Source organism: Anolis carolinensis, chromosome 1, assembly GCF_035594765.1.
Source record: "Anolis carolinensis isolate JA03-04 chromosome 1, rAnoCar3.1.pri, whole genome shotgun sequence".
NCBI classification, from domain to species: Eukaryota; Metazoa; Chordata; class Lepidosauria; order Squamata; family Dactyloidae; genus Anolis; species Anolis carolinensis.
The window spans coordinates 204,427,548-204,499,636 of record NC_085841.1 but is presented as its reverse complement, the minus strand read 5'-3'; the positions used below and the strand labels follow the sequence as shown (position 1 = coordinate 204,499,636).

Genomic DNA, 72,089 nt, shown 5'->3' with positions numbered 1-72,089 from the left:
AGTCCTGTAAAGTCCTCTCCCTCTGTGCTGTTTTTGGGAATTGCGCATGCGCGTCCGCCATTAACGAATTAATTTAGAATATAACGAATTTTCGTTAATTTCGAATTTTTGGGGGGGCCAAATTCGGAAATACCATCAGAAACGAAAAGCTGCCCCCCTCTAGTTTTGAAACGAGTTTAGAATCAAATTTTTCGTGGATCGATCAAGCCTAGTGTCCAGGCTTCAACTAAAGAAACCCCGTTCTTTGCAAACTACGGCTTCCATCCACGTTTCTTTCCTTCTGTCATTGAAACCTCAGAAGTTCCCGCAGCAGAGGACTGGCTGCAAGAACTCACAGCGGTGCAACAACTATTGCACCAGCAACTGGACCAAGCCAAGGAGGACTATAAACGCCACGCTGACAATCATCGCCAGCCGGGCCCCGAAATCAAGGTAGGAGACCGGGTTCTTCTGTCCACTCGCTTTTTGCCCTCCCACCGCCCTTGCCGGAAGCTAGATGCCCGTTTCATTGGTCCCTATCCAGTGGTGGCGCAACTTAACCCCGTGACTTTCAAACTTCAACTTCCACGCTCTATGCGCATTCATCCAGTGTTTCATCGCTCCCTGCTCCTTCCGGCGGATGGTGTGCGCCCTGATGCAGACCGGCCGGCCCCCACTCCTGTTTTGGTGGATGGGGAGGAGGAATTCAAGGTTCAGGACATTTTGGATTCTCGCTTTCATCGCCGCCGCCTTCAGTATCTCATTGACTGGGTAGGTTTTGGCCCCGAAGAACGCTCTTGGGAAGACGCTTCCACAGTCCATGCCCCCGATTTAGCCCGCCGCTTCCATCAGGCCTACCCTGCCAAGCCGCGGCCCCGCACCTCGGGAAGAGAGCCCATTTTTGAGGGGGGCCTTGAGGAGGGGGATAGTGTGATGTCTCATGGGCCATGTAGTCCTGTTCCTAGTACTGTTGTGACAGATGAAGAGGAAAACTTGGGTTTCCCACCGTTTCTGCCAGATTTGGAGCCCTTGCAGCTGCAGGATGTTTGCCCACAAGAAGACAGCCAAACAAGCCTTGAGTCGAAATCTCCCCCATTTTCTCGCCGCCTTTATTATAATCAAGATAGACACGCGCGGGAGGCGACTCGCAGAAGCGCTCGGATAGCTGCCAGACAATTAGATGATTAAGTCTATTTCCCTTGGGAAAGTTTAAGGAGTCTTGCATCTGGACAGTATAGGTTTCGGTTCTTGTTCCCCAGAGAAAGTGTGCTTTGGCGGGAAAACAAGATCCTATATAGATGTTGGCCACAAAGAATTCCTTGCGGAGTCAATTCGTCAGCTCGTGGAGTGAGATCGCGTGTAGACTACGTACTCCAGTTCCCAGCTCCTGAATCAAGTTCCCAGCCCTGCCTTGTTCCACGGATCTCTATGGACTCAGTTCTTGTTCCACGATTGCCTTGTTTCTAGTTGGACCTTGCCAAGCCTCAAGTTTTGTCTTGCCTTGCATTTTAAACCCACGGACCCTGTTTCACGGATTCCAGCCTTGTTTCCTTGATCCGGATTTACCTTAAGCCTCAAAGACTATGGACAGTTCCCCACACTATTGCTTGCAAAATAGTGTGTGTTTCGGTGAAGTGGATTATAACTTTGGACTTTAATATCATATATTGGACATTGTTTTTCTGGACTATATTTGACCTTTCCTGAAAGGTCTACTTCTGAACTATATTCTACACTTATTTTTATTGACTTTATATATTTCTTTAATAAAGATATTAGATAGAATCTGGCCTCTGTGTATGGTTATTGGTGCTCTGCAGCCTGGGTCCTGACAGATACCGTGTTTCCGTGAAAATAAGACACTGTCTTAAATTTATTTTTCCTCAAGAAGACACATTACAGGGGATGTCTTATTTTTATTAAGTACGGTACAACATATTGAGGTTTGTAGAAATAAATAAATAGGTAATTCGAAGCTTTAAGAATCAAGATAAACCCTGCAGTATAATAAAATGTTACTCAGGCTTGTGTAACAAATAAAAGTATATTTACTTCAGTTCAAAAATTCAAACAGGGCAACAATATATACAGGGCCGTAGCCAGAAAAAAATTTTTTTTGGGGGGGGGGCTTTGAAAATTTTGGGAGGTGGGGTTGAACCCCCTCCCCCCCCCCCTCCCGCTACAGGCCTGTCAATATTTGCTTGAGATAGTGCTTGTAGTTCTGGAGGGACTCTTAATTTTTTTGCGTCTCATACACTTAGCATGGGGAGTTGGTTAACCAGTTAAAATTCATGAGTAAACCAGTTTTTTTTTAACCTGAAAAATTTGGGGGGGGGGGGTTGAACCCCTAACACCCCCCCCCCCTCCGGCTACAGCCCTGAATATCTATAACAGTCTTTCTGAATTCACACAGAGAACATAGAGAATAAGGTAAAAGGTAAAGGTTTCCCCTGACGTTAATTCTAGTCATGTCTGACTCTGGGGGTTGGTGCTTATCTCCATTTCTAAGCCGAAGAGCCGGCGTTGTCCATAGACACCTCCAAGGTCATGTGACCGGCATGACTGCATGGAGCGCCCTTACCTTCCCGCCGGAGCGGTACCTACTCACATTGGCATGTTTTCGAACTGCTAGGTTGGCAGGAGCTGGGGCTAACAGCGGGCGCTCATTCCGCTCTCGGGATTTGAACCTGGGACCTTTCGGTCTGCAAGTTCAGCAGCTCAGCACATTAACACACTGCACCACCACCAGGGGCCCCATAGAGAATAAACAGTCCCTTTAAATATGCCTCATTTGCCTTATAAATAATCAGGCTTTGGAGAGTATGGCAGCCATTTCCTCCCTGATCAATTTCCAGTCAGCTGTTCTCCTCACTCACCAAGATGAAAGTGGCAGTAAAAACTGTTTGCCTCAGCACCAAGCTAGAGACAGCAGCCAATCGGAATTCTGGCTCCTGACTGACTCAGCCAATCAGCTATCGCCACATGCCCTTTCCAGTCAACTCACCACATCATGATGTCTCTTTTACAAACACTCACACAACAATCTGCATTTGTGGGACAATCTCTCTGGGCTCAGTAGCTGACCGCTTGCTGAAGCTTTTCCCCTATCCCCTGGTGTCTATGTGGGGTGAGAGAGTCCCACAGACTGTTGCTGGTCAGTGCTGGGGAGCAGCAGCCTTACTGGTGTTTGTGGGGGGTGAGAGAGACTCACAGACTGTTGCTGGTAGGTACTGGGGGAGAGAGACCCACAGTGCTGAGTGAACGGCAGTCACAGCTTTACTTCTTCCCCCTGAGGACATAAAATACCTAAAGGAGAGCGTCCTACTCCTCACTTCACTGAGGAGACTTTTATTTTCACTTTCTATGTCTCCCTGTATGGCTCAGCTTGCAGCACACACAGAATGACCGGGACTTAACAGGGGGAGCCTACCTTGTACGCCTATCACTGTCTTATTTTCAGGGTATGGCTTATATTTCGCAAATACTTAGAAATCCTACTATGGCTTATTTTATGGGTGTGTCTTATTTTCGGGGAAACAGGGTAGAAGAAGAAAAAGAAACCGCAAGAAACATCACTCTTATAGGTTTTACTAATTGACATATTTCTGTATTTTATTAAGTAAAGTATAGCAGACAATATCTAGACCAGCTCTTCCAAACTTGGTTAACCCCCAGTGTCTTGAACTAGAACTTCCAGTATTACGAACTATTAACTGTGTTTGCTGGATTGATACAAGCAGAAGTCCAAGATGTCTGGAAGGTTCCCGCTTCAGGAAAGCTGGTTAAAAAGAAATTATTCCATAACAAATTGACTGGCAACTTGCTGATGGCCTCATGCCTAAACATGTTTGTGTCTGTCTATAAAGACTAGAAACTTGGGATGTAAGATACCCTAAGAATGATGGTTAAAAATTTCCCGGTTTCACAAAATCATGTTGTCTGCTTAGAGCTACCATGACGGCAAAGAACATCAATATTCTAATTTAGCTACCAGTTTCGATTCAGTCTTCCAAGTCATGTGGAAAGTAGGCTAATTGGATTATTTTTTCTTAGAATGAAACACTCTTCTTCTATTGTCCTGCGGCATTTTCTGGTGATTTATTTCTTAAATGATGATTCATTTAAATGGAACACATGCTATTTCCTCATGCTTTATAATGTTATTTGTAACAAAAACTATTTATGTTTATGTATGCCTGAAATTTATTATACTTTCTTCAGTGTGGCTTTCTTGACCCCCTCGATGGATTGTGATCTTGTCGTGTTGAGGGGGCTTGTGTGTTCCTGTGGACTTGTGGGTGAAGCCATTCGAATCATGTGCTCCCAGGAGGAACTCTCAGAGCGGCAAGGTCACAGAGAAGGAACCAGACCAAGCACTATGTGAAGTCCTCAATGATGGAACAAATTGATAGCATGGTACATGTTACAACAGCTTTGAAGGTGGAAGAAGGCTGCAGCAGTTGAGAGGTCATCGGTTATCAGGTTAACCATGCCACTGGATGTGAATCTCATTCTGTGTATGATTTTCACTAAAAAAAAACAGTTCCAAGAAAAATGCAGGGAGCAAAATCAACCTTTTTACATGGCATTCATTGACCTTGCAAAGGCATTTGACAAAGTGAATCGCAATGCTCTCTGGACCACCCTTCTAAAAAGCGGATGCAGAATCATACAAAAAGTTTGGACTTTCATTGAACATTGAGAAAACCAAAGTGCTCTTTCAGCAGGCACCAACCAATCAGTCTGTAATGCCAGAAATTTATTTACAGTATTTATATTCCGCCCTTCTCATTCCGAACGGGACTCAGAGTGGATCACATTATATACATATAGGGCAAACATTCAATGCCCATATACACATAGAACCGAGACAGAGACAGACAGACGCAGAGGCAATTTAACCTTCTCCTGAGGGGATGTTCGATTCTGGCCACAGGGGGGAGCAGCTGCTTCATCATCCACTCTGACGGCACTTCCTCATTCCAACGTCGTAAATTAGTTAAATTTGGCTTCCCCACTTTATAAGTGGTACCTTATTTCCTACTTGCTAGATACAACTATCTTTCGGGTTGCTAGGTCAGCAACGAGCAGGGGTTATTTTTTATTATTTTTTAATTGACGGGTGCTCACCCCACCACGGGCTGGCCTCAAACTCATGACCTCATGGTCAGAGTGATTTATTGCTCACCAGCCTGCACCACAGTCCAGCTTATTGGTGTAACGTTAGAAAACGTTGACCATTTACACTACCTTGGCAGCCACATCTCCACAAGAATCAAGGCAATGCTGATGGATTCGTTCCAGAAGATGAGAGTGATATTTGTAAATGGTCCATGTTTCACAGGCATATAACAGGGTTGGGAGGACAACAGCATTATAAGCAAGCATCTTATAATGGGTTTGCTTGACTTGCCTTCCTCTTGATACATTTCCCCCTTTCACCCTGCATTCCTGCCTCTTTGAATTCCACAGCACTGTTGGTAACGGATTACCTCCGGTTACAATGCTCGAACTTTGTGAATGTAGCATTTTTTCAAATGAAGCAGAAAGTGTTTGGGAATTGGTACATGCATAGGGATACCATGATAGAATAGAATCATAGAATAGTAGAATTGGAAAAGACCTCATGGGCCATCCAGTCCAACCCCCTGCCAAGAAGCAGGAAATCGCATTCAAAGCACCCCCGACAGATGGCCATCCAGCCTCTGCTTAAAAGCCTCCAAAGAAGGGGCCTCCACCACAGCCCGGGGGAGAGTGTTCTACTGCCAAACAGCTTTCACAGTGAAGAACTTCCTCATGTATCAAGAGGAAGGCAAGTCAAGCAAACCCTTGCCAGGATTGCCTTCCATTTGGAAATGATGTCCTCACTGCGAAAGAACATGTGGATCCAGGTCTCTACGGTCACTTATGGAGCCACCACCAAGACTCTACACTTGGAAGGCAATCATACTTGGCCTCGGATGATAGACTATAATGATGATGACCACTCAGAAACTAATCTTCCCTATCTGTCCTTTGCCTTTTCTAGTGCATGCTGTACCATTGAAAGTAGAAGGACTGTACCATTCTGAGATCTGGCTCCTTATTGCAATAATCCGTTATTTTGTGTTTTCATTAGTACATGATTTTGGGGTTGCAGAGTAATGCTTCTTAGGGTTGCTGTCCATGTATTCATATCTCCATACCTCTGCTGCTCAGTCGTTTAGTCATCTCCGACTCTTCATGACCTCATGGACCAGTCCACGCCAGAGCTCCCTGTCAGCCGTCACCGCCCCCAGTTCCTTCAAGGTCAAGCCAGTCACTTCAAGGATACCGTCCATCCATCTTGCCCTTGGTCGGCCTCTCTTCCCTTTTCCTTCCATTTTCCCCAGCATCGTGATCTTTTCCAAGATTTCCTGTCTCCTCATGATGTGGCCAAAATACTTCAGCTTTGCCTCTAATATCCTTCCCTCCAATGAGCAGCCGGGCATTATTTCCTGGAGGATGGACTGGTTGGATCTTCTTGCGGTCCAAGGCACTCTCAGGATTTTCCTCCAGCACCAGAGTTCAAAAGCGTCTATCTTCCTTTGCTCAGCCTTCCTTATGGCCCAGCTCTCGCAGCCATAGGTTACTATGGGGAATACCATTGCTTTGACTATGCAGACCTTCGTTGCCAGTGTGATGTCTCTGCTCTTCACTATTTTGTCAAGGTTGGCCATTGCTCTCCTCCCAAGAAGGAAACGTCTTCTGATATCCTGGCTGCAGTCTGCATCTGCAGGGATCTTCGTGCCTAGAAATATAAAGTCTGTCACTGCCTCCACGTTTTCTCCCTCTATTTGCCAGTTATCAATAGGTGTAGTTGCCACGATCTTGGTTTTCTTAACGTTTAACTGCAACCCAGCTTTTATTTATTTATTTATTTATTTCAATTATTTATACCCCGCCCTTCTCACCCGAGGGGACTCAGGGCGGCTTACAATTGATGCCGTTACACTGATATACAATGAACTAAAACGTTAAAACAGTTAAAACTATCATAAAATACCATATACAAAGTTTAAAACAATGCAACGTGCTTATGCCCTTCATCCAGCAGACCTTATACAAGAGCCGTAATTCAGACCGCATCGAAGCCAACACATGCTTATTCATCAAATGCCTGCGTACATAGCCAGGTCTTCAGTTTTTTTCTGAACCCCAAAAGGGATGGGGCCTGCCGAATGTCACTGGGGAGGGAGTTCCACAGCCGGGGAGCCACCACCGAGAAGGCCCTGTCTCTCGTCCCCACCAGCCGTGCCTGTGAGGCAGGTGGGACCGAGAGCAGGGCCTCTCCAGATGATCTTAAGGTTCTTGTGGACTCATAGGGGAAGATACGTTCGGACAGGTAAATTGAACCAGAACCGTTTAGGGCTTTGTAGGCCAAGACCAGCACTTTGAATTGGGCTCGGTAGCATATCAGCAACCAGTGGAGCTGGCTTAACAAGGGAGTAATACGCTCCCTGTATGCCGCCCCAGTTAACAATCTGGCTGCTGCCCGTTGTAGTTGGAGCTTCCGGGCCGTCTTCAAAGGCAGCCCCACGTAGAGCGCGTTGCAGTAATCTAATCGGGATGTGACCAGAGCGTGGACTTTCTTCTTTCACCTTGGTGATAAGGCTCCTCAGCTCCTCCTCACTTTCAGCCATCAGAGTGGTATCATCTGCATACCTAAGGTTGGGAGGTGGCCGGGAGGGCCTTTGCACAATTAAAACTTGTGCGCCAGCTGCGACCATACCTCGAGAAGTCTGATCTGACCAGGGTGGTCCATGCCTTAGTTACCTCTAGACTGGACTATGCAATGCGCTCTACGTGGGGCTGCCTTTGAAGACGGCCCGGAAATTACAACTAGTACAGCGTTCGGCAGCCAGGCTTCTAACCAGAGCGAATTACAGCACGCATCCAACGCCTCTGTTTAAGGAGCTTCACTGGCTGCCATTTACTTTCCGGGCCCAATTCAAGGTGCAGGTTATCACCTACAAAGCCCTAAACGGTTTGGGACCCACCTACCTTAGAGACCGCATCTCCCCCTACGAACCCGCACGTTCTCTTCGCTCGTCGGGAGAGGCCCTTCTCTCACTCCCACCACCCTCGCAGTCGCGGTTGGTGGGGACGAGAGAGAGGGCCTTCTCTGTCGTGGCCCCCCGGCTTTGGAACTCGCTCCCTAGAGAGATCAGGCAGGCCCCTACCCTCCTCTCCTTTCGTAGGAGCTTAAAAACCTGGCTCTTTCAAAAGGCCTTTGATACTTAATTTGGTGTCGGACTGATCTATCTGCCCATTTTATAATAGCCCCATTCTCGAGGTGTTGCCAATGCTATATTACACTTTGTCCATTTCAACTGTGAAATTACCTTCCCCATTTCGGCCCATTTCGGCACATGTTGCACTTTGCCTGGGTTCTCTGAATTAGTCTCCAGTGTTAATATTGTATGTTTTATGTTGATTTTAACAATTGTTTTTACTGTAATTCATGTTTTTATTGGATAACTGTTTTATTGCTGTGTTTTAATATTTGATTGTTTTATCGGGCAAGGCCCCATGTAAGCCGCCCCGAGTCCCTTCGGGGAGATGGGGCGGGGTATAAAAATAAAGTTATTATTATTATTATTATTATTATTATTATTATTATTATTATTATTATTAAGGTTGTTAATGTTTCTTCCAGCAATTTTAACTCCGGCCTTGGATTCCTCAAGCCCCGCATGTCGCATGATGTGTTCTGCGTACAAGTTTAATAGGGAAGGTGTAAGTATGCAGCCCTGCCGTACTCCTTTCCCAATCTTGAACCAGTCTGTTGTTCCGTGATCTGTTCTTACTGTGGCTACTTGGTCTTTATACAGATTTCTCAGAAGACAGACTAGGTGACTTGGTATCCCCATACCACCAAGAACATGCCACAGTTTATTATGATCCACACAGTCGAAGGCTTTAGAATAGTCAGTAAAGCAGAAGTAGATGTTTTCCTCAGGAGACAGACAAGGTGACTTGGTATCCATACCTCCCATCATAATAAATATGAATGATAATGTGTTGCAAGTCCCAGCCTTATACTACCAGTACACCACAATGTCATGCAATAAGAAATGCAATCACAGCAGTTAAACCGCCATTAATTCCAGCTTTCGTGCAATCATGTCCTCTATTCTTCAAAACTGAACTTAACATTCTCCCTCATTTGGCAACTATCCAGCTAAATCCGTATAACAATTCCTAGCACGGAGACAACTATGTTGTCCTTGTGTACTACATAGGTGTTAAATCTGAGGTGCCTTCCTGAAAACAAAAAGGTGGCAAAGCTAATTCATGTAAGCCTGCCAAGCTCTAGCCTTGGATGGAGAATTCAATTTTGGTTTCTCTTACATTTAAATTATAAAAAAAATAAAACCTCATTCCCCCATCAATATCCTCAATAGAAGTGTAAAAATTCTGGTAAATTCTTCTAAAAATAAACTGAAATAAATTCTCTGCCATCCTTAAGAGTATGCATTGCATAAGGCAATATCTAGCCTAGAATCTTTTATCTTGAGGATCTTTCCTAGGCATTTTCCCACCATCCGTACACCACCCAATTAACAAAGTTATCTGGGTTGTTAACGAATAAATGCTAAAAACCATAAAACCATCAACACATAATAAAACCAAAGCACATGCAAAATACTTTAAAACAAACTGACAATATTTATAGAGCAGAGCAAGGTTAACACAGCAGAATGAAAACCCCTGGAGCTCTTTTAAATTATCTGGCATCTGGAAGAAAATAACTTTTCACCTTGTGCCTGCAATATCAAAAGCTAATTCCTAGTCAGCCAGATTGGAAGGGTTATTTTGTACAAGGTGTCGCTTGCAAAAGGTGTCCTTTTGTGGTAGCCACCCACCAGTTGATTCACTTTGAAAAGAACGTCTCACAAAAAAATTAGGACTGAAATAGTTAGGAAGGAAGAAATGATTCAGATAATATTGACCCAAAGGATTTTGGGCTTGAAAGAATAAAACCAGATCCCTGAATTTGGAAACTGGAATTTAGAAATAATGTGTTGAAAATAGCAACTTTCTCAAGCCCCCTCTATTTAATATTTTGTTTTGTTTTTTTATAATGTGTTGGTTTATTTCCTGAAGTGTATGTCTTCTTTGGTTTGTGGTTTTCTTAGCTCTATGTACTTGAAGCAGTGGGAGGGGCTACAGAATGCAGTTTAAAAGAATGACAGTTGAGGAATGAAAGTTGAGGCTTGAATCTGTTTGAGTACGGAAGCTAGTGTTAGGAGGTAGAAGACAGTTGAGGCTTGAGTCCCTTGAAAGAGGGATATAGTTTTGAAGAGACTGATAAAGATTATAAGTTAAAGGTAAAAACCGAAAGGTTTTAAGTTTAACCTGACAAGAAATGTACCTGTATATTTAAATACTGTACATGAAGTTATGAGCAAACAAACATGCTATTTTGAAAGAAGTCTGTTTGAATCTTTGTCTGCTGAGAGCATCGAATGGAAACAAGATATGTATGTGCCCAGTGATAATCCATTATCCAACAAACAAAAGTAACACTCCTGAAACTCTGCTACCCAATAGGTTATGATCTTAACAGGTCTTGATCACCAGTCATAATCCAATACCTCAATAGATTAAGATCCTAACAGGTCATAATCGCCATTAGGTAGTGATCCTAACAGGTCATAATCCAATCTATATATATAAAAGGGTAATGAAATTTCGGCCTAGGACAAAACAACAAAACTACACATCCCAGAAACACTAAACTTGGCAGCACAACCCCTCATCCATGCCTCTACGTTCATACAACAAAAAGAAAAGAAAAAGAAAGTCCTAATTAGAGGGAGAGGAATAATTGTTTTTATCCAATTGCTGCCAGTTAGAAGGCTAAGCTCTGCCCACTTGGTCTCCTAGCAACCCACTCAGCCCAGGGGACAGGCAGAGTTAGGCCTCACTTAGGCCTCTTCCACACTGCCTATAAAATACAGAATATCTGATTTTAACTGGATTATATGGCAGTGTAGACTCAAGGCCCTTCCACACAGCTATATAACCCATTTATAATGGACATAATGTCAGGGGAAAACCTTTACCCTTTACCTTAACTACCACCAATTCCTCAATACTTTATTTCCCATACCACCATACTACGCCACAGCAATGCGTGGCCGGGCACAGCTAGTACCCCAATATAATGTGTTAGAGGTACCCATATTACTTACATTTTATTGTTGCATAGGGACAATAACACTTACTTGTGACCTGATAATATTCTGCCAAGAAGGAGGTTAATGAGTAAGAGTTACACATTGCTCCCAAAATATTGGTTTTGCAGATTTACTTTCAGATATTTTTTATATACAGCAGACTCTCAACCAGAATGCAAGCAAACAGAACTCTCAAGCAACCAGCAAAGAAAAGATCAAAGAAATAATTTTTAAATAAAAAAGCTGTTTTATAATACAGTAAAACTGTGTTACATAAAGTTAAGTTTGTCTTTATTTGCTTTTAATTACAGCCAATATTAATATCAAGTCAATATAGAATTTATGGTATGGTATAGTATGAAGTATAATAATAGTTAGGCCTATACTTAATAGTAATGCTCAAACAATTACATTTATTCAGCATCTAGCCATCCCATGGGTACTAGTTAACTGAGAGTCTGCCATATAATTCTCCTGGGAAAATTCTACTTTGTTCTGCAGGGTGTATGTTTTTTAAAAAATTAAGAGTTTAATTATATAAAAATCAACAAATTAAAATCACAAGTAAGGATTAATGTGTTCCCTTTTCATCAAGTATTCTGACACACTGGCACTTCTGAATGATGTTTGAAGCGATGCTATAAACATGCTGGCATCTAGGGCAGATTATAATTACTGGTCTAATACCATTGGACAAACAATCCCAATTGGTAGTCTTGGTGCCCTATTTTAAATTAGCTGAACTTTATAGACTTTTCAAAGGCAGTCCTTTCTATAAAAGTGGTGGTAATCCAAATAATCCAGGTGTCACCCAGAGGTTGTATAACTGTAACAACAAGGCTATTGCAGTCCAATTCAGATTGCAAACTTCAACATATAAACCTAGTAGATTAATTGATTTATTTCAGAAGAAAGCCTTCAAATGATTATGATATGTTCCTATTCAGCTGAACTAGATGATTTAATGTGAAAAATTATTTTACTATGTAAGCCCTAAATCCTTAGTCCCAACTAGGATAGACTAACTGCATCAATAGAAATTACACCATTATTCACCCCCAAAATTAATTTAATTAGTGGATTTACCATAGATCAGTGGTTCCCAACCTTTTTTTTTGACCAGGGCTCACTCTCCAACAATAGTACTAAAAGGGTTACGAATCAGTTTTTGGTCAACTTTAGATTTGGTTTGGTTATTTGTGGTGCTGATTCAGAAAATTGCACTGGATGAACCACATCAGCTCTAGTTTCTGATACAGAACATATGCCATCCAGTAATTGCCACCCACACACCCACAGAAAACCATATTTAATCTCATGGTTTATAATCTCATATAAACCATGAGGCAGTCCAATCTCAGCCATAATGTTCCTAGCTTTTCACATATAAACAAAATGGTCCCTGATGCAACACTGTGTACATAGTCAATAGCTAGCTACATTTTAATATTTAAATATATGCGCATTTCATTTTAAAAATCTCATAAGGCTGGATGTATGACTCACTGAACAAGTACTTTTGAACAGCCATGTAGATAATTTATTCATTTTATTTATGGTTTTATTTATCTGGAACCCCGGTGGCGAAGTGAGTTAAAGCACTGAGCTGGAGACCGAAAGGTCCCAGGTTCAAACCCCGAGAGCGGCGTGAGCAGCCGCTGTTGCTCCAGCTCCTGCCAACCTAACAGTTCGAAAACATGCCAATGTGAGTAGATCAATAGGTACCGCTCCGGTGGGAAGGTAACGGCGCTCCATGCAGTCATGCTGGCCACATGACCTTGGAGGTGTCTACGGACAATGTTTTATTAGGGGAGGGTCAACTTTGATGTTTTATGCTGTTTTACTGAGGGCATTGAATTATTGCTAATAATGTGATCCGCCTTGAGTCCCCTTCGGTGTTGAGAAGGGCAGTATAAAAATACAACAAATAATAAAAATAATAACTGTATGTGTGGCTGCCTATCCAAAGTCCCTTTTCCTCTCTGAATGGGCATTGAACTCATGCCTCAGGAAATTTACTCCTCTGCTAAGTTTGGATGCTGAGTAAGTACTTGGGAAGACAAGAGGGAAAATTGGGAGTGGTAGTAGTATGCAGCGTTCCTTGCCTGGGCTTATTCCTTGGATTCTCCTTACATCGCAGGGAGGGAATTGGGACACTGCAGTGACTGGCCTCATAGACTTCCGGTTTCTTCCTTGCAAATTGCAGGGCACCCAGTAGTTTTGAAGGGGTGTGGTTGTGTGCCTGTCATTCATCAGAATGTCTGGCTACACCTCCGGCCTCTGGGTGTGATCTGTAAAGCCACAAAGCAAAAGTGTTCTGGGATGTTTGTTCAGCCATGGGCAAACAGGGAGATAGAGTGCCTTCCTGGAGTGTGGAGAAAACTTCTCTCCACTATTGGGTGATGGGAAAGGGCTGGTAAAAGTCATTGCAGCAACAAGTGAGATATACTTATGTATAAGTTGACCTCATGTATAAGTTGAGAACTGGTTTATAGCAAAATTATGGATTTTTATATGACCCGTGAATAAGTTGAGGGTCCTTCCACAGAGAGGGGAAAGCATCAATGCCATCTTAGGGAGTTAGCAACGTCTATTTTTTCACCCAGGCCAGAAAGGCCAGAAGCTGTTCAATAGTGGTGAGAGTAGTTTATAGTTCTTTTTAGGTTCTCCCGGGATGGACTAAGCTCTTGCCTTTCACTACTACTCAGAGAAGGGGATGGTCCTGTTTTTTATTAGAGGGGCCGGGCTGTGGCGCAGACTGGTTAGCAGCCAGGTGCAATAAATCACTCTGACCAAGAGGTCATGAGTTCGAGGCCAGCCCATGTCGGGGTGAGCATCTGACAATTAAAATAAAAAATAGCCCCTGCTCGTTGTTGACCTAAGCAACTTGAAAGATAGTTGCATCTATCAAGTAGGAAATTTAGGTACCACTTATATGTGGGGAGGCTAATTTATGACACCATAAAAATCACCCAGCCGCTGTTGGAATGAGGAAGTTGCCGTCGCAGTGGATGATGAAGCAGCTGCCTCCCCCTGTGGCTGGAATCAAGCTTACCCTCAGGAAGCTGGAAGCTGAAGAAGGTTTAAATTGCCTCTGCGTCTGTCTCTGTCTCTGTTCTATGTTATATGGCATTGAATGTTTGCCTTATATGTGTACAATGTGATCTGCCCTGAGTCCCCTTCGGGGTGAGAAGGGCGGAATAGAAATACTGTAAATAAATAAATAAATAGAGTTAAGGTACAATGTTCACATTGAATAAGTCAGCCCAGGTTTGGGCTAAAATGTATAGACTTATTATCAGGTGACATCATAATCACACACGGCGATGGTGGTCACTAGCATGGCAGTATCTTTTAAAATGCCACCTGAAGTGAATGGCAGAGAAATTTCTCCTATGAAACCCTCACACAGTCTCTTTGGACATCCCAAACCTGCCCCTGTGGCTGCCTTCAGGATGAAACCAATCCATTCCTGCCCATTGAAATGAAACGGGCAGGCCACCCTCTAGCCCTGTCACCACTGCCACTTAGGGACACCAGCTATGAAAACAAGAAAGGGAGCCAGGAAAGTGACCTGTTGACTGACCAGATTACAACTCAGTGTTGTGGTTCACATAGATCAGTGGTTCTCAACCTGGGGTCCCCAGATGTTTTTGACCTTCAACTCCCAGAAATCCTAATAGTTGGTAAACTGGCTGGGATTTCTGGGAGTTATTGGCCAAAAACATCTGGGGACCCCAGGTTGAGAACCACTGACATAGATGAAGATTAGGGGATTGGGATTCTAGAACTTGGAGGGCTTGGGAGAGCAGTAGATGGTTCTTTCACTGAGGGAAATGTGCAGACAACAGATATACCATCGCTCCCATGGCTTATTTAACAAACCTTGAGGTGCCTAATCATCGTAAAGCCTTCACTCTTGCAAGATGTCACACCCTCCCATCGGCACTACTGGAGGGGAGGTACCGGAAGACCCCTGCTCTGGAGAGACTATGCCCTTGTGAGTCTGGCCATATCGAAACTATCGAGCATGTGCCCCTCCAGTGTATGTTTTATAGAAATATTAGAATCAATTTCATCACTCCTTGGCTTTTAAAACATCCAGGCTGCACTGAAAGATACTACACCTCTCTACTGCTCTGACTCCTGTTCTGCAATAACCTATAGTGTCGCCAGGTTCTGTGCGGCAGCAATTTCCATCAGACGGATGATGACTGACCCCACAGGGCCTGTAGCCAGAGCAATCTGTTATAACTGAAAGACTGCAAATGCTCCCTCTATCCCCCTCCAGAGGATCGATATTTACTATTAGCTGATGCTGCTAATAGTCTGCTTTTAATTTGTTTTTATCATAGCATGTTTTTAACTTGTTCTTTTATCTGACTTTTATGGGAACTGCGATTCCCCTTTTCGGGCACCTGTGCCCATTTCTATATATTCTGGTCATAGACCGTAATAAATTGCTGATCTGATCACTGAGGGAAATGAGAGCATTTAAATCTGTGAGATGGGGCTTGAAAGTGAAACTGTTTCAGAGTTCAGCAGACAGGGAGAGACAATGAATGGTGGAGATGACTTTTCGCCTACAAGTAGTGTAGCAACTCCCGATAAAGGCCTGGAAGGCTGGGATAGCAAACCTGAGAGAGCAGGTGTATTCGACAGGGCTACCAGGCTTGTTTTGAGGGAGGAAAACATTCAGCTCAAGAAATCCAAAAGGTTTTGTGAGAAGGAAGCTTAGAGGAAGTCAGACAAGTCAGAAAGTCAAGGTCAAAGAAATGCATTCATGTTTTGTAGTCCTTCAATGAGAGAGCGTTCCTTTGAGGCACTCATGCTAGGTAGCGAGGAGCTCAAGTCCTGTTTCCAGTTCATGATTTAACCAAGGTTTGTGGGTTTTCTGGATTCATGTTCATGTTTTGATTCCTGTTTCCTTGGATTCATACTCCTGTTATGACTCTTTTTTTCCTGTACCTTTTGGATTATTTGACTTATTGCCTTTGAAATGTTTTAGTCCTCACCAGCTTGACTGGGCTTTTTACTTGTGGGCTACTTTTCTGATTACCTGTTGGATTTTGCTTTTCTTGTCCCTTTTGATGATTTTCCCCTTTTATATGTACGTTCTTCAATAAACTGTTTTATTATTGCTTTGGAGTCCTGGTTGATGCTAAGGGCAAGGTGAACTCTGGCTGAGGTGCAACACTCTGCCTATCCCAAGATGAAATGCGAAGGGATGAACAAGAACCGGATAACACGCTACATCAGCATAACTACCACACCCACAATTTAGCAGGGACAGTCCCGATTAGTCAAATGGCAATTGGGTGCCAAACAACTCATTGAGCAGAGCTTGGAAGTAATGTAACACAGTTAGCAACATTAATTATGGAGAGAACTATGGCATCACATGGGGCGGGGAGTTAAATAGCATAAAGCCCTTTATGTATAACAAATATGTTAATGGTGAGGTCTGTTTTATATTATTTTATTAAAACATAATTAAAAACAAGGACCATTCAGTTACAAAGGAATAACAAATTACTTTTTTAAAAAAGAATTTTATTAAATTTTTTATACTACATCGAAAGAGTGAGAACAACCAAGGTATAGACAAGTAGGGAAAAGAGAGAAAGATAAAAGTCTACAATCTACAAAAATATACCCACCCACAAAAAAACAAAAAGCAAAAAAAAAAAAATGACTTCCATTCCATCTTCTTGGATAATATTTTCTTATTATTTAATGATATTTTTTCTTGCTAAGGAGAAAAAAAATAGCAAAATTGTCTCTCGTAATCTTCATTTTCTCAAATTATCCAGATAGTCCTGAAGATCGTCCCAATTTTTTCTTTTCATTATCTTGCCTGTATTTTTCTCCAACAAAAAAGTCAATTTGTCCATATCCTTTATTTCTCTTATCTTCTCCACCCACTCCTCAATTGGTGGGACTGATTCCTGTTTCCATTTTCTAGCGAAAACAATTCTAGCGGAAGTTGTAATATAGGTAAAAAGTTTATCTTCTTGTTCCGTCAATTGTAAGTCAAAGTCTTTAAATCCTAATAGATAATACTCTGGTTTTCTTATAAATGTTCTTTTTAAAATCTTTTGTGATTCTTCATGAATCTTCATCCAAAACTTTGTTGCTTCTTTACAAGTCCACCACATGTGATAGAAGGAGCCAACTTGTTCTTTACATTTCCAGCACTTATCAGAAACTGTTTTATACATTTTGGCTAATTGTTTCGGTGTAGTATACCATCTGTGGAACATTTTTATCCAATTCTCTTTCAAATCCGAATTACTTTTTGAAATGAGAAGAACTGCAACATTCAAAGCTTTTGCGGGAAGAAGGGGCTAAGGATCGGTCACTGTGTTGCTCGAGCCAAGGGTGTGTCTATACTGTGAAATAAATGCAGTTTGACAACCGAGGCACCAACTCGCATGATTCCACAGCCTTGTGCCATAGCAGGCAAATTGGTGTCAAACTGTATTCTGTAATGTAGATGCACCCCAAATGTTATTGGGGTGAAATTAGATGAAACTGGACTGCCAAATTAGACTGATAAGACTTCCATGTGTTTGGTTTTTCATTGTAAAATACAGAAGCAGCCAAATTACCCAGGATACCTATACATAGACTACTGGTGAACTTTAATATATTAAAATTAATCTAAATGAGGCATTATTATGTTGTCTGTTGGAGAATACAATTTCTATAGTAATAGTAAGTAAAGGTAAAGGTTTTCCCCTGAAATTAAGCCTGGTCGTGTCTGACTCTGGGGGCTGGTGCTCATCATTTCTAAGCCGATGAGGCGGCATTGTCCATAGACGTCTCCAAGGTCATGTGGCCGGCATGACTGCATGAAGCACCATTACCTTTCCACTGAAACAGTACCTATTGATCCACTCATATTTGCATGTTTTTGAACTGCTAGGTTTGCAGAAGCTGGGGCTAACAACAGGAGCTCACCTCACTCCCCAGATTTGAACCACCGACTTTTTGGTCAGCAAGTTCAGCAGTTCAGCGGTTTAACCCACTGTGCCACCGGGGGCTCCATAGTAATAGTAATATAGTAATATAATAATATATTATCTATATATATAAAAGAGTGATGGCATCATGGCGACCAACAAAACAACAAAACTACAGGCCCCCCAACCTCGAAATTTGACAACACAACCCATCATCCACGCCTCAAGGTTGATACAACAAAAAGAAAAGAAAAATAAAGTCCTAATGAGAGGGAAAGGAATAATTGTTTTTATCCAATTGCTGCCAGTTAGAGGACTAATCTCTGCCCACTTGGTCTCCCAGCAACCAACTCAGCCGAGGGAACAGGCAGATTTATGCCTCACTTAGGCTTCTTCCACAGATTATCTAATTTGCACTGGATTATATGGCAGTGTAGACTCAAGGCCCTTCCACACAGCTATATAACCCATTTATAATCTTATATTATCTGCTTTGAACTGGATTATCTTGACTCCACACTGCCATATAATCCACTTCAGTGTGCAGTTGGACACAACTGGACTTAATGTCAGGAGAAAACCTTTACCCTTTACCTTCACTACCACCAATTCCTCAATACTTTATTTCCCATACCACCAGACTTCACCACAGCAACGCGTGGCCGGGCACAGCTAGTATTATATAATAATAAAGTAATACAGTAGAGTCTCACTTATCCACTTAGCTTATCACAGCCTTGGGCGCCACTCTGGAAGAAAGACAGCATACAAATGCAATAGATAAATAAAGGTAAAGGTAAAGGTTTCCCCTGACGTTAAATCCAGTCATGTCTGACTCTGGGGGTTGGTGCTCATCTCCATTTCTAAGCCGAAGAGCCGGCGTTGTCCATGGACATGGGGCCAGCATGACTGCATGGAATGCCGTTACCTTCCTGCCGGAGCGGTATCTATTGATCTGTTCACATTTGCATGTTTTTGAACTGCTAGGTTGGCAGAAGCTGGAGCTAACAGCAGGCGCTCACTCTGCTCCCTGGGTTTGAACCTGGGACCTTTCGGTCTGCAAGTTCAACAGCTCAGCGCTTTAACACACTGAGCACATCACATAAAATAACATCATATATCATACAAAGACATAGCCATTGTCTGTAAACAGTCCTGGGTCATTGCACTTTCACCTTTCACTTTAACTTTAAATATTTCTATGATGGGCCAAATGCCTGGTTCTACAGCCAGGTCTTTAGCTGTTTCCCAAAGGTCAGGAGGGAAAGGGCTGACCTGATCTCACTCGGGAGAGAGTTCCACACGGGGCCACCACCGAGAAGGCCCTCCACATTTGTGGATTTCCCTTTTGTAGATTGCATTAATATGTTCTGTCTAGGAATCTCTAGGACATAAGGGTGTCAAATTAATTTTCAACAAGAGCCACATCAATCTTATGGTTGCCTTCAAAGGGTCATTTGTAATTGTAACACTGTATGTTGCCCTGGCATTGAAAGTCACATAAGAAGCCTTGTGTTGTCGAAGGCTTTCATGGCCGGGATCACAGGGTTGTTGTATGTCTTTCGGGCTGTGTGGCCATATTCCAGAAGTATTCTCTCCTGACGTTTCGCCCACATCTATGGGCAGGCATCCTCAGAGGTTGTGAGGTATGGATGACTTGTGTCTGACATGTGTACTCTAGGTCCTTCAGCATGACTCTATGGCAAACTTCCAGCAGAGGTTATCCTGGGAGATCTAAAGATTCCTAGAGAGTTGTTTTCATCTTTTTTTCTCAAAAAGTATTTTTAATTCACATTTCCACACTGTCATGGGGATCCTATGCCCCTAACCCCAGTGGATGTTGAGGGATGACCATAGCGATTCTTGTGTCTCTTGGCTCCCATCATATTTTATCTGTTCCCCACTTCACAAACTCCTGTGAGAGGAAAGGAGGGATATAAATTAAACCAAACAAACACACACCTCCTGGGCAATTGGACTTAGTTACTGTGTACTCTCACTGCTGACATTTGCACATTTTGTGTGAACCCTAAAGCCAATCCAATAAATTTAGATAATAGAACAAGAAATGCAGGGCCGGCCCTAGGTAATTTTCAAGTGTAAGCAAACAGTATTTTGCCCCCCCCTCCCCCCAATGCAGTGAGCGTGTAAGAAGGGAGTCATGGAAATAAATAGCAAAGATAATAGACTTCTTGGATGGCCATCTGTCGGGAGGACATTAATGGTGCCTTCCTTCCTAGCAGAAGGGTTTCTTCCAACTCTAGGGTTATTATCATTAAGCAGGAGCTGGATGGTCATCTGCAGTGAGGGCTTTGATGGTGCTTTTCCTGCATGAAGGCAGAAGGAGGCTGGACTGGATGGCCTTTGGGGGACCCTTCCATCTCTGGGATCCTATTTTTATTGTTATTATTATTATTATTATGCAAAGTCTAAACGGCATATGTCGGGAGGGCTTTGATAGTGTCTCCCTTTTTGGCAGAAGGGGGCTGGACTGGATGGTCTTTGGGGATCACTTCCAACTCTAGGATTCTATTATTATTATTATTCAGGGGCTGGACTGGATGGCCTTGGGGGCCCCTTCCAACTTCTATTATTATTACTCAGGGGTTGGGCGGCCATATGCAGGGAGTTGCTCAGTTGTGGATACAGCTGTTGAACCGTTCAACTGCTTCAGAACTTGAGGTGGAACGACTGAATCCATTATCCACCGCCCATGTGCCAGTCTGTGACTAGGGGCTTCCAGGTTTCACAGTTCTGCCCCTGTCACCACTCGCTGATCGCCATGGGAACTTTTGTTGGTTTTATTTTTCTTGGAAGATGCCTGTGCGTGAATTCGATTGATGTGTGGAGATTGTCATGGTTTGCAAAGGCATTGTGCTGTGTGTGTTAACTGGAAAATAAAGTGCATGAAGCTGATTGGTTGAGCCTGCAAAGACCTGGGGAATGATTTTGTTACTGTTTCTGTAAAAGCTTCCATTTATCACCATCAATCCATAATAGAGATCAGTGCACAAATGATCGACACACAGTCTTCACAGAATGAGGGGCACATCCAGTGGCATGGTTAACCCAACGGCCCGTGGCTTCTCTTCCATTGCAGCCTTGTACTTACTCACTTACTTAGGTGATCCCTCGTAGTTCGAGGATGATTGTCTTCCATCCTGGGGGTGTGTCCGTAGATGGCTGAAGAGACCTATTCTTGACCCGCATATTCTCCCGCAGTGAGGACATCGGTTTCCAGGTGGAAGGCGGTCCCGGTCAGGGTTGGCTTGACACTCCTTCCTCTTGGCACGTTTCTCCATTAAGCCCTCCATTCGTGCCTCTTCGAACTCCGCAGCACTGCTGGTCACAGCTGACCTCCAATTAGAGCGCTCAAGGGCCAGGGCTTCCCAGTTCTCAGTGTCAATGCCACAGTTTTTAAGGTTGGCTTTAAGCCCATCTTTAAATCTCTTTTCCTGTCCACCAACATTACGTTTCCCGTTCTTGAGTTCAGAGTAGAGTGACTGCTTTGGGAGACGGTGATCGGGCATTCATGGCCAGTCCAGTGGAGTTGATGGCGTAGGAGCATTGCTTCAATGCTGGTGGTGTTTGCTTCTTCCAGCACGCTGACATTTGTCTGCCTGTCTTCCCAAGAGATTTGCAGGATTTTTCTGAGGCAACGCTGAAGAAAACGCTCCAGGAGTTTGGTGTGATGTCTGTAGACCGTCCACATTTTGCAGGCGTAGAGCAGAGTTGGGAGGAGAATGGCTTTATAAACAAGCACCTTGGTATCTCTACGGATGTCCCGATCATCAAACACTCTCTGCTTCATTCTGAAAAATGTTGCAGAGCTCAGGCGGTGTTGTATTTCATTGTCAATGTTGACTTTTGTGGAGAGGTGGCTGCCAAGGTAGCGGAAATGGTCAACGTTTTCTAATGTTACACCATTAAGATGTATTCCTGGCATTGCAGAGGGTTTAGCTGGTGCCTGTTGAAAGAGCACTTTGGTTTTCTCGATGTTCAGTGAAAGGCCGAGCTTCTCGTATGCTTCTGCAAAGGTGTTTAGTGTGGCTTGTAGGTCTTCTTCTGAGTGCGCACAGACTACGTTGTCATCGGCATATTGGAGTTCTATAACAGATGTTGTGGTGACCTTGGTTTTGGCTCTTAGTCTGCTGAGGTTAAATAGCTTGCCATCTGTCCGATAGATTATTTCCACACCGGTGGGAAGCTTCCCATCGACAAGGTGAAGTATCATAGCGATGAAGATGGAAAATAAGGTAGGGGCAATAACACACCCCTGCTTGACACCTAATTCCACCTTAAATGGGTCACTTTGGGAGCCGTTGCAGCCTTGTAACTCGTACCATGTTATCACTGCCTTCTCCACTGTTGAGGACTTCAGATTGTGCTTGGTTTGGTTCCTCCTTGTGACCTTGCCGCATAGGGAGCACATGACTCCAATGGCTTCCTAGTATCTTGTTTCTACAAGATGAACTTTATGGAGATACAGAATTATTTCAAAATAATGCTGGATTTGAAGGGCAATTCATTTAGTTCAGGGAACAAGGGAGCAAAGCAATCCTTTATTCCAGTCCCATTCTGTGCTGTTTATTAGGTTCACTGGACCACGCAAGCACCCTCAACATGACAAGGTGACAATGCATCGCATAGTATAGCCTTGGCAGTAGTGTAATTTGAACATGAGACCTCGCTGCCATTTACGTTTCTTCCAAAGCTGCATTTCTAGATCCTTGAGTGGTCAAGCAAAGGCAAGTCTCTCACCGTATCGCCCTAAATCCTATTTTGTGTGCTAATTTGCCGTGCTGCGCTGTGGATTTTATTTACGTGACCAAGCTCCTTCATGAGTGGAATCATGATGTCAGCTTCCCAGCCAGGCACCTCCTCCTCTGAGCAAGGCTTAGGCCACACAGCGTGATTTATGGCCTGCATAAAATTACAGCAAGCATCGGTGCCTTTCTCTTTGTCCTTGTGGTCTATTTACCTGTGGCACTTCCCTACGCCTGCCGGGGTGTAACCCTCTGGGGACTTTGCCCCTGAATTTAGCATTTTGAATGCCAAAGGTGAATCCTTGGGCCAGTTGTGAGAAAGGCACACCTTTCAGTGACTTTGGTTGACAGTTTGAGCCCAAGTTTTCATTATTATAATTATTCAACACTTGGAAAAGGTACTTTCTTGGACTGCAACACCTTTCATTCCCTTCTGGGAGATGTTATCCAAAAGAATGTTACTTTTTCCTCTGGAAAAAAAATGACACCTATTGGGTTGCTGTAAGTTTTCCGGGCTGTATGGCCATGTTCCAGAAGTATTCTCTCCTGACGTTTCGTCCACATCTATGGCAGGCATCCTCGGAGGTTGTGAGGTTTGTTGGAAAGTAGTCAAGTGGGATTTATATATCTGTGGAAGGTCCAGGGCGGGAGAAAGAACTCTTGTCTGTTGGAGGCAGGTGTGAATGTTGCAAATGGCCAGCTTGATTAACATTCAATAGCCTTGCAGCTTCAAAGCCTGGCTGCTTCCTAAGTTTATTGAGGGATGACTTTATAGATTTACAGCTATAATTCAGGTTAGAGACAGTGCTTGGCACTCTATTTAGCCCAGCTCCACAAAGGTTGAATAGCCTTGCAGCTTCAAAGTCTGGCTGCTTCCTAAGTTTATTGAGGGATGACTTTATAGATTTACAGCTATAATTCAGGTTAGAGACAGTGCTTGGCAGCCACTCTATTTAGCTCAGCTCCACAAAGGTTGAATAGCCTTGCAGCTTCAAAGTCTGGCTGCTTCCTAAGTTTATTGAGGGATGACTTTATAGATTTACAGCTATAATTCAGGTTAGAGACAGTGCTTGGCAGCCACTCTATTTAGCCCAACTCCACAAAGGTTGAATAGCCTTGCAGCTTCAAAGCCTGGCTGCTTCCTGCCTGGGAGAATCCTTTGTTGGGAGGTGTTAACTGGCTACCAGTATTTTAAAAAAACCTCTAAAATTAGGACAGTAAATAATGAACGACACTCAGAAGACAGGGGAAATCAAGACAAGAAACAATCAGGGCCAGCTAACTCCTCCCAACAACGGATTCCCCCAGGCAGGAAGCAGCCAGGCTTTGAAGTTGCATGGCCATTCAGTGCTAATCAAGGTGGCCAATTGCAACGTTCACACTTGTCTCCAACAGACAAGAGTTCTTTCTCCCACTTTGGACCTTCCACAGATATATAAACCTCCCTTGTCTAGTTTCCAACAGACCTCATAACCTCTGAGAATGCTTGCCGCAGATGCAGGCGAAACGTCAAGAGAGAATGCTTCCGGAACATGTCCATGCAGCCTTGGACAACACATCAAGACAGCTACTTCTCACGCAACCCTCCCCCACCATTGTGGGTTAAGCTGAGCTTTGCCTCCTACTTCTATCCCCGCCTCCTGTCACTTCTTTCCCGTTGCCCAATGAGGCCCTTCAAAGGTCGATTTGCCCTGCCTTTGGCTCATTTCCGGAAAACGATTGGCTGAGCGTACCTGCCACTCAAAAAGGACGAGGGTAATGAGAAAAGCAAGGGGGAAGGGAGAGAAACATATTCATTCTCTCCTCCTCCTCCGTCGGGTGACCAGCGCTGATTGGCTGTTCGGCCGCAGAAAGGGGCGGGATTGCGCTGCCGGCGTTCTAAACAGCCACACAAACCGGCTGGGCACTTTTCAAACGCCAACGGTGAGGAGCGGCAGGCAGTGAGGCGGGCGCGTGCGCGAGCGAGCGGCGGGCACGAGCGCGGCTGAAGGGAAGAGAGGAAAACTGACGGCGCTTGTGCCGGCGAGAAAGGAGGGGAGGGGGCGAGTTTGTGGTCGGCGGATAAAAAAGAAACAGAAGTAAAGGAAAAGGCCGCTGCTTTGGAAATAAGGGAGTGAGTCGGTCAGAGAAGAAGACGAAGAAAGGGCGGAAAAGAGCAAACAAAAAAAGAGGAAGACGAAGTGGAGGAGGAGGCGCTACACCGGTGTTGAAGACGAGGGAAGAAGAGGAGCAGGTGAGTGGATGTTGCTTGCGCGAGGGCTTCCTTGTGGATGGGTGGCGGAATGCAGCGCCGCTTGAGCTGCCATGATTGGTTGCCATGGCAATCTTGCGGGTTGGCCCCAATGTCCCTGTTCGGCTCCCGTGCTGCCATCGCGGTAGAAGTCGTGTCACACCGCATTCACTCCGCCGTCTAGACAGCGACAGCCTTTCTTCTCTGCTTTCCCAGGGTTGGACTACAACTCCTATCAGGACCATTGGGATTGCGATTTTCTTCCTAGGGAACATCCACACTGCGGAATCAATGCGCTTTGAGACTACTTCAGCTGCCATGGTTCCAGTGCTATGGAATCAGGGGAATTGTGAGGCATTAGGCTTCTAAAGATCTTGTCAAACCTGCATCCCATGGCGTCGTCGTATTTCCATAAAGTGGTCTCAAAGCGCATTAACTCTGAATTGTAGACGCACCCCTGGTGCAATCCGACGGAGGAGTTTCTCTCGCCTCTGGATTCTTACTTCCCTGAGTGGCAATCAGGGTCCCTTCCACACAACTGTATAATAAATGTAAAGTTTTTTTAATTGTTTTATTTGATATGTTAATTGGGTTTTTTTATATCAGGCTATAATAATAGTAATAACAATAATAATGATAATAACTTTATTCTTATATCCTGCCCCATCTCCCCGAAGGGACTTGGGGTGGCTTACATGGGGATCAAGCCCTAAAAATACAATGATACAGACCATAAAATTACATTCCAAAATTAATACATAAAATATATAAAAACATCGAACATCATACTTCAATAATCCAACAACTGACCAGTGCCTTGGACATATTCAGAGTTGGGCCGAGGGACAAAATCTGTGTATAGTAGGAATAAATGTGATGTTTTATGTGTGATATGTTTTAACTGATTATGTATTGTGGTTGGATGCATTTGCATGAATTTTATATGTTGTACACCGCTTTGAATCCCACCCATGGGAGTAAAGCAGGATAGAAATGAATAAATAATAATAGTGGAAACGTTGATACGATATAAGGATTTAAAGACTGAACTGCAAAGACTCTGGCACAAGCCAGTAAAGATGGTCCCATTGTTGATCTGCACACTGCATGTAGTACCTAAAGACCTTGGCCAGCACTTAAAAACAATCAGCGCTGACAAAATTACATCTGTCAGCTGCAAAAGGCCACCCTACTCGGATCTGCCCGCATTATTCGTCGATACATCACATTGTCCTAAACACTTGGAAAGTGTCTGATGTCTGATCCAATACAACAGCCAGCATAGTAATCTTATTTGCTGTATACTAATCTTGTTCAGTATCATAAATAAATAAATAAAACTTTATTTATGCCCTGCCATCATCTCCCATTGGGACTCGAGCGGCTTACAAAATAGCACACCAAGATGCCATACATAAATTACATATTACGTAAAATAAAATACATCAACATGAAAACAAGAATAACATTACATAAATCAGGTTTATAAATTGGATAAAATACCTTCTGTTAAAATAGAATCTGTTAAAAGATCCATGTAAACAATATAATGATAATGATGATAATAAAACTTTATTTCCTGCCCGAGGGGACTCAGGGTGGTTTACAATAGATATTGGCAAACATTTAATGCCAATAACAATAATATTCAATTCAATACCATCCACACTGAACTAGATTATATGGCAGTGTGGACTCAGGGCCCTTCTGCACTGCCATATATAACCCACAAAATCAAGGCAGATAATCCACAATATCTGCTTTGAACTTGGTTATCTGAGGGCCCTTCCAGACAGGCCCCATGTCCCAGGATCTGATCCCAGGTTTTCTGCTTTAAACTGGAATATATGAGTCCACATTGCCCGAGCTGTGTGGAAGGGGTCCCAGTTCAAAGTAGATATTGTGGGTTATCTGCCTTGATATTGTGGGTTATATATGGCTATGTGGAAGGGCCCTTTGATTCAAAGTAAACTTTTGAGTGGTGGTGGGGGGTTCTTTTATTCTTTACACTTTACACTCAAAAATTCAACCATTGAAGCAAGTTGGGAACCGGGCGATGGAGCATGAAATGGGCTGTGACGTTGGCAGCTCCCTCCTTCAGGAAGAGAGCTCTTCTGGCTCACAGGATGTGTGTCACACGGGGGGGAAAAAAGAAAGCTAAACTCGTGGGACGGGTGCAGTCCCCTTGTCTCACGGGCCCCAGGGTTGCAGGTGCCCGGATTTTTGTTTTTGCCGGAGAAGCTTTTGTTTCTCCCAAAGGATTGGCTTCGTCTTTATCCTTGCCTAACCCCGGGCATCATGCCTGCAGATGCTGCGAAAATAGTTCCAAGATTGCTGCCTCCTCCATCATGTTTTGCTTCCACTTCTTTGGACTTGTTGGACGCTTCTCTTTGCTGCCTTTGGTGTATGTAATCATGTGACGGCATTGTCATACAGCAAGCACTTTCCTCTGTGGGGTTAATGAAGTCAAGATGTATTGTAGGATAGTGGAGTGGTTGGTTGTCCAGAAATCTATGGCAGAAACAACAACTGAAAGATTCTGTGATTCTAAGTGCATAAACTGCACCTCTCAAGTGCAAGACCGCTTGGCCAAATCCAGCCCTCCATGTCATTTTCTGTTGCCCTCCAGATGCTGGACTTCAACTTCTGTATTGCTAATCAGTAGAACTGATGGGAGCTTTGATACAGGGGCACCTGGAAGGCTGGAGTTTGTTCTGTTTAGTCAGGAGAGTGGTGTTTGGATTTAGATACAAGGCTTGTGGATATGATGTCTGACTTTAAAATGTCTTTTAACCTTTCCCCAAGTGCCCTTGAGTTGCCATTTCTATTATCCCCAGTCCTCCAGGCAGATAACACCTTGTAACAAAATGTGGAAAAAAAATCTGTTCCTGGTTTAAAAGTGTTATTTCCTGTTTAATTGTGCAGTACTTACTTTGAAGGAACCCCTGGTGTTACAGTGGGTTAAACCGCTGAGCTGCTGAACTTGCTGACCAAAAGATTGGCTATCTGAATCCGGGGAGTGGGGTGAACTCCCACTGTTAGCCCCAGCTTCTGCCAACCTAGCAGTTCAAAAACATGCCAATGTGAGTAGATCCATAGGTACCGCTACAGTGGGAAGGTAACGGCAGTCATGCCGGCCACATGACCTTGGAGGCCTCTACGGACAACGTCTGCTCTTTGGCTTAGAAATGGAGATGAACACCAACCCCCAGAGTCAGATATGGCTAGACTTAATGTCAGGGGGAAACCTTTACTTTTGCTATTTACTTTGAAAGTAGTTTGAAAGTAGTTCTATTCCAGAAACTTTGTTTTTGTGGTTGCCGCAAACCATGTTCAGTTGGTTGAGACTCAGTGAGATATTCATTGAAAAACTATAGCAAAATGTGCTGGAGTTTGTCTTTCAAAATCAACATTTTTTGCAGTTTAGTAAACTTTTTCTATGTTTTTGTGATAGAACCAAATAGGAAGTGACATTTTTAACACAGGAACAAAAGTTGTGTTACATAGTGTAATCAAAAGTGATGGGAGTTGTCTCATTCAATAACATCTGAGGGAACTGGGTAAAAACTAAAGAGCACTGACCACTATGTTATATATATATATAGTTAGCCCTCTGTCCATGCATTCAACGGTCCATTGAAGGAAACCATGAGGCTAATGTGGCTCATAATGAAAATTAGTCTGACTCTCCTATAAAAGTGATATCTTAAAAATAGTAATAGCATATCACGTGGTGTATCAATTTGTGCGGTTTTTATTTCTATTGACTCACTTAAAGCAGATTCCACTGATTCCACTTTGTCTCATCTCTTTGTGAAGTCCCTAAACAACTCAGAAGCGGAGTGGGCAGATCTAAAGATAACTTGGCAAGGTGGCACTACCTGGAGGAATCCTCCACCTTGTGTGACTGTGGAGCAGAACAAACAACTCCGCATATGTATGCTTGCCCACAATGTCCTGCCTCATGTACAGAGGAGGTGTTGTTTAAAGCTATAGACCAGGGGTCCCCAAACTAAGGCCCGGGGGCCGGATGCGGCCCTCCAAGGTCATTTACCTGGCCCCCGCCCTCATTTATAATATAATATTTTATATCAGTTTTAATAATATAATATATTGTATATACATATGATATTGATAATAATATCATCATTTTATACATTATAATACTAATAATAATACCATATAATAATATTAATTATCTATATATATATAAAAGAGTGATGGCATCACGGCAGCAGACAAAACAACAAAAGTAAACACCCCACAACCTCGAAAATTGACAGCACAACCCCACATCCATGCCTCTAGGTTGATACAACAAAAAGAAAAGAAAAATCAAGCCCTAATTAGAGGGAGAGGAATCATTGTTTTTATCCAGTTGCTGCCAGTTAGAGGGCTAAGCTCCGCTCACTTGGTCTCCTAGCAACCCACTCAGCCCAGGGGACCCTTTACCTTAACTACCACCAATTCCTCAGTACTTTATTTCCCATACCACATACTTCGCCACAGCAACGCGTGGCCGGGCACAGGTAGTATGTTATATATTACATATATTACAGTATAGTGGTATAGTTCAATATAGTAATATATAATGCTAATATTGTGCTATGCTAATAATATAATATATTGTATGTACATACAGCTGCTCTGAGTTCCCTTCGGGGTGAGAAGGGTGGGATATAAATGTAGTAAATAAATGTAGTAAATGAATAAATAAATAACTTTGGACTTAGGCTCACCCAAAGTCTGAAATGACTTGAAGACACACAACAACAACAATCCTAATTAACCTGACTATCTCATTGGCAAGAAACAGGCCCACACTTCCTATTGAAATCCTGATAGGTTTATGTTGGTTAAAATTATTTTCATTTTTAAATATTGTATTGGTCTTTCATTGTTATTGTTGTTTTGCACTACAAATAAGATATGTGCAGTGTCCATAAGAATTTGTTCGTTTTTTTTTTTCAAATGATAATTCGGCCCCTCAACAGTCTGAAGAATTGTGGACCGGCCCTCTGCCTTAAAAGTTTGAGGACCCCTGCTATAGACAATGCAGTTGCTGTTGCCCGCTTTTGGTCTAAAACTATTTAGTTGCTTGTGATTTCCTTTTTTCCCATCATTTTAAAACGTATTTGTTATGCAATGCTTTTGACACTAAATGAAACCTCTTTGTGGGCCACCAGTAGGACAGGGGTTGGCATTGTTAGTCACCTGCTGAGCCCCATCATTCTGCAAGATGGCCACTGTCAACCCCAAGAGGTTCCTTTTCCTTCCTCTCTCCTCTGACCATGCAAACTATGGCAAGTGAAAGGAGTAGTAAGAGTGGATATGTCCACATTTTGTATGGCGAACTCAAGATATCATTAGGACTTATCTTCTAGCCATGTAACAAATTGTGAGGGAGGTTTGTCTGAAAGCGGAGGCGTGATCCAACGTTACCTAGGGAATTTCATGGTGAAGTGAGGCCTTGAAACAGGACCTCCTAAGTCCAGTCCAGAACTCTTATCTACACTAAATTGAACCTTAAACCATTTCCATTGATTTAGTATTAAACCTGGGGTAACTATTTGGAAAGCAGCCATCACTTGCCTTGCAAAATTGGGAACCGAGAGTGATGGAATATATGCCATATATAATAAAGAGTAGGGCCTCTGGTGGCTCAGTGTGTTAAAGCGCTGAGCTGCTGAACTTGCGGACCAAAAGGTCGCAGGTTCAAATCCGGGGAGCGGAATGAGCGCCCACTGTTATCCCCAGCTCCTGCCAACCTAGCAGTTCAAAAACATGCAAATGTGAGTAGATCAATAGGTACCACTTAGAAATGGAAATGAGCACCACCCCCAGAGTCAGACATGACTGGACTTAATGTCAGGGGAAACCTTTACCTTATAATAAAGAGAAAGTGGCTTATCTGACAGAATCCACATAATGTACCTTGCCTAAATTGGAGATAAAGCTGACCTTTTAAGTAAGACATTATTTAGCACATGACTGCCTGCAAAAGACCCTTTGGGTTGGTTTTGGAAGAGGTTATTTATGGTATTTCCTCCTCATAACTACCCTTCCACCTACTCTGTATTATAAAGTTATTTTATTTTCAAGTATTCCTTTGTGTTCCCAAATCATTTGCCACAGAGTTCATTCGAATTTACTCCTTAATTGTTAGTTTAGAATTGCAGTCTTAAATTATAAACCCTCAGGAAGGACTAGGAACATTAAGGAAAATCCGCTGTAAATCTGACCTTATGAAATAGTGGCTCGTTCCTTCTCAACCAGATTAGTGCATTATCTACATAGAAAAAGAAGGGCAGGAGGGCCAGTTAAGCATTATCCCATCTCCACCCATAGTTCAAGAGAAGAGATTATCCTATCTTTATAGTGAAACATGAAATTATATTACTAGTCTTGCTTGTTAGTATTTGTTAGCATCACAAAGTGTAGTTGCATTGCCATCAGTGCAAATATTTAGTGGAGGTGTTAATTTCTGGAAATTTTGAAATGTTGTAACCTCTCCTCCCAAATTGGAGAAAATTTGAAATACATGCAGTTTTCATTTTCATAGCAAATCTTTTTTCAAAGTATTTTACTGCTTTAGAATAATAGAATGTTTTGTAATCATACAGTATATAAAACTATACTATTTAACATATAGCTGAAATGTACAGATATAAAGTTGTTATATGTTTTCCGGGCTGTATGGCCATGTTCTAGAAGTATTCTCTCCTGACGTTTCGCTCACATCTATGGCAGGCATCCTCAGAGGTTGTGAGGTATGGAGAAACTAAGCAAGGAAGGTTTATATATATCTGTGGGAAGTCCAGGGTGAGGGCTTAGTTTCTCCATACCTCACAACCTTTGAGGATGCCTGCCATAGATGTGGGCAAAACGTCAGGAGAGAATACTTCCAGAACATGGCCATACAGCCCAGAAAACATACAACAACCCTGTGATCCCGGCCTTCGACAACACATCAAATATAAAGTATTTGCCTATATATAAGCAACATTGAATATAAACTATATTGGGGGACTGTCAGGGCGTGGAGGACATTAGCTCCCCAGGATGAATTGGGCAGTGCTCCTTGCAAAAACATACACTATGATAAAGTTCTTTATTACCCCCTCCAGTCTCCCAAATGCCTTAGAGGGGCAATTTTGCCATGTTTCTGGGCTGCATGTTAGACCTAGAAGAAGTCTTCTGATTTTTATTTACAGGAAGTGAGATCAAACCCAACTTAGGTTTCACTTCCTTTTAGAAGTAGCCCAGGGACCCTGAAACTTATTAGAATTTCATTTCATGAAAATGCCAGTTTTGGGGAGGGGGTGGTGTTTTGAACCTTGCATGCCTTTAGAGTGGTTGCAACTTTTTCAGTGCTAAAGGGAAAACTACATACTACTGCACTGCACTCCATGCTACAAAGGCGAAGCAACCTTAGTTTCAGAAATATAGGAAAATGAATACAAAAATCATCGACATAGTAATAAGTAAAATAAAAATTAATTACAGGCAGTCTCCGAGTCGTAAACGTCCGACTTACAAACAACACCTAATTAAGAACGGAGGTGAGACAAGAGGAAGTGAAAGAAATCTACACCTTGGAAGGGAAATTCATTCCTGAAAGAGTTATCATGGTGTCTTCACTGAAGCTTTCTCACCAATCCTTGTTTCCACAACAAGCTAAATTTTTCAAAATCCAATTATCACAGGAACAGAAAGTGAGGGGAAATCTTCTAGACAGGGGCACAGACAGCAAAAATTCCACAGGGGTGTAAACCCTTCCCTAGGCTATCCAAAACTAATATATGCTGGCGTTATACTTTTAAAAGTACCTGTTTCAACTTACAAATTCAACTTAAGAACTAAACCTACAGAACCTATCTTGTTCATAACTTGGGGACTGCCTGTATTTGGACAGAAACAGGTTCATACTGCTGAATTTTGACAGTTTAGGTTAGCTACACATTGGTAGGTAAAGTTTACATTGATGATATTGAACACTTTAATAGTGTTATCAAATACATTAAGTAGTATATAAATTGTAGACAGAATTAACCACAGTTAAATAAAAAACAATTTCTTCAAAGCATGGGCATCATAAGTCTGATCTGAATTGGTTTTTGAAAGATCAACTTTTGAATCTGGGCATTCTTTTCTGTTTTTTTTCCCTGTAGAAGTTTGCGGCACCCACTAGGCACACAAGTGTATCTTGGATTTTAAGTGTTGCATATGTATATAGTATGGAGAGGGATAGTTATGAAATCTTGTAGATTTCATAGTTTCTACCATTTAGCTGACTAAAAACTTGTTTTAAAATCATTTCACCCATTCTAGAAGAGAGAATGCTTTTCTTCTCTTTGTTCCTGTGTGACCCATAGAATTTCAGTTTTTCCCCAATTGATTTTTTTCATTTTTTTCTTTACACCTTTACACTTGAAATTATTTTATTTGTGGCACTTGTCAGATGTATAATGCTATATCCATAACCTTAAGTAACTTTTGAGTAGTTTCATATCTCAACAATGAATAGAATTAAAGGAAAATATATTTATATTCTCTTTCTGAAGGTTAAAGCACTATAGTTCCCATTTTTAATCTTTGCTTTTATATGAAATATTTCCTAATTCCCATGCATTTCAAGAGTCAGTAGGTTTTAATGACCTGTTCTAGTGGCTGTTTACTTGGAAATAAGCCTGAATGCATGAGACTTACAACCTTAAGTGTAAAATTCCTGCTTACTGATTATTTGATGTATGGCTTTGCAGATCTAGCTTCTATATGTCTGCTCTCAAGATTTTTAGGTCAAAATAACTAGCATTCAAAGGGAATTGAACTTATCTTAAGAACTGTATTGTCCAAATATGACCGAAATATAGTTACTGCATAAAATTGCTGTTCAGGGTGTGCGTATACAAAAACATTTAAATCTGTAGTCTTAAAATTGTAGTATGTAAATAAATAGTTTAACTGTTTGTGGCCTTTTCATCAAATTGTTATATGGTCACATTAGAACCTGTATACATTTTATTTTAGTCTTTACATTTCTTTCATACAACAGCTCTAGCATTTTTATTTTGAAATTACTTTAGCCACACATTTTTTTTCTTACTGGCTTTTATGGGTAGTTTCTATGATTTATTTATTTATTTATTGTGTCAGAAGCGAACTGAGGGTACAAGTTGTAATGTATTTGAAACACAAAGTTTTAAAGAATTGGTATTATACTAAATGTCCTTTGACCAGTAGCCAGTCACTTGGAGTGCCTCTGGTGTTGCTATTATGCATGTGGCAGGGCTCAGACTGCATTGTAGTAAGGTGGTCGAAGTGACTTGCAGTTTCTATGATTACTATCTTGAAACACCAACGTAACAATATGACATGGAATTGATAGAGATCTATCATACAGCATGAATCATAAGAGATGCCAATAAGATACAGACTTAAAAGACGTCAGGGTAGGACTTCTGCTTTTCTCCGGAAGAGTTTGTGGTAAATCTATAGTGTGTTGACTGACATTCTGTCATAGTTACTGGTAGTGTAAAAAATTTACAGTTTATATACTTTGACCACATTGTTCATTTATATTTATGCAAAATACAAGAAAGACTATCTAAAACTATTTTAAACTATTAGAGCTTAAGTAGAGAGCTTTGTTTAGAGAGCTCCTGTTATACTTAACCAAACTTCTGCTTAAGGTATCCATGAGTTTTACTATGGGACTATTTGAAGTGAAGTGACAGGAAGGAAGTGAAATGCATTAGTAAATGGTATGGCTTTAAAGACAAGGTATTCAGATGATGCTAAATCAGGGCTAAACAACTGAGAGAACATTTTGGATCTCTTCCCAGTCTGTTAGGGATTACCATCGTAAATCATTTGCCAGTTTATAGATGACACCAATCACACTGTACACTCTTTAATAGTAGGTAATTTATGAATATGTGAAATGGTACGACTTGTTATTTGTCTAATCTGCTTTTAATTACATAGTTGTTGATCATAGGGTGGTTGTTGATCATGGGATCGGTTTTTAAAATTATTACATAATCTCGAGGTGGAGGGTGGTTAGACCAGAGGAGTTTTTTTTTTAAGGGAAAGAAAACTTCTACTATTATTAGGGCACTTCTTCTAGACATTAGTTTGCTCACTTAGAGCAGTGGGGAAACCATATACTCGTATATAAGTCTAGAACGTTGGGGTGACTTATCCAAATTTCGACGTCAACCTTCACTTTTATTTTTTTTAAAAGGTAACTACTGTTTTTATATTTTTAGTGGTGAAAGTTGAGAGCTTAGTTAGATTGTCTTGGCAGAACCTTAAAAAAATACCAATCCCCTCCCTTCTTTGGTACTGACACTAGCTTTTTTGAATGTTTGGGTGAAATTGCAGCAGTTCCCAAGTGTGGTTGTCCTCCTAAGGCAGCATTGGTATTTTCCTCTCTGTGCAGAATGACCCTTGACTTATCCACAGGTCATATCTGAATTCACAAATTAGACTCCCAAACTTGTCCTTTACTTATCCATGAGGTTGACTTGCTTGTACATGAGAATATACTGTATTCAGTATTCTGACCTTAAGAGGGCATTCCTTACCTGCAATAATGTGAGGTTAGATTAGGCATGGACAAACATTTTAGAAAGGGGCTGACTGGCTGGGGAGGGGCTGGCGTAGGGGGTGTGGGGGGCAGTTGGTGTGGGCGGGATAGGGTTTAACACACAGCTGCACGTGGTTCTCAGGTGTGTCCGCACTTTGCTACTCTTTGCTGGAGGACACTGCGACCTGCCATATCCTTCAACGAAGTGGAGGGCTTACTCTCAGGAGAGTCCTGCATAGCTGCGTGTGACTGGGAGGGCTGGTACCGCGTCCAGAGGAGAGAGCCCAAAGGGCTGCTTCCAGCTCTCAGACCTGGGTTTGCTCATGGCTGATTTAGATGATTGGTAAATTCTTTCCCCACCCCCAGTGTTGGTTTTGTAAAGATTTTTGAATTGGTAAATTACATCTTCCAGTTCCATAATCGTTGATATGATTTAACATTTGTGCAATTAATATATTTAAACCAAATGTTTAATAATGTCATCTTAAATTTTACATTTCTGTTTAAATGTCTCATTTTTCATATTTTAGCTGTACTAAAATATTTAATAAGTAAATACTTAATTGATTTAAGCATTTTCAGGACTTTGGTTATTTGTGTTGGTGTTCCTATAAATATTTTAAAAGTTAAAAAGGAGTATGCCTTTATCGATATTGTTGAAATCTTTACAAAATCTTAAAATATTGCTTTGAAATGATATTTGCTATGGTAAGTAGCATAGAAATTAATAAAATACTAATAAAAAACAAGTCCCATAGCTTGTTTCAGTGTAGTGTTATGTATTGGAGTTACAAAAAATAATTTAAAGGTTCTTAAAACGTTTTTAATGTGAATAAAGGTAAAGGTGAAGGTTTTCCCCCTGACATTAAGTCTAGTCATTTCCGACTCTGTGGGTTGGTGTTCATCTCCATTTCTAAGCCAAAGAGCCAGCGTTGTCTGTAGACACCTCCAAAGTCACGTGGCCATTATGACTGCATGGAGTGCTGTTACCTTCCTACTGGAGCAGTATCTATTGATCTACTCACATTTGCATATTTTTGAACTGCTAGGTTGGTAGAAACTGGAGATAACAGCGGGAGGTCCCCGGATTTGAACCACCAGCCTTTTGGTCAGCAAGTTCAGCAGCTTAGCATTTTAACCCGCTGTGCCCTGGGGATATGGTATGTGAGTACCATATCCTATTTTCATGTTACATTATAATGCTGTCACCTTGCTGATGGAAAAGCATCTCTTGATGTGATAATTCCTATAATTCCATTTTATTACTATCTACTTTTTCTAAAGAATAGTCAAATATTAAATTGTGCTTTTAATATTGTGCAATTTTGTAGTAACCAATATGTCTAGCAAATAATTTATATTTCAAATGGTATGATGGTGATTATTTTTAACATAAATGTTTTTATGTGTGGTGTTTTAATATTTAATCTATGGGTCTGTTGACTGTAAGAAAGGCTGTTGTTTTTGTTACTTCTGTTGGTGGAATAGGGAGGGGAATGATTTTTTGCATGCAGTACACACCCTCAAAACCTAGCCAAGAGGGCTGGGAAATGCTCTATAGTACACTGTTGGGTTGTATAGGAAGCTGCAGAAAGGTGGAGGGAGTCCTGTCATGCTAATAGATCTCCTTTATAAGTTAAAGGCAGGTTTTGGGGACAAAATTAGGGATAAATTGAGAGTCGTTCCATGAAGAGGGGGAAAGGACCAGCGCTACCCCTAGCTGCAGCCACTATTTCCCTGCCCAGTCATCATTCAAAAAGGGCCAGAAGTAGCACCATGGCAGAGACAGTAAAAGATATCGGTGCTTCTTTTAGGTTCTCTTGAGATGGACCAAGCTCATGCATGTTGCCATTCTACTTAGAGACATGAATGGTGCCTTTATTGCTAAATTAAAGTATAGTGCTCACATGGACCCATAGATTAGTTGATGCAGGTCTATGGAGTTTGTTTTATGATTTATACATGAATATAATGAATGGTAATCTTAAATATTTTCATACTGTGTGAGTTTTAAAATATATATATATACAAAGCATCGCTTCAGATTTCAAACCTAGTAGCTTTAGTTTTTCATTATCTATATCTGTCTGCACCCCCTATTACAGTGGTTCTCAACCTGTGGGTCCCCAAATGTTTTGGCCTTCAACTCACAGAATCCTAACAGTTGGCTGGGATTTCTGGGAGTTGTAGGCCAAAACACCTGGGGACCCACAGGTTGACAACTGCTGCCTTATTGGGAGAAAGATAGGAGATAATTTTTTTTAATATTCCAGATAAACCAAAGGTATTAGGAATAGTAGTGCCCAAGGACTATCTGGCATTTGTATTTAAACAAATACTCTTTTTAACAGGTAAAAATCGGTAGCCAGAATTGGGGAGATCCCATGCATGACGATGTCCAGACGGAAGTCTGAGAACAAAAGCCTTCCAGGCTTATTGCCTGCATCTCTTCAGACACAAATAAAGACAGAGAACTTTCACAGTTTCTACGAAGTAGAACCAAAAGAATTAGGAAGGTAAGATTGTTTGTCTGTTGGTTTTTAAAATATATACTCTTATATATTTAAATTTATGAAATAATTTATGTAATATAAATCTTAACTTGAACATTGTGACTTGGTTTTAAAAAGAAGTCCCCAGTCTTGTTTGGTTGAGGAAAACAATACAAAACACATTTGGAAGTTTTGTCCATGCTGACTTAGCTTCCTGAGCATCTGCTTTTTGTTGCCTCCTGTATCTCAATGTGATGTAGGTTTCCCCAGTTGCTTGCTTTTGGTATGGCTCCTATTCATTTCACCCACAGAGTGGAATCCTGTACAAGAACAATTTGTGAAGAGCTGAGATATGTGGTATGGGGAGGGAATATTGCAGCCCTATCCCAGCTTCATAGGTGTCAAACTTACATCTATGAAGCTGGTCTGTTGCTTTGTATGCAGGATCTATGTATTTCTGGAAATAACCTAGCTCTGTTTACACAATGTAATTGAAAGATTTCTCTGTTTTCCATGCATTGTGGAGCACTTGAGATTGAAAGAGTCTCTAATTTTTTCCTCTGTGGGAAAGATAGGTCCTTCCAAGTTCCTTGGCATGTGCAGTGAACACATGGGGAGAGATGGAATGAATCTCATACTTCATGCCTGACTTTGAAGACTTGAAAATAACAGGTTCTCACAGCTCCAGGATGCTTCTAAAGCCTGCCAGGGCTTCTATGTGAATTAAAAGGCTCTGAAGAAATATGGATCATTAGTTATTTAAAAATGCTGTAAATGAAATTGTGGTGTAGTATTCCAAAATTACTTCAAATAAGCATCCATTCTCAGCAGGGTTGTCTTTTATTGTAGGGATGTGTCTGTTATCCATTCGTTGTTCCAGATCAGTTAAGACATAATAAAATACAGGTTGAGCATCCCTTATCAGGAATTCTGGAATCCAAAATCACCCGCACGGATTTGCTTTCTGAACATTCAGTGTACACATACTTGGTTTCATGCACAAAAGTATTACCCACATTGTATAAAATTACCTTCAGGCTAAGTGTATAAGGGTTTATAGGAAACATCAATGAATTTTGTGTTTAGACCCGATTCCCACTCATTATGCATGTACAGTATATGCAAATTCAAGTATTCCAAAATATATCCATTTGCCCCATAAAATCTAAAACACTTTTGGTTCCAAGAATTTCAAATAAGGGATACTCAACCTGCATATTTCATTTGAGGAGCTAATGGTCTTTTGGTTTGGTGTTTTGGCTGGTGACCAGCCAGCCATCGAAGCCCACTGGATGCCCACATAGACCACTGGGAGTGTGTAAATTGCTCTCTCAGCCTCAAAGGAAGGCAAACACAAATTACCTCTGAACAAGGCTTGTCAAGAAAACCTTTAGAATCACCATGAGTCGGAAACGAGTTAAAATCACACAAGAAATGATGAAATTTCCTCATACGAGAATACGTAAGGGAATGATTGCATAACAGTGTACTGTTTTAGTATAACACTTGTATATGCAGTGTCAGTTAAACACAAATAGAGAAAATTGTCCAATGTTACTGATGATAACTGAGTTTTCAAGAAAGAGGCTGAAAATTGAAATATTTAAACTTTATTTCATCTTGACAACACATTAGTGTTTGTGGAAGTTATGATGCTTGCTTATCTGGGTGCTGTGAACATTCCAGCTGCCCAGGGAACAAATTGTCAATATACATGCAACAACACTTTCATGAGGGATAGTCATCAGTCTGTCTGGAAATGAAGCATCACAAAGAAATGTGTATGTTGAAATAAATGTGTGGACTGGACTGAGAAGATGTGTCAGGAGGTAGGAAGATTAAGAATATGGAATTACAGTGACCAAATTTCACTGTTTAATATGAGACATCTTATAGTTTTATACTTTGAGCATAAGTTTTCTCTCTCTCTCTCTCTCTCTCTCTCTCTCTCTCTCTCTCTCTGTATGTATGTATATATATTTATTTATTTATTTATTTATTTGTTGGATCAGGTTCAAAGTGATCTATCTGAGTGAGACTGCAACCCCCTGCACATTTGAAAAGCATAATAATAATAATAATAATAATAATAATAATAATAATAATAATAATAACAACAACAATTTTATTTTTATACCCCGCCTCCATCTTCCCACAGGGACTCGGGGCGGCTAACATGGGGCCAAGCCCAAATTTCCACAATAAACAAAATAAAAATACATTCATAATAAACACATCATTAACATTACACAGGTCAAACCAACATTTAACAGCAATATAATAGTAAGTAAAACTGCTGAATAAAAACAATGTAACAGGTTAAGGTAATAAAAAGGCTGGGCATTGGTGTAAAAAGTGCATGATTAAAATCTAATGAGGTAGATAAAGGGGCTGTAATAAAAAAGGAGAATTCACGGTGGAATAAACGAGGAGAGTAATTGCCAAATAAGGGCAGAAAGAACAATACATTAGGCCAGATAATATCAATGCTGAGGAGATAATTCTTATGATCAGTTGTTGAAAGCACACTGGAAGAGCCAGGTTTTCAGATCTTTCTTAAAGGCTACCAGGGTAGGTGCCTGCCTGATCTCCCTGGGGAGGGAGTTCCAGAGCTGAGGGGCCACCACGGAGAAGGCCCTCTCCCTCGTCCCCACAAGCCGCGCTTGCGATGGGGATAGGAGCGAGAGGAGGGCCTCCCCCGACAATCAAAGAGACCACTCAGGTTCGCAGGGAGAAACGTGACCACTAAGGTAGGTGGGTCCCAAACCGTTCAGGGCTTTGCAGGTGATAACCTGCACCTTGAATTGGAACCGGAAAATGATTGGAAGCCAGTGGAGTTCCTTGAACAGGAGGGTTGACCACTCTCTGTAAGTTGCTCCAGTTAGTTATCTGGCAGCCGATCGCTGGACCAGTTGTAGTTTCCGGGCAGTCTTCAAGGGCTGCCCCACATAGAGTGCGTTGCAATAGTCCAATCTAGAGGTAACTAAGGCGTGGACCATCTTGGCCAAGTCTGACTTCACGAGAGACGGTCGCAGCTGGTGCACAAGTTTTAATTGTGCAAAGGCCCTCCCGGCCACCGCCGACACCTGAGCATTAAGTGTATGCTACTCATATTAAATGCCTTTGCTTATAGTTCTGTTACCATATCCTATACTGCTGTAGATTGCCTATGAAAAAGTAACATGAAGAGGAAGGGACAGATATTCCTGTGGAGCAGGGCAAGTTGCTGACTATTTTAATCAATCAATTGTTTTATACATCACTTTATTCCCAAGGCTCAAGGCAGCTTATGATTAAACAAAATACAAATAAAGCCACACATAACTAACAATATATGTAATCTCCAAATCAAAATAGTAATAAACTGTTTTCTATTTCCATCCTTGTGTGTATTGAGTTCTATCATGTGAATGATTTACTGCTTTTACACCTAATTTAAACCATCTTTCTGCTGTTGAGTTGATTTTCTATGTCTTTCTGCCATTCTGGCTCCATGCAAGCTTTTAAAAACTTCCTTATTGTATTGACTATGGCCTGTGCCTCACTTTCTAATAAGTTCACTAGGTCCACATTTTTAGTAGAAACATCCCCTTAATCCTAGGCTTTTGTTGATGGTGTCTCCTGCAAAATCCATGTGAGATTTGGGGGGTGGGGGAACCATTCAGTGGTGAAAACTCAGCAACTCCAAATTTTGGCTGCCCAATAGACAAACTGAAAATCAGTTCTATTTTATTTCCATGCCCAGTTGTGTCGTATCTTTGTACAGGACTAATTTTCCTAAATGCTTGTGTTCTTCATGCATAATTTTTGACATGTTCGATGTATATGGACAGTAGAGTTTGCAGAGATGAACATGGGCCAGGCTAGGCTAGAGAAGTCTCCAGCCAAAGGACAAAAGGATACAGTGAGAGGACTGTATATCCTCTGGCTGTAATTTAGGATCTTGAGAACAGATACTCCAGATACTATCATCAGTCTTTTGATAAAATGTGTAGTAGTTATGTAAATGAACTGAAGAATATGTTATGCTATGTTCATGGAACTGAAGGTAAGTTCTCTTTTTAAATAGTGCAAGGAAACCTCATAGCAACTTTGTACCAGTGAGTAAGTGAGCAAAGTAAGGCAGTAGTCCTTGCAGAAGTTGCATTTTGGCTGTATTGTGTAGAGAATTTGGCTTACTTACTCTTAGCATTTGCATGAAAGTGATAATTCACATTCATGATAGGGGGGGATCTAATTTATGGTTCCTGGGGATTGCTCAGCCTTTTCTGTTTGCATTTCATTTCACAATTCATGTGCTAATTATGAAATAAGGCACCCTTTGTCTTGTTACATTCATTGTGTATTTTCTTGAAAAATTCTTCTCCTAATTGCTTTATAATGGCGTCCCAAGGGAGCTATTCAAGATTTTTTTAAGGAAACAAAACAGTAATTTTCTACCAAGTTTTTTAAAGAATAGCACATCATTTTACTTATAAGCATTCTAGTTCAGTGTTAAGTATAATAGGATCTTACAAAATTAATACCAGTAGATCTTTCTACTTGAAAGAGCCTTTATAGAAATTATGTGCTTGTGGGTTTTTTTGTCCACATCATATGTTTTAAATTATTAAATATCTTTTTCACAAATATATATGTGTAATATCACTTTCAGATGTTGAACTAGGGACATTTTCTAAAAGAGTACCTTCATGTTGTTGATCCCAAAGTTGGTTTGTAGAATAGTGGTTGGCCAATCAAACTGGTCCTTCTTGCTAAGTATTTTATCACTTATTTAAGGAGGGTGATATTAGAATGGCATCAGGAATATTGCAATTAAGTATATATTAACATGTTGATGTGATTTTTTTTAAAATGAGTGTTCACATGTCCTGAACCTTTGGAAAAATGATAGTTCAATCATTTAAAAGTACATAAACAAGCTTTTTCTTCACATATAACATACACTTTTCATTCCAGGGTCTTCCAAGTTTTTAAAGACCTGATTCAGTTCCCAGATTCACCTTACTGTTATATTTCTGGTTATACATATTCACATTAACATTGAAATCAAAATCCTAGTTTATAGGCGTTCATAACTTGGCTTGCTACAGAATACATTTTTCTTTACTTCCCAAAAGGTCAGCTTGGTTTTTAAGCTGTGTGTGGTTTCCTTCTGAAAACACAAGCTTACCAAAATGCATTTTTGGTTCTACAGTTAAACAGTCAGTAAAGAAACAACATTTGTATGACCTGTTTTTTGCTTGCAGTTCAGAATGAGCATTTGTTTGAAGATTTGGAGCTCTGCTTTTGTGTTTAAATTTGAATGTCCTCTCTCTGTGTGTACTTGTAAGCAAAGACACACTTTTGTTAGGCTTGTTCCATTGCTGCTTAGATGCAAGTGGACAACTTCAACCACTTTACATCCTTTCACCTTTGGCTTGTAAGCAGTTCCTTCTTTTGTGTTTTTAGTCTGGCAATATAGCATAGAACCACTAACATACATAGTTAAAGGTAATATTATTTTTGAGAAGTGTAGTCTACTTTAGCATAAATTTAACCATTTGAAACCAAAGATGTAATAATTAGCCTAGCCTTCAAATAACTCAATTGATCCAAACTCAGTTTAAGAGCCTTTCCTTTTGTAATAATATCGCAGTTTGAGGGTGCATCTAAACAAGTGGTTTCCAGCCTGTGGTCTGTTGACCACCAGTGATCTGCAAGAAGTAAAATATGGTCCGCAGCCTCACTGTTAACTACTCTGTTGCAATGAAAGCGACTGGTCTCGCAAAACCCTCTTATAGTGCCGAGGTTTAATAAATATGGTTTTCTGTGGGCGTGCAGATGGCGACTACTGGATGGCATATGTTCTGTATCGGAAACTAGAGCTGATGTGGTCTATCTAATGCAATTTTCTGAATCAGCACCCCAAATAATCAAACCGAATCTAAGGTTGACCAAAAACTGATTCGTAACCCTTTTGGTACTAATGTTGGAGAGTGGTCCCTGGCCAAAGTGGTCCCTGGTCAAAAAAAGGTTGCAAGCCACTAACCTACACTGTAGAATTAATGCAGCTTGAAAAAACTTTAACTGCCATGACCCAATGCTATGGAGTCATGGGAGTCTTGTTTTACAAAGTCTTTAGTCCTCTCTGCCAAATAGTGTTGGTGCCTCATCAACCTATAGCTCCCATGATTGCATACTATTGAGCCATGGCAGTTAAGGTGATGTTAAACTGTATTAATTTTACAGTGTAGAGATACACCCTGAGCTTGAAGTAGTTCAAGGAAGAACTGCAAGCCAAGATATTAATACAGTACAAGCACATGTGTATTAGATGTTCTGAAATCTGTTTTTAAATTACATCTCTTGGAGATTTTCTAAGGAGAAATATATTAGAATTTTAAAAAGAAATGTGTAGTTTTCATGAGAATCATAAAAATCTTACTTGTGCCATTAAACAAGCTTGTTGCGATAAACTATGTCACATACTTGAGTGAAACTTCATTAAATGCATGTGCAAGACTTTAAAAAGGATTTCCTATTTAGTGTTCTTAGAGAAGTATGATTTTTTACTTTGGAACTTAATTTGCTCTCCATTTAAAATTCACTAAACAGATTGCCAACATTTTAATATATGTTCAGCATAGTTATCTGTCAGCTCACCACAGCCGCTCCTGAATGAACACACGAGACTCTCTGTGGTATCACCAGGAACTTTTACTGTAGGAAACATGAACATCAGAAAAGCCAAGAATGGGAGGCTCCGGCCAACCCTCCTTTATATACCCTCCCCCTCATTTGAACAGTCTCTTCCCGCTCAGTAAAACCCCGCGCAAATTCCCCGCCAAGTCCATCAGCCGTTTCTCCTCCGAGTCCTGGGACGCAGGTGTCTTATCAATGTCAGTGACCCTGAAACTCAGAGCCACATCCAGGCTCTAGTAGCAGGGTTCTGACATGGCGTCCTCCTCCCCTTCGTCCTGGAAGGAAAAGATTAAACACAACTATTGTTCTCCGCTGTCCAGAGTTCCTTTATACTTTTTTAACAGGCTGCAATGGAATACCGGGTGTACCTTTCCTAGGTCCTTTGGTAGCCTCAGCTCATAGGTCACTTCGTTTATTCTTTTTGCTACCCTGAATGGCCCTATATAGCGTGGAGCCAATTTCTTGGATGGGAACCCCAATTTCAGGTTTTTTGTGCTCAGCCAAACCAGATCTCCTTCGCCCAATTTGTCCCCCTCTCGGCGCCTCCGATCCGCAAAGAGCTTGTACTTCTTTTGTGTTTCCCGCAATGCCTCTACCACGGTTTGCCACCCTTGCTTGATTTTGGCCGGCCATTCCTCGTCGGTCTGGCCCTCCCCTTCCTTCCACTCGGGTAGCCTGGGGAAAGGTGCCACCTCCTGTCCGTATACTATTTCGAATGGGGCACGACCTGTGGCCGAGTGTACGGCCCCGTTAAAAGCCATCTCAGCAAACGGAAGAAGGTCCGCCCAATCATCCTGTCTATAATTGGTGTACATCCTTAAGAATTGGCACAGTGTCTGTTGGGTACGTTCGACCCCCCCGTTGGTCGCGGGATGGAAGGCCGAGCTCAGGTTCCTTTCTGCTCCTAACAGCTGTAAGAATTTTCCCCAAAATTTTGCAGTAAATTGGACTCCCCGGTCACTAATTATCTTGTCGGGACACCCATGTAGGCGATATACATGCTTCACATACAAATCAGCAAGTTTTTCAGCTGAAGGGAGTTTTGGCAGAGCCACAAAGTGTGCCTGTTTTGAGAATAGGTCCAATATTGTCCAAATGTATCTGTGGCCTCTGCTGGGGGGTAGTTCGCCTACAAAATCCATGGCTACGCATTCCCATGGCCTCATGGGCTCCACCACCTTCTGCAATAGCCCCTGGGGCTTCCCCGGTGGTGTTTTTCCCTCTGCACATAATTCACACTGCGTGACGTATCCCCTGGCGTCTTTCCTCATTCCGGGCCACCAGCATTGTTTGGCCAACAGTTTAATAGTCCTGGTGGGGCCTAGATGACCCGCACCCTTGTTATCATGGTACTTCCTTAACATTTCTCGTCTTAAACATTCAGGAATATACAATTTCTTATTTACAAACACCAAATCCCCACACAATTCTCCCTTTTCTTTGTTTGTTTGTAACCATTTGTCCATTCCATACGCTCGCTTCAACTCTTCCTCCCATATTTCTCCTCCCCCCGTGGAAATGGCAGTACGTTTGTTTTCTTTGGCCGCTTGTGCTCGAGTTAGTACTGCCAGGCCCCATTGCTTATCAAGAAAAATACTCCCTTCAGATTCCTGAATTCCTCCCCCGTGCTGAGGCATCCGAGAGAGAGCGTCAGCGAGTATATTATGTTTCCCCTGGAAGAATCTGAGTCTGAAATCAAAACGGCTGAAATATTGGGCCCATCTAATTTGCTTCGCTGATAGTTTACGAGGGGATCTTAGATACTGTAAATTTCTATGGTCAGTCCACACCTCAAACGGTGTTCCACTTCCTTCCAGAAAGTGTCTCCAGCACTCTAGTGCTTTTAGAATCGCTAAGGCTTCTCTCTCCCAAATCGGCCAGTTTTTTTCTGTATCGCTAAACTTTTTTGACAGATAGCCACATGGCTTCAGGTTCCCCCCCTCGTCTTTCTGTAGCAGAACTGCCCCATATGCCCGGTCTGACGCATCGCAATGTAATACAAAGGCTTTAGACATATCAGGGTGCTGTAGGACAGGCTCCTCAGTAAAACGCTTTTTAAGGGCTTCGAAAGCTTCCTGGCATTCTATTGTCCAGGTCAGTTTGGCCCCTGGGGCCTTCACTTTGGCTGTTTCTCCCCTACCTTTAGTCTTTAACAAATCCGTTAATGGCAAAGTGAGGCGCGCAAAGTCCTTGATAAATGTTCTATAGAAGTTTGCGAACCCTAGGAAGGATTGCAGCTGCTTCCGTGTTTTGGGGGCTTCCCACCCCCTCACGTCTTCTACCTTCGCAGGGTCCATCGCCACTCCCTGGGAGGAAATCCTATACCCCAGAAAGTCTATCTGGTCTTTATTGAACTCGCACTTGGCAAGCTTCGCATACAGTTTTGCTTCTCTCAACTTTTGCAGGACTTCCCTGACTAGTTCTATGTGTTGCTCCTTAGTCCGAGATACTAACAATATGTCATCTAAAAAAACAAAGACTCCCTTGTACAACAATGGATGCAACACTTCGTTGATTAATTGCATGAACGCGGCGCCTCCGCCGCACAAACCGAAAGGGAGCACACGATAATTGAATAATCCGAATGCACAGGAGAAGGCCGTCTTCCACCTGTCCTCTGGTTTAATCTGCAATTTATGGTACGCTTCAATTAAGTCCAATTTAGTGAATATCTGTCCCTCCGATAACTGGGCGATCAAGTCCTTCACTAAAGGTAGGGGGTATTTATTTCCAGAACTGATTGCATTCAGGCCCCTGTAGTCAATGCAGAGCCTCAGCGTTTGGTCCTTTTTGCGCCTGAACAACACAGGCGCCCCTAGAGGGGAATTTGAAGGCTCTATGAAACCCCTCGCTAGGTTTTTATCAATGTATTTTCTCAGTTCCTCCTTTTCCCTAGCCGACATTGGGTATATTTTTGCCTTAGGAAGCTCTGCTCCTGGGACTAGCTCTATCTTCACTTCAACTCTCCGCTTCGGTGGGAAACTGTCTGCTTCCTTCTCATCAAATACGTCCACAAAATCCCGATACTCTGGGGGTAATTTATCTGCCAGTTCTGCTATCCTGATAGAGTCTTCCTCCCCCCTTTTCCCCGGCTCCCTTTCCACTTCCTGGCTCCCTCCTTCCAACTTCATCCTGAAGATCATGCTCTTATCCTCCCAGTTGATTTGCGGGTTGGCCTGCCCCAGCCATGGCATGCCTAGTATAACATTATAGCTGGCTATTTGTGATATCACAAATGACACCTTTCCTTCCCAACTCCCTATCTTACACTTTACATCTTCGGCACTGTACTTAGCTAATGATCCCGATGCTGTGGATCCGTCCAACTGCGAAAAAGCTATTGGGGATTCTAGGTTCGTTCTTTCGCATCCCAATCCCTCGGCTAATTCAGGGGAGATGATGTTCCTGGAACATCCACAATCCACAAATGCTTTGCAGGTTGCTTGTTTGCTGCCACTTTCCAGCTGAATGGGGACCACTATCATGGCTTTGTCCTGACTTACCAACCCCCCCGAGTGGTGCCTCATCGGTGGTTCTTCCTCGGCGCGTTTCCCTGCCACGGCTCTTGGTTTGGGCGGGCCTCCGCCTTCCCCTTTTCTCTGCCAGCACTCGGCAGCCCTGTGGCCCAAACGGCCGCACACGAAGCAGCCCCTCCTGCTGGTGCTCACGTTCCCTGTCGGCTCCGTTCTCCTCCCGGCTGGGGTTGATCCCTCCTTCCGGCTCCCCTCTTTCATCTGCGGCCGCTGCTGTAGCCCTCCTCGGTGCCTCCTCGCCTGGGCCAGCGATGTCTCGATGCGCCCCGCCAGCTGAATCCATCCGCGCAGTGTGTCAGGCTCATCACGATGCACCGCCCAGGAGAGGATCTCCCGCCTGAGCCCCTCTTTGAAGAGTTCTATCTTTGTCACTGCAGACCATTCCGGCACCTTTTCAGCGAGGCATTGGAACTCCTCCGCATACTCAGATACCGACCTCTGCCCCTGGGAGACGGTCTTCAACTCCTCCCTCGCCCGGATCTGCTCCAGTGGATCTCGGAAACGGGTCTCCAGGGCCCCCATAAAGCGTCGGAGTGACCCCAGACATGGGTCGCGCCGCGCGTGTAGTTGAACGTACCAGCTGGCCGCTCCCCTCTTCAACACTGCACCAATGGCCCGTACCCGGCTGGATTCCGTTCTAAAAGTGTGGGCATTGTCCTCCATATAGCCCCTCACCGTGGTCAGGAAAAAATCCAGTTCAGAGGACTCTCCCCCAAACTCGATCCTTAGTTCCTCTCGTCTCGGTAGGGGTCCCTGTGGTGGCAATCCCCAATTCTCCGCCCGTCGCAAGCCCCCTTGCGGGCCAGTGGGCCCCGCTGCTGCTTCCCTTTGTCCTGTGCCACGCCCGGCATTCGCCAGGGGCACCAGGGTCTCAGTTGGGAGCGTAGCCGGGATTCTCGGAGGCTTTTCCCCTTCGTCGTCACTCTCCTCCACCCGCGTCAGGCTCGTTTGGATCTTGGGCCGGGCACCGGGCTCCTTTCGCATTTCCCTTCCCTTCGGTGCTGGGAGGTCTGCAAAGCCCTGGCTGCTTCCCATGCTCACGTCCCACATTGAGCTAGCCCGGAGTTCCCTTCCTCGCTCCGGCTCCGCCAAAACCGCCAGGCGCTCCATCGCCCTCGACATCACTGCCAGGGTGGTCTCCATCGCCGACATCCTCTCCTCCAGAAACACCATCTTTTGCGGGCCTGGGGAAGGTGAACCTTCCTCTCCTCCGGTGCTATCTCCCCGCACCACTCCGCGCCTCTGGGTTACCCCATTTGGCTGGGCATAAGCGGTGGATGACGCCAGGGCCGCCAGCTGGTGGAACTCAGCGTCCGTCTCGGGAGTGGCCCTTTCCGACCTTCCTCCTCCGGCGCCCAAGAGCTCTTCATCCTCCACTTGCATGTTACACCTCACCGCTACAGTGGGATGGTGTCCGTATTCTTGGCTTAGTGTCAGCTCACCACAGCCGCTCCTGAATGAACACACGAGACTCTCTGTGGTATCACCAGGAACTTTTACTGTAGGAAACATGAACATCAGAAAAGCCAAGAATGGGAGGCTCCGGCCAACCCTCCTTTATATACCCTCCCCCTCATTTGAACAGTCTCTTCCCGCTCAGTAAAACCCCGCGCAAATTCCCCGCCAAGTCCATCAGCCGTTTCTCCTCCGAGTCCTGGGACGCAGGTGTCTTATCAATGTCAGTGACCCTGAAACTCAGAGCCACATCCAGGCTCTAGTAGCAGGGTTCTGACATACATGAATTTTAATACAAACATTATCTTAGATATGATATTGAGAAATCAGACCACAAATCGGCTTTGTTGGGACATTCAGTGAGCGTGCACACCTTTGTGCTATAGCAAATTCTCTCATGAATTGTCTTTGGAATGTTGACAAACATGCGTGAACTCCAGGGAACAATCCCTCTAATTTCCAATGAACTGGGAGACATGCGGGCAACACACAATAAATTTGCATCAGAGCTCCTGGGTATGTTTCCTGTTCTTTCGTGATACGATTTGAGCCTATCTGTGGGTATGATCAATCTCTCATGTCCCTAGCCAGCCACACCCTGCAGCACCTATTGACATGGTCATCATCTTCAAGTACCTATTGTGTACTTTAAATTAACCACATTGTTTCCACCAGAGTCAAAACAATAAACTCATCATCAGCCAATTGCCCAATGCTACACCGCATTCCTTTCCAATCAAACCTCTCTCATTGGTGGATCGATAAATGGACTGATATTTCAAATATTCTAATGACAATATATTAAATTTCCCACCACCACAAAGAACCAACCACTAATGATGTCAGACAGAGTCCTTAGCCAAGTAGGATGTAGATCCTAACTGGGAAGTTCCCGAGTCAATCAGGAGCAAGTGCAGGTTTCATGAATAGCTGTAAAATGAAATATAAATGCTGTGTATTTGTAGTTGCGGTATGACAGCACTTTAGAGTGCTCTCTCTGCTGACATCCTCTTTTATCTTTAAGAATAAACCTCTGATTTTACCTTCACTCCATCTGTGTCTGATTTGACTTTCTGGGAAGCTAGACATGCTGGGCTCGAACTCACAGTTTCAGTGGTGCTCAAATTATTCTTGTGCCAGTTTTTCTTAATTAAGAACGTTTGCTTCAAGAATTCTTGAAAATAATGATTTTCTAAATACAGTATGGAACCAAACATCTGCTACATGTAGTATTGTAGGTTTAGAGAGTTAGCTTACGACCTTTTAAATCCTACATCTGAACTTAGATTAAATATGTGTTATAAAAGAATGTGCAGTTATTAATATTTTCTATATAAGTTAGGTTGTTTCTGTGATTCATGTGTTTTGGGGTGTTGATTGGAATTGTGGTTAGATATGCCTTTACAGATTTGTGAGTAATGTCACAAAACTCTCAAATTTGTTGAATGAAGCTACTGCACATCCTTGACATTAACTTTGAGAAGGTATCTGAGATTTATTGGGAGAAAGAGTGGAAATTGTTCAAGGTATCAATGCCTTGTTTTATGTTCGTTGAAAATTTTGTCCAGAGCTTTGTTTTCTTTCTACAACTTAGATATATTAGACTTCAGCTCTATTCAACTCCAGTGGCCATGGGGATGTTATTTGATTGAGTTTTTAGTCCAATGTATTTGGTTTGTTCTTGATTCAGGAACCTGGTCGAGATCAATGTTTCTTGGGTTATTTGATGTGAAGGACAAACTATTCATTTTTTTCCAGTGTGCCAGGCATCACCAGCCAAAGGTTCAGAGGACTGGCAATGATCCAGAATTACCATTTTGAGTAGCACTAGCCTAAATCACTGCTTCTTAAACTCTGGTTCCTGACTCCAAATGGAATCCTCTTAGCTCTGTGTTGGGGTCCCAAAAATCTGGCAAAGGTTTTCTGAACATCACCTAGTGGCTGTTTTTAGCATTTACACAAATCTGTTGAAACATTTAAGTGTGTCTGTTTTTAATCTTAAATTCTATTTTTTGATACTGTGGTATTTCACAAATTGCTTTTTTTGATTTTACAGAGGAAAATTTGCTGTGGTTAGAAAATGTATTGCAAAATCCTCAGGCCAAGAATATGCAGCTAAGTTCCTGAAGAAGAGGAGAAGAGGCCAAGAGTGCAAAGCTGAGATCCTGCATGAAATTGCTGTTCTAGAAGTAACAAGGCTGAGTCCCCGTGTAGTAAATCTCCATGAAGTCTATGAAACAACAAATGAAATCATCTTAGTATTAGAATAGTAAGTATACATTACGTCACCTTCAGATGGACCTATTCACATATTTATTGTATGCATCAGTCGACCTAACATAACCAGAAATACGGCCTTAGAGAACTTGCATGTCTTACATTTTATTGCATTTAGCTCTTGTTTCTTTGTTCTTTTGTTAGAATAATCTATGATTCTATCTGTTGTGCTTTTGATCTATTTGCTGTTCTTTATAGTATGATTGGCAAATCATTATTTTTAAAATGTTTAGTGGTAACTTAAGTATGAAAGATGCTAATTTGCCTTCCATTATGGTTGATTTATGTTGATTTCTTAGAACTGGCTCTTGTAGAAATAATGAATAAAACTGATTTGCTATAATAAGATAATTAAAAAGAACTAAGACCAGCTTCGGAGTTATGCCTATCCTTAGCTAGGTGAGTCTTGAGAGGTTGTGTTCTGTTCAGTTGTTATTTCAATGATGTGATTATAGATATCAGATTACTCTCATTTGAGAGTGAAATTTAAGTACCTGAACTATGGTCATGGATCTTAACTTGACTGAATAATCCCAACCAAGATTTTTTGAGCCAGTTTCTCACAATATTTAGGATGGCTATGTATTGCCTCCAGACTGAGAGGCTGCATGTTTCTGTATATCAATTGATGGTAAACTTGGGAGCTTGAATCCTGCTGGGAGATTTCCCATAAACTGGAAAATCTGTTTTTATCTGATCTAGTTGGGTTCTTCTTATTTTTATTTATATGTATTCTTCACCAATTCCTTTATACTAGAATGGTGAGCCACTGTTGTGTATATCCCAAATTGTTTCAGTTGCACACCTTTTGCTTTATTCTGCTCTATCTACAGTCCTGTATTCGTTCTAACCTATGAAAACCCCTGCACTATTTTTTGTAGCTGGGGTTCATCAGAGAAGATGAAAGTGCAAGGACAGGGTTGGGCAATTTCCAAAGGTCTAACGGACATATCTGCCTACCCAAATTGTGAAGTGTCTTGTCCCAATTCCTTTCTTATAACCTATTTTTTCCCATAACAATTCATGGGTTCTAGAGTTTGCAATTGGCTATGTGACATAATTTCTTCTTGCCACCTGGCTTCGCTGTCCATGCGTTTTTTTAAACAGAAGCAAAATCAAGAAGTAAATAGATGGCTGGTGACCTGCACTTCATCCATTCCTGTGCTAGAAATTTTAAGTGGGCTTTTAATGCACTGTTGCCTGCTGTTTCTTGATTCTTTTGAGTTATGTGATAACTAGCTATGATAGTAAGCCAATAAATTTAACATGCTTTTTACTGCAGTAACACTTGAAGCCATAACCATCACACAACAACAGTCTCTAAGATTACTGTGTGAAATGGGTTGCTGGATGGGATTCTGTAAAATGCTCAGCAACACTCTGTTTTACCTGGTTTCTCATAGTTTTCCTGCACTGAAATATAACCTAATAGTAGATTCTATAGATCCGAAGGAATAATTGCTATGGAAAGTACTTGGACCCCTGTTGGAGGTGACTAAATCCAACTTAAAGATTCTAGCCATCCCACAAAATTGAATAAAATACAGTACTCTAGTTACATACAGAGACAGGGGGGCATGTTTTGGTTTTTCACTGGAGCAGCTTGAAACAACTAATTGGTGCTCAGCATCTGTACACTTGGCAGAAGCAGCTAACAAGTGAGAACAGCTGAGTTGCTGCTACTTTTTCCCCAAGATGAAAGCCTTCTATCTCTCTGTAACTTTACTCCTGGGTCTAAATTCTAATTTAGCAAATGTCACCCATATTCCAGCAATGGGCAGTTATAGGCATTAGGCAGAACCAAGGCAAAGTAGAAGGACAGTCAGTTTTTAGCAATTTGGACATTTTCCTATCAAGCATATAAAACAGAACATAATTATGTTCACCTTTGCTTAGGAACAAGCCATAGCACAAGTAATTTCAAGCCTGCAATGTATATCTTCAGGTACCATGGAGCATCCTCATAACATGAATATATGATCACAGTCTTAGTACATATAGTTATATTTGGATGAAGAACTTTCAAACGGGTTGTGAAAATACAGCTGTCTCAGCCAACATGTGCAAGCACTTTAGTGTTTACATCTTAAGATGTAATGGAATAAATTTGGTCAATGTAATATCTGTGGTTCTGGCGTATATTTTGTTTTCATCTTATTTCCAAAATCATGTGTATGTTAAATATAACTCAATAAGATGGCTGTAAGAAAAGTATGAGACCAAAGTGGCAAAATTAAAATGCATTCCGGTTACATTTTTAGCATATCTTGAAAAGTTGTGAATAAAGTTGATATTCTTTTTATAGTTTAAAGTCAACATTCCTTCCTTCCTTCCTTCCTTCCTTTCTTCCTTCCTTTCTTTCTTTCTTTCTTTCTTTCTTTCTTTCTTTCTTTCTTTCTTTCTTTCTTTCTTTCTTTCTTTCTTTCTTTCTAAGATGTAGGTGGACTGTAGTTCAGAATAAAAATACAGTAGAGTCTCACTTATCCAAGCCTCGCTTATCCAAACTTCTGGATTATCCAAGCCATTTTTGTAGTTAATGTTTTCAATATATCGTGATATTTTGGTGCTAAATTCATAAATACAGTAATTACAACATAACATTACTGCGTATTGTATTGAACTACTTTTTCTGCCAGATTTGTTGTATAACATGATGTTTTGGTGCTTAATTTGTAAAATCATAACCTAATTTGATGTTTAATAGGCTTTTCCTTAATCTCTCCGTATTATCCAAGATATTCACTTATCCAAGGTTCTTCCGGCCCGTTTAGCTTGAATAAGTGAGACTCTACTGTACTTTTAGATTGCCTCAGATAATTAAAGGTGCTTTTTCTCGAAAATGCAGAGAAGATGAAACTATCTTAATGTGGCACTATATCTGTTTTCTGAAACATTACCTGTTGTTTCTGTTGGTTTAGAAGACCACCTCATTACTTTTGAAATAAAATATCCATTTCCTTTGCAGTCAGTAACATGCTGTGCTGAGATTTCAGTTCCCACTAAAACCTATTTCTTTGTTTTCTGGTATCTGTTGGCATCCTAGAAAGGGATGCCATTTAACTGAGCTCACAAATGTGAGGCTTGCATATGGTTTTGTGTGTAATCCACATTACGTTTTTCTCTTTGAAAGAATTTGCTGCTGGAGGGGCAGAAAAACCTAAACCTGAGTGATTGTTTGACTTTTTCCTGCAGCTCTTTCTAATTTCACTCAAAAGAGTGCTTGACCATGTGTCTAAATCAAACTGTTTTGAAGCTTGAAAGGATCATTGATATCTGAGTTAGAACTGATCTCTGATATCAGAGGCCTTCCTGATTGAGAATTAGGTACTTAAAGTTATGTATGTATTCCTTCCCAGTGCTGCTGGAGGAGAAATCTTTAATTTATGTCTAGACGATCTAGAAGAAGCCATTCATGAAACTGATATTATTAGGCTGATACGACAAATACTGGAAGGCATTTGTTACCTGCATCAGAACAACATTGTACATCTTGATTTAAAGGTAATAAATCTTAAATACAAGTCTTAAATGTTTTGCCTGTGTCCATAGTTACACTGATATTCAACTCTTCAATGACAAAAAATAAAAGCTCTATAAAAGGAGGGAGTTGACACAGTTGCTGGAATGTTTAATGTCTAGTGGCATGCCTTTTATAGTAACTGCTTAAATTAGAGCAATATGCCCATTGCTGGGAAATGATCAGAGTTATAGGCCAACAAGATACAACCTCTGCCTTAATGAAATTAGCTGAGATATTGTAATTCACTCCTAATTATAATAATATTTGACACATGGATTTTATAACGGTGTTACACTAGTTGTCATGGTTTGTGCAGTATATATATAAGTGAGCATATATGTAAGCAGGGGTCAACAAAGTGCTATCACGTGTCAACACTTATTTTCTACTGACGGTCTACTGGAATTACTTTATGCTAACCAGTTTTACAATGAGAATTGTATGTGTTTTCTGTCTCCACTGCACAGGAGGGAAGTTTCTTTTGTCCCCAACTGCTTACATAATCTTGTACTGTTATGTTGCCCTTTTGTGGGAGGTTACAGGAACAGGCATATAGTTTTCTAGAAAATCCGAATAACAGATATGTCTCTTCTCTAGTACTAAAGGGGGAAAAAAGAGAAACTAATGTTTGTAGTACAGGAAATACAGCATATTCTTCACATTTGATCCATCAGAGCAGTCTGTTTACAGTAGAAATTAACAGGAATTTACTCAGTGTCCTTTTGGCTGCCAAAACATAACAGAAGGATGGAGCTAAATATTTCTTTTTGGGGTTGCAGTATTTCAAATGGAAATAGCACAGCTTATCAAGAGTATTCTGGATTTTTGGATTCAGATATTATTCTGACATCTTTCAGTTTGACAGAAGTACTGTTAGCTATTTGTCTCCATGACCATAGTATGTAAAAGGCAATTTTATTTTGTTTACCAGGAAAGATACAGTTTATTTCAAGTGATCCCTTTAGACTTTGTATTGGTGTCATATGTATTTATAAAGGTTTTAGTGTTTTTGGTGGTACTCTTGAGAGAAGGGGGGCATATTCTTTTATATTTTGACATACTCCTGAAAGTATCTTCACAGTGCAAAGTTTAAAGAGCTCTGGAAACTACTGTAAAATGCCTGCATGACAAGAAAAGCCAATTAAAACTCACAAAATACAAATATGAAGAAAAATCTGACATTTGTTAAGGCTGTACAATGCGATACAATACACTTAGCATATGTGGGTTGTTAATATCAATGATATAAATTTTACCAGAGGGTCATTTTCAAGTGTGTTGGCTATTCTATTTTTTCATCCTCACCAAATGGCAATAGTAAACAAAATACATTGCCAACATATGATGTCAGGTCCTTTGTGGACATTCCTGCTTGGAACACCAAATACTGTTTGTCAATCCAGAAAGAGTAACAGTAACAATAGATGCCAGCTTAACAGGCTGGATAGCACATTGTCTAAGAGAGACAGCTCAGGATATATGATCTTCAGAGAAGCCAGGCACAACATAAATTGGCTAGACTGAAAAAGAGTCTGTTTAGCTATAAAAGCTTTCCAATATCTAATTTGGAGCAGACTTTTGCATGTTAATATGTGCAACACAACAGTACAAGCTTATGTAAGCAGTCGGGGGCAAAATCTCTCTTAGAAGCATCCAAATTGTTGAAATGGATAAAATATCATTTTAATCTTGGAAATCTATTTAAAAGGTGTATTGAATATAGAATCAGACTACTTGACCAGTACCACAGTATTTATGTAGAATAGTGCCTCATTCCAGAGGTATTTGACCAAGTAAACAACAAAATGGATCCACAAAACCTCAGTGTTCAAGAGCACCAAATAGTCAAGATTTTATTTGCTAGACCGCAATCTAAAGATGAAGGTTTAAGATGTCTTGACATCTTCATGTCCTCAAAACAGTGTTTTCATCTACTCCTGTTGTTGACTTCCAGATTTGGGATGGAGGGATCAAATTTGAAATATATTTTAATATTTTAAAACCAGTTAGTTGATCAACAAATAAATATTGGATAAATATTATTATTGAAAATAATTAATGAAAAAACACGACAGAAATCAGGATTTGCTAATAATACCTGATTGGTTCCAAAAAGCTATATTTTTTGCAATGGATGCAGATCACAGTGGATCTACAGCCATCAACAATTCTTGCACTGAAACCAGGTCTGTTGATCTGGGAGGCCCTTAACCACACCCAAAATTTGGTTGGCTGTGAATAGCCACTTGACAATTGATCAAAAGTTCCTAGGGACTTGAAAATAATTCATTAATATTAATTTGTTACTCAACTAACTGGTTGTTCAGAAATTATTTCAAATTTGTTTTTAGGGTTTTGGATTTTTTAAATCATTTTAATTAATTTTAGTAGTTTAGTGGTTTTTAATGTTTTTAATCATCTTGGTTTTTAGTAATTTTTAAATTGTAAAAATAGCATCATTTTGATGTTCTTTTTTGACAGTCAACAAGTTTTCATTGGAGTAACATGAATGCTAATACTACAGTTGACAATTTGTGGTAGAATCATTACGTTTGAGAGTATAGAATTATTACCGTTTGGGTTAGGAAAAGCATGTTTCAATATTTAGGCCATCTTCCTCCCCCTCCCTGCTTGAAGGAATCGAGTGGCTCGCATCTTTGCTTCAGAGGCAATGAATGCTTTTACATTAGGCTTTTACACTAGATACCTTAATCTCAAGTTTAGAAGTACAATAAGGGATAATGTTCCATATCTCTCTCTCATACATACATATATATATATATATATATATACACACACACACACACACACACACACACACACACATATACACACACACACACACACACACACATACATACATATACACACACGCGCATTTAAGCATCTTGTTAATATTTGGAGGTATTTTTTTCCATCTTGGTGTTCTGCCTTTTAAAATAGTTAATTGTTGTTAATGTTTCTGATTTTGTTACTGTTTCCAGTGCATCTATGTGATGCTTGGGTTTTATGTGCTTGTGGACATTTAATTTTTTAAACCGGCATACCCATGTATAAGTCAATGTCATGTATAAGTTGAGGAGAGGTTTTATGGTCAAAAGTATGGATTTTGACATGACCTATAGATAATTTCAGTATCATTCCATAGAGATGTGAAAGTCATAGCATTGCTTCAGGGGGGCAACTACCCTGCCTGCCGCCCTCATTTCCCTATGCAGGCATTTTAAAAAGCCAAAAAATGATATGATAGCAGAGAGAATAGTTGTTGATTCTTGTAGGTTCTTCCAGGACAGACTAAGCTCTTGCCTTTTGCCACTCAGAGAAGGGGATTGTTCCTTTTTTGGATAAGTTTGAAGGTACAGTACTCGTATTGTTTCGTGGATAAGTTGACCCAGTTTTTGGGATTGATTTTTTTGACTAAAATTTCTAGACTTCTGCATGAGTACATAGGGTATGTTCAGACTTTGATAAAATGAATAGAGGTTGGAGAATAGTTGACTACAATGATAGTGACCATGTTAGAGGAGTTATATCACTATGTATAAGAAATCATAGCTAAATAATGTTTTCAATATTGTTATTTTTTCTTTATTGTAGCCCCAGAATATTTTGTTGAGCAGCCTGTGTCCCCTTGGCGATATTAAAATAGTGGATTTTGGCATGTCTCGGAAGATTGGCAATTGCTACGAACTACGGGAAATTGTTGGAACCCCTGAATATCAAGGTAAATCACTATGCCCGTATGGTCTATGTATTGAAAAAGTGATCAACATTAACTCCAGGCTCATGGAGGGAGGTAGCTTTGATGTCCTGCATAGAAGAAGGATTACCATGTAATAAAATTTGAAAAAAATATGTTCCTGGTTTGAATGTCTTATTTCCTGTTTAATTGTGCTGTGCTTACTTTGGAAGTAGTTATTATTTTCTATGCTGCCACAAACTATGTTGAATTGGTTGAAAATCTATTAGATATTCATTGAAAAACTATAGCAAAATGTGTTGCAGGATGTCCCGCAAAAACAAAGTTTTGTGGTTTAATAAACTCTTTCCATGTTTTTATGATAGAACCAATTAGGAAATGATATTTATAACCCAGGAACAAAAAATCGTGTTACATAGTGTTTATCCACCTTGGGTATTTTTCCAGCCACTGGCGCATTATACAGGAAATTTATTACATTTTTACAACAAAATTTAATTTCATTATACAGATAAGTTTGCTTGACTGTTGAATTGTGTAGTGCTTGGGAAAGAGAGGGAAGTAAGAACATAGCAAAGGGAGAAATCACAGCAGTAGTGGGAACATGGAGAATTATGTTAGCAGTCAGTATAGGATGGAAATGTGGGTCTGTAGGCCAGGCTTCTTTATGTGCATGTATTCCTATGCATATAATGTGCATACATGCACATGTGTGCACGCATACACATATATACAGAATGGAAAAATATCCCTTGTGATCTATAGTAGCAAAGTAATGACTAGATTATCTGTGTTCAAACCTATGTCTCTCTGCATCTAAGTAACTGCTCTCCAGTGGTTGTTAATTTCAGCTTCCTGAGGTGCTAACCACTGGCTCCATTAATCCAGAGTTTTAGGAGTTGTTTGGGAATACTAGCCTAGGCAATGGAAACTGAGGATTATATGAAACATTATGTGGATATTCAGTAAGAGCTATTCTCTGAACGCTTGTAAGCCTATACTGTAAAATGGCATCACACATCTGCATTAAGGCAGTTGTCCTGAGTATGTCAAAACATGTTGCTAGTTAGGCACATGAGAGGACTTCTTTTAAGTCTTGATTTAATAGTATTTTTTCTCTCCCAACAGCGCCAGAAGTCTTAAACTATGATCCTATTACTACAGCCACAGATATATGGTAAGACTAATTCTTAGAAGGTTAAAACAGCATTAGGAACATCACAGCTGTAGTGTGAGTTTAAAAGTTTGCTACAAAAATTTCTTTTCACTAGAATACATTTTTGGTCCTTACCTTCCTATTTCTAGCATTGGAGAGTGAGCTGTGGTTAAGTATGACTAAGACACAATCTATGTGCTACTGAATGAGGTAGAGATGAAAAGAAGGAATGAAGATGATTACGAAATTTCCTTTCTTCTCCCACATTTTTGTTTTAACTCAAGAATCTTACAAGAAGTACCTAAGACAGCTCTATTCCATGCTACTGCTGTTTTAAAATTTGAGGGGCCTTACCTATTTAGAGCATTTATACCCTGCCCTTCAATCAAAATGGCTCCTAGAGCATTACATTTTCTTGCTGTGTGAATTTTGATCTCTCTCCTGTTATCAAGACTTTATAAAAAATCTCTTGAAGATATAGCAAGTTGCTAGGAATCTTTTGGAATCTTGACTTGTAACTGGCCACTGCAACTTGGACAACAGCATGCATGGTGAGAATAAAATATGCCTTTTCTAATTCCAGGAGTGTAGGCGTAATTGCATATATGCTGCTGACGCATGAATCTCCATTTGTGGGAGCAGATAAACAAGAAACATACCTCAATATTTCGCAAGGAAATGTGGATTATTCTGAAGAAACTTTTGCTTCTGTTTCACTGTTGGCTAGAGACTTCATTCAAAAGCTACTCATTAAAAATCCTGAGTAAGTATGTGGTTTGAAATAAAGAACACTTAAAACTGTGTTCCTACAATATGAATTCCTAAAATAACAATACCACAAGACAGCTCCCTTCCATGCTAGATGGTAATGAATGAATGTCCTTGGGTTGGATGTGGCTCTCAAGACAGTTTTTACAACATTGTCCTTTCACACTATCTGAAGTGCCCCTTTCTGTTCTTTCCACAATTTCCAATAATTCATCTTTCAAATAGATAAATAGATCTGTTTATTGATTAGTCCACTGACTATAACAATAATAAAAAACAAAAAACAAAGAATACATAGACAAATAAACAGTAATCACTATCATAAAACTTCTCTAATAGTTAACTAAAATAAATTAAAACACAATAAAACTTGATTGAATAATAAGTTTGGTAAAATGGGATTAAATTACGAGATGAAAGCAGGGGAGTAGAGTGACGAGTGTAAAAGAGAGATAAAGAGTTCTCCCAAGTGGGCAGCTTTTATAATGAATTTGGCCATGCAGCGAACTAAGTGTAGATTCTCCTCAGAAAGAAAATAAGACCATTTGGCAGTTGGATCCCAGTCACCAAAAGCGGTTGTAAGTATTGGGATCTCACCTTGACATATAGACAACAATCAAACAAAATGTGCACAGTGTCCTGTATGGCTGGTGCATCACAGATGCATATTCTTTCATGTTAAGGTATTTTTTGAAATCGCCTTGTTCTTGCTATAGAATTAAGCTGGCCAAATCTAGTTCTGGTAAAAGCTATTCTCTGTCCCTGTGTGAGGTTCATCCTAAGGTACTTTTCTGTGCCAAATGTTGTTTTTCAAATAGGTTGCGTGGAACACCTCCCCTCACACTATACTTGTTTTTCAAAACCAGAATAGACTTCCATCCAAGTTAATTTTTTTTTTCATTTTTTGGCAGTTTCTGTAGACTTTTAAGGATCTCGGGCCAGAAAACTGAACTTCTGAGTCCCAAAGTTGCCCTTCACTACTCAACTGTATTGTTCAGATAAGCTCTGTATCTTAATTATATGCCTCTTTTGATATTTATGTTTCAGAGAACGACCAACAGCAGAAGCTTGTCTATCTCACTCTTGGCTTCAGCAGGGAGATTTCCTCTTGTTGTACAGCCCTGAAGAAAGTCCCAGTTCTTCTCCAACACACGATCTTATAAACAAGTGCACAGAAGAGAGAAATAATAATAGGCCCATGTGTAATGGCATGTGCAGTGAGCAAGAAGATAAAGAGAATATTCCAGAAGACAGCAGTACCCTTTCCAAGCGATTTCGCTTTGATGACTCCTTGCCATACCCTCAAGAACTCCCAACAGACTTTGTATGTTAACAAAGGCACTCCTGCAAGCTATTTTGAACTGACTCAGATTTTGACCTACTCATGTGGCACGTCCTTTAAGATTGTGGCTTGCCCACTGCTCTGTTGTGGTTGCCCTGGAAATGCACTTTTTGAGTTGATCTTGTGTTGACCCTTCTTTGTGCTGCCATTGCTGGCAATGGGTTTGACTCGGAGGAATCTAGAGTCTTTGGCACCGGAGGTGGCTTGTCTTTAAAGGCAAGCAGATGGTTGAGTATACTTGCACTTTTTACATTGAAGTCCCAAACGTGGTATTTGGTGTGCTCAAAAATAAAACAGGCAAACCTAGAAGAGGAATCCGTTGAATGCTAACTAACAAAGTGTCAGTAAAGCACGTCCTAACCATGTTCTAAGCCAAAGAATGATCTAATAATACTCTTGCATTTGTATTGTAACTAAAGCTATGTGAACTTGGCACAGCAGAGAAATGAGCCCTTTTGTTCCAGTCTAACAGTATAGTCCCATGCTGTCATCTTTTGTTAAGATTCAAATCAGTGACTTACTAGTATATAGTTGTGCTGCAGTGAAGTCTTTCATTCACTGGGGCTCAAGCGCTTAGGCTGGATTCCTGACTGGCAGCCCAGTTTTTTGCATGTTTGCTCAGAAGTTGAGACTCAGTGGGACGTACATAAATAGTAAATGGAGATAGGGCTGCAGCCTTAGATCTTGTTCACATGTTGGCATTTAGCATTCCCCGGTTTATACCTAAGTTGGGAGAATGCATACTTAACTTCTTATCCTTCCACTTTCTGCATGTACACATGATGTGGAAGAGGCTCAGAGGCATTTCTAGTATTGCACACAGCAATGCCTTGAACTGTTTCCTTACCAAAATGTTTGGGTGTTCTTCCGTGCCAGCAGGAGAATCTGTGCAATGCCATATTCCAGTTAAGGGCAAGTTATATCTTGTGAAAGTTTAAGTCTGAAAGCTCTTATTCATATCATCAAATCAAATTTTATTGAGTGAGATCACCCACAAAAGAGTGCAGCGTGACGTTTATTTTAATTCATCTTCTCACGACGGTGACATCATCCCATTAAGCTTCTATTTTACCAATATTTCCGTCCTATTTATCAGTTGAATCTGTTGCTCTTACCAAAGATACAGTTGTACTAATAGGTGTATGCCTGTTTACTTAGAAGTAAATCCCACAGTGTTTAGTGGGGCTTACTCAAGTAAGCGTAAATATATCAGCAGCCTAAAGCCATATTGCAACCAGAATGTTAGCACCACAGGTGAAGTGAAGGAAAGTATAGAAGAAAACGTCACTGTTTTTGTGGCATTGTAAAAGCTAATCATTTCACAAATGCTTAGTCGTCAAGGTGTTCTACCAGTAATTAGCAGAGGGAGTGCCATTGATTTCCCAACATAATCACATAAACAATGTGTGGCTGATGTTGCAGGCAGTTGGGCATATATTTATTATCAGGCCAAAGCAGATTTAAGTCCACATTCAGAAAATCTGTGCAAAATTTCATTACTGGAAGCCATATTTTCTTAAGAATTATCAGTTTAAAACTTTTGAGGGAAGCAGGGAGATTACCAATTATTGCATCATAATTTCATTTTTAAAAGTGTTAATTTTAGGCCGTTCAAAAAACAAAAACAAAGTCCTGTTCCATAAATGCGTTTTTAATATGGAAGAAAGGTTAAGAGTGAAACTGCGTGCCACAATAATGGTTACACCAGCACTTTATAAAACAGAATACATAGAATAAGTATGTTTCCATTGTGGTATTTTTTTTAAAAAGAAGTTTACATTTCTTATTCTTTCTTCTAGTCTTAAAACTTTTAAAAAATGAATAAGTCAATTTTTGTTTCTAGTCAGTAGAGTGTTTCAGATTTTATAAACATGTATATGTATGTAAATTCAGGATATAACTTGAATCTGACAATTCTAAATGGTTCGGTATTTCTAATTTTGTAAGTTTTCTTTGTTTATGCATAAGTTTGTATATAATTTTACTGGAATTACAATTGTTCTTGGAGATCTTTGTTTTGTATTTAATACCAGTGGGCGTTTCGAAATGTTTCCTTTCTACCATGAGTAGTTTGAACTTATGATTCCACTAAAGATGTATTTCGTTACTAGTGCTGGAGAGAAAATGTGAAACAACTGTTCAGCTTCTCATCTGAACTTGATGCGTCCATGCAACAACTTTCCCAGCAACTATATGTAGAAAGCAGCACTTGCCATAGTAGAATTAATACCTTCCAATTGTAAACAACAATTTCACAGGCCCCAGGTAAAAGATCCTGTTTGTAAATACAGATTTCCTGGAGATGATTTCTGCTTCTTAGGTTACAGAAGAATTAGAATGTGTGCAGACACAGCATTTAGCACAATCTTTCCCTGGTTTGTAGTGGAATGAGTGATAAATCTTAGCAAAGGCATGCGCCCAGATAAGCTATGGAGAGCTTCAATCAGGTGTGGACATAATATAAGCAACAGCCAAATCATCATATGTGTTTACCAGCTCATGCGCGCACTGCCACAGATTCCATGTCCAACTTAGTAGAAACTGGTTCCATCAGGTAATTTATCCTGATGGAGAAGGAAGTTGTTAGCAAAATAGGCCATGTCGGAGTTACAAGTATCACTGTATTCCCCATTCACATGCATCACTACTCAGATCCATTCCTTGTTCATGATTACAAGTTTAAAACATGCAGGTTCATAATATGGTTGAATATTGCTTTCCCAGTGTCCTTACCTATGCCAGTTCGCACTGAAATCTATACTTGCCAGATGTTCAAGAGAAATGCTGACTGTGCAAACTTGCAACTAGAATAAGTGGATTCTCAACTCCACTTGAGAGGGATATGCTGAATAAAGACCAAATTCAAAGCTACATGTCCGTTTAGGCTAAATACCTATTGTAGGTTTTCGGATACCAACATTTAAGCCAGAAACCTGTTAGAACACCATGTTAGCCTGAAGGAAATTGTACAAATAGCTCCATTTTTTCAAAGGCTGTGTAAAAGCAGTTCCCAGTACAGCTGATACTTCTACTTTGCTTGGTGCGTATGCATCTGTGTGTATAAAGGGCAAAGTAAATGCCTTGGTGACTTCCACTGTCCTGAATTTAGGGGAGCTTTTTTAGTTGGTAATATCAGCTGAAATACTGGGGCGAAGGCTCTCCCACAAGGAGAGCATCTTGTCTCTCACTTTAACTTCTCAGGTAGAGAGCTAAGGGTCTGTTTCTGAACAGAGACACTCAAGATCCTTGATACAATTGAGCATGTTTGAGAGACAGCGTCAATACACTGGCATAGGTTGATGGTAGGCTAAAAGCATATAAGACTTTGATCTTAAAATGGTACCTCTGGAAAAGAGTAATTTAAGTGGTGTGCCTGGATCCATATACAGTACAGCCCCGTATCATTAAGAGAAATGTTTTGAGCTTTGATTTGTGAAACCATGGATGAAAATAAACCTTGTGAATGGGATGAAAGGCGGAGGTATAGAGAAAAGGGTGTCGCATATTCAGGAGGCACTAAATGAACCTGTGGTTAAGTGAAGCCTTGTATATTGGTTCCACAGATATGGAGGCTGTACTGTGTTACAAATAGGGTGTTTTCATGGAAAACAGGATTACTGCAGCCACTCTAGGTGTTAAGATATTATTTCTGTATCGAGGCAACATTTCAGTACAATGGGACAGAGGCTCCATTATTGCTCCTCTAATGTAAGTGCTTGTACACTATTATATGTTCCTTTAAGAATCATCTGAACAATATGAAAGGATGCATTAAAAGTTTTCTTGATGGTATCTATTGACTAGACATCTGTAGAAAATCTATATATATAAAAATGTAATGTGCCGTTTTACTATGGAGTAAGCAACAAAACCACTGAACCAAATCTGGCCACAAAAGACATAGTCATCCAGTCTGTCTTTCAAACAAAAAAAAAACCTAGAAAAAATAAAGCCCAAATTAGCGGATGAGAAAGAGCAGTTTTCCCCCTTTAAAAATGACCCAGAAAGGTAGACCCCCACCCACTTTGTATCCTAGCAATTCCCTCGGCCAAAATGGCGTCCAGGGCACAGGCAGAGTGCACTTAGGCCTCATCTACACTGCCTATAAAATACAGATTATTGGATTTGAACTGGATTATATGGCAGTGTAAACTCAAGTCCCTCCCACACAGTTATATAACCCAGAATGCCAAGGCACATAATCCACAGTATCTGCTTTGAACTGGATTATCTTTAGTCCACACTGCCATATGATCTTATACAGCTGTGTAGAAGGGGCCTCTATAATCCAGTTCTAAGCAGATAAGAGAAGATTATAAATATATAATAATTACTGTGGTATAATAATACAAAACAATATAATCTCTAAAATCAGGACAGTAAATAAAGAGCAACACTGAAAATGGAAATTCCAGACAGGAAAAAACCAGGGCCAGCTAACACCTCCCAACAAAGGATTCCCCCAGGCAGGAAGTATCCAGGCTTTGAAGCTGCAAGGCCATTAAATGCTAATCAAAGTGACTAATTGCAGCATTCATACTTGTTGCACCAAGACTATTAATTGCCATTCAACCTGGGCAACCAAGGATTCCACAAGGTAGAAAGCGGACAGGCTTGCAAGCAGCAAGACTATTCAGTGCAATTTCAGCTGGCCCACAAAGGAGGAGGCCAGGCTTCAAAGCGGCTCTTTGCTTGAGGGTGCTACTCCAGCTCGTCAAACAAGAATTCCCCTAGCTATAACACAGCCAGGCATTGAAGCGGCAAGGCTATTCAGTGCAATTCAACCAGACCAACAAAGGATTAACCTTGGTAGAAGGCGGCCAGGCTTTGAAGCAGCGATACTACTCTGTATCATGGAAGCTGACCAACCAAAGATTCTGCTAGATACCAAGCAGCCAGGCTTTGAAGCAGTGAGGCTATTCATGGCAATTCTAGCAGCCCAAAAAACCATTCCCCTAGAACGCAAGCACCCAGCCTTCCAAGCAGTAAGCCTATTCTGTTGCATTCCAGCTCACCAAACAAGGATTCCCAAAAGAAAAAAACGACCAGGCTTTGAGGCTGCAAGGTTCTTCACTGCTATTCTACCTGGCCAACAAATGATTCCCATAAGCTGCAGCAATGCGTGGCTGGGCACAGCTAGTCCCTTATACTGGAATTTGAACATGTATGCATTTGAATATTGATGGATTTAAATGCACCAGACAGTAATTTCAACTTTGTTTTGTTTTATTTTGGCAAAAACTGCTTATATTCCAAAAAGAGCACTCTAAAAAAACCATATCTGTTATAAAACCCTATCAGTGTTTTGAATTTATAGCTTGTTTCATAATAACTGGACTTTGATCTTGAAAAAGACGTTTTGGCAGCCTCTCTCTTCCATGTGGGCGATCTTAAACCATTAAAGATATGGGAAGGCACTCCCATTTAAATTGGCAGGATCTTAGTTTCTGACCACAGTCGAACCACTTGGAGTGTTTTGGAGGCCATAGCTTTAAGACTTTCCATCTCTGGAACACAAAGATTTTGCTGCATTTCAACTTGGCACATTTGGAGTAGCAGTTAGATTGTGAAGGCCAATCCAACCCTTTTGTTTCTTCCAAACAGCAAGATTATTTTTCTATCTTCTTCTTTAGAATGAAGCTGACACTTTCAGTTACTGGCTTCAGAGGAATATATGTCCAAACAGCAAGATGGTCTTGTTTAACTTGTTGATCATTCACATTCCAATTGCAATGCATTTGCTTTGAGATGAGATCTTGTGTGGAAAGCATAATGGAGCAAAAGACATCCACCCTTGAGGAGGATTTAAATTTAAAATATGTACTGCCAGCATCTAACCACGTCAACAAGCAATGGATAGGGTCTATATCAGCAAAAATATACAGTGAAGAGTGCATCCTCACCCGGGTTGAATGGTGTAATGCTGTGGCAATAGATAGTATATGCTATAGGTTCACTGCCCAAGAGGCACACCAGCTCTTGGCTTAGTAGTTTACTTACAGTGTATATTTCTGCTTCCACCTGCTGCCTTTGCATGGCTTGGGGGGAAGCCCAGTGAAGTCAGGCAAAGTTGATGAACTTCCTCAAGCAGAACAAACCCGTTCAAACATTATTTTAAAAGCATTAGCTGTAGGCCAGTGTTTTAAGTTTCACATAGCTTTTTCTGCCAGTGTCTTAAACAGAAGCAATGTGTTGATTCCCTCCAATTGTGGTCAGAAACTAGAATCCTGCTAATTAAAACAGGAGTGTCCTCCCATATTATTAAATGTTGTCTGAGCAGCGGACACCTCACCCACCATTTAGGCAAGAAATAATTCTCTTAGAGAAGTACTACCAGGAAGAAGGTAGATCAGCCTTTATAGTGAACTCTTGTGATACCAGGACTGTAACCGAGTGAGAAACAGAAGTCACAGTATATATGAGGGAAGCTCTAAGATTTGCAGTTGAAAAATGTGCAGTAAAAAAAAGGTAATCTCCAATCATGTAGTGATCAGACTCAGCTTGAAAAGAAACGTGGGAAGTGGGTTGTTGTATGTCTTTTGGGCTGTGTGGCCATGTTCCAGAAGTATTCTCTCCTGACGTTTCGCCCACATCTATGGCAGGCATCCTCAGAGGTTGTGAGGCATGGATAAACTAGGCAAAGAAGGTAAATATATATCTGTGGAGAGTCCAGGCTGTGACAAGAGTCCTTTGTCAGTTGGAAGCCAGCGCTAATGTTTCAGTTAATCACTCTAATTAGCATTGGAAAGGTTTGTCTCTGGCCTGGGGGGATCCTTTGTTCAGAGTCATTAGCCGTCCTTGGGGCTCCTCTGCCCTCAGCGTGTTGCTTCCCATCTACTGTTCTGATTTTTGAGTATTTTAATACTGGTAGCCAGATTTTGTTCATTTTCATGGCTTCCTCCTTTCTGTTGAAGTCGTCCACATGCTTGTGGATTTCAATGGCTTCTCTGTGTAGTCTGACATGATAGTTGTTGGAAGTCATAGGGAAGAAAGAGCAAGCTTGTTTTCTGCTACCCTGGAGACTAGGATGGGGAACAACAGCTTCAAATTACAGGAAAGGAGATTCCACCTGAACATTACGAAAAACTTCCTAACTCTGAGAGCTGTTCAGCAGTGGAACTCTCTGCCCTGGAATGTGATGGAGGCTCCTCCTTTGGAGACTTTTAAGCAGAGGCTGGATATCCATCTGTCAAGAGTGCTTTGAATGCGATTTTCCTGCTTCTTGGCAGGGGGTTGGACTGGATGGCCCATGAGGTCTCTTTCAACTCTATGAGTCTATGATTCTATGGTGTGTGAATTGGGATGAGGATGGGGAAGGGGAACATATATGGATTGCTGAACCAGAAGGCAGTGCCATGAAGGTATATTTGCTGTAAATTACACAGACATCTCAAATTTTCCATTTCTTTATTCTACTGGCTGAGGACAACATATTATTCACTGCCTCTCCCTACTAATTACCTGGAAGGTCAGAAACAGAAAATATATTCAGTTTAAAGTCTCCTAGTTCAGTCCACACATGAAATATAAGTAAAGGTAAAGGTTTCCCCCGACGTTAAGTCCAGTTATGTCCGATTCTGGAGTTGGTGCTCATCTCCATTTCTAAGCCGAAGAGCTGGCGTTGTCCATAAACACCTCCAAGGTCATGTGGCCGGCATGACAGCATGGAGCGCCGTTACCTTCCCGCCGTAGCGGTACTTATTGATCTACTCACATTGGCATGTTTTTGAACTGCTAGGTTGGCAGGAGCTGGAGCTAACAGCGGGTGCTCAGGCCGCTCCCGGGATTTGAACCTGGGACCTTTCGGTCTCCAGCTCAGTGCTTTAACGCACATCGTCACCGGGGCTCCTTTTACATGAAATATACAACGTGCTTTTCTGTTGCTGCACCAATACACATATCTTGCTATGTTTGCTCCCACATAGCAGGCTCTAAGGAAATCGGGATGATTTAAAGTTTAAAAAGAATCTTCCCAATAAAGGTAAAGTTTTTCCCCTGACATTAAGTCTAGTAGTGTCCGATGCTGGGGGTTGGTGCTCATCACCATTTCTAAGCTGAAGAGCCAGCGTTGTCCATAGACACCTCCAAGGTCATGTGGCCGGCATGACTTCATGGAGCGCTGTTAGCTTCCCGCTGGAGCGGTACCTATTGATCTACCCACACTTGCATGTTTTCGAACTGCTAGGTTGACAGAAGCTGGGGCTAACAGCGGGAGCTCACCCCACTCCCCGTTCAGCAAGTTCAGTAGCATGGCAGTTTAATCCACTGCACCACCGGGGGCTCTCAATCTTCCCCAAGGAAACACCAGATCAATACTTGCTTGATTCTCAGAAAGCTTGTTAATGGCATATTTCATTCAAGTGTCCTTAACTTGGATCACTTCTTTAATTTTAAGGGATGCATGGCACAGAATCTATTTCAGGTAATATTTCCTTATGAGCAAGAATAAACTATTTTGAAGTTTTGGTACACGCACCTCCTATTGATTTGAATTGGCCCGATCTGTTGAGGCATGTTGAGGGATACCGGCAGAAACCAGTCCTGTAGCTTATACATACCAAACGTCATGGTTTTGCAGTGTGTTAAAGCCAGTCTCTTGGGAGACCAGAGATGTTATGAAGAAAACATTGACCCGACTGGCGTTTTAAAACAAAGTGACCTTCATGTGGGTTTAGAGGTAATATACAAGGACAGCTTTTAGGTTCACTGCATTAGCAACTGTTACATGTGCCCCTCCTTGCTGGTAAACATGAATTCCTATTTTCTGCCGGGGAGAGCTAGCTGATCTACACCGATGGAAAAAATATGTTTGTTTCTGCATTTTCATGGTTTGCATTGGCCCTGCAGTGACCCTGTTAATGCCACACACATTGTGGTGCACCACACATTTCTCCCTGGCTGAACCCTCATTGCATTTCCAATTCCTTGCATTGTTTTTGGCCACATGGCCATGGCTGCTCCACCTTTTTCTCCTCATTATGCATGTGAATAAGCATATTTTTCATTAAACAGAGGTTCATGAATACTGATATACTGGTATGCAAGTATAAACACACACAAACTTTATTTGATGTTTTTTAATTCAAAGAAAAGAGCCACTTCCTGGCAGAAATGCTTACTTTCCATCTGGCAGTTCCACCCACCACTAACTATAGGCAATATACTTAAAAGTCCAAATTTTCGGTAAAACTTCAAGATTAAAAAGCAAGTTTTTTAAAAAAACGGATTAAAGCCCAAAAATATTCATTGCAAACAAATTGTCTCAGACATTGTGTGTGAGGATAAGAGTGAGTAGACAAGCTCAAAGACATTGAGAGAGAGTTTGTCTTTGTAGTGGTTAAGCTAGCATCGTGGATAAGAGGATCTGTGCCCAGTAAGCATATGCTAAACCAAATGGGCCAGGACAGAGAGACAACTCTCCAGGGTG

General features: G+C 41.2%; 1 protein-coding gene across 2 annotated transcripts; it reads left to right on the top strand.

The window, feature by feature from the left end:
- The first annotated feature begins 24,797 nt into the window (after positions 1 to 24,797).
- On the top strand, positions 24,798 to 66,454 carry stk17b (serine/threonine kinase 17b). Of its 2 annotated transcripts, XM_062964091.1 has the most exons (9): positions 24,798 to 25,147; positions 36,785 to 36,895; positions 38,087 to 38,251; positions 51,956 to 52,168; positions 55,533 to 55,677; positions 59,294 to 59,420; positions 60,525 to 60,573; positions 61,136 to 61,315; positions 62,368 to 66,454. In XM_062964091.1, exons 3-9 carry the CDS (start codon positions 38,124 to 38,126, stop codon positions 62,651 to 62,653), a joined length of 1,128 nt encoding a protein of 375 aa, XP_062820161.1. In that variant the 5' UTR covers positions 24,798 to 25,147; positions 36,785 to 36,895; positions 38,087 to 38,123; the 3' UTR covers positions 62,654 to 66,454. The 2 variants fall into 2 exon arrangements, with proteins under 2 accessions (XP_062820161.1, XP_003225105.2); XM_003225057.4 differs by lacking the exon at positions 36,785 to 36,895 and having other exon boundaries at positions 24,800 to 25,147.
- The last annotated feature ends 5,635 nt before the right edge of the window (positions 66,455 to 72,089 follow it).

Bases quoted from the DNA above. Each gene is read 5' to 3' on its own strand.
- stk17b (XM_062964091.1), top strand. From the start codon at position 38,124: ATGACGATGTCCAGACGGAAGTCTGAGAACAAAAGCCTTCCAGGCTTA. The intron at 38,252-51,955 runs GTAAGATTGTTT...TTGATTTTACAG, and splicing joins GAACCAAAAGAATTAGGAAG to AGGAAAATTTGCTGTGGTTA. The intron at 59,421-60,524 runs GTAAATCACTAT...CTCTCCCAACAG, and splicing joins TGGAACCCCTGAATATCAAG to CGCCAGAAGTCTTAAACTAT.